General features: G+C 36.7%; 1 protein-coding gene across 1 annotated transcript; it reads right to left on the reverse strand.

The window, feature by feature from the left end:
- Nucleotides 1-7,515: 7,515 nt before the first annotated feature.
- Nucleotides 7,516-53,921, reverse strand: LOC104368060 (aldehyde oxidase). Its single transcript, XM_009975309.3, has 35 exons — nucleotides 53,862-53,921; nucleotides 52,713-52,770; nucleotides 49,477-49,573; nucleotides 48,187-48,295; nucleotides 47,506-47,632; nucleotides 46,550-46,611; nucleotides 45,853-45,933; nucleotides 44,880-44,960; nucleotides 44,054-44,198; nucleotides 43,791-43,883; nucleotides 41,886-42,037; nucleotides 41,556-41,649; nucleotides 38,979-39,088; nucleotides 37,942-38,126; nucleotides 36,651-36,813; nucleotides 35,704-35,796; nucleotides 33,576-33,745; nucleotides 32,122-32,248; nucleotides 31,513-31,635; nucleotides 30,268-30,364; nucleotides 29,234-29,358; nucleotides 27,662-27,795; nucleotides 26,257-26,344; nucleotides 24,610-24,696; nucleotides 20,320-20,511; nucleotides 19,791-20,018; nucleotides 18,621-18,716; nucleotides 17,731-17,859; nucleotides 17,170-17,244; nucleotides 15,419-15,471; nucleotides 13,756-13,870; nucleotides 13,053-13,118; nucleotides 12,281-12,469; nucleotides 10,662-10,829; nucleotides 7,516-9,608 (listed from the first exon to the last, which is right to left on the reverse strand). Exons 1-35 carry the CDS (start codon nucleotides 53,919-53,921, stop codon nucleotides 9,558-9,560), a joined length of 4,023 nt encoding a protein of 1,340 aa, XP_009973611.2. The 3' UTR covers nucleotides 7,516-9,557.
- Nucleotides 53,922-66,866: the final 12,945 nt, after the last annotated feature.

Below are 66,866 nucleotides of genomic sequence, written 5' to 3' on the forward strand. Positions count from 1 at the left end.
TGCTACATGCTCAATAGAGAGAACAAACAGCACAGTAGTACTTAAATTGCAGCAAATTGTTAACAATGAGGATAATCCTTTTAATGATAGGAATGGTGAAGCACTGGAAAAAATTGCCAGGGTAGACTGCAGAGTCTGCGTGCTCAGAGGTCTACAAGAACAACGTAGATAAATATGATCATTCTTTCAAACATGATACATATATAATTGATGTTGGAAAAAGGAAAAGGGGCTTATGGTCTACTGCATTCCCTCCTGTGATTAAGCAGGGGTTAATTCATGTGTAGTCAGTGTGAAGAGAAAAACTCAGCTGCAGAAATTTAGGGAGTGCTAACAGCAGATGGTAGGTGTGATAATACATGTCATGAGACGATAATAAAAAAAGCACATGGTCAGGACACATGAGTTGTCAGCATTTATAAGGTGCTCACTAACAAATTTCAGAGCTGCATTCAAGTATTAGAAACACAGAATTAGGGAAAGTATTAAAACTGGCCAAGCCAGTGTTAAGAGAAGTGTATCTTGGTATCTTATACCTTAATTTTAGTAAGTCTTTTAACAGTGTTCCACAAAGTACTCTTACAACCAAGTTGAGATGTACAATCCAGATAAAATCAAGGATACCACTGGTTGAAAGCTGCACTCAGAAAGCAGTTTACAGGATTGGCTGCCAAGCTGCAAAGATGATGCATGTAGAACCATAGAAGAGCCTTTTCTGGGTGTAATGTTATCCCATAGTTACTTTAATAACTAATGAGTAAACTACAGTTAGATGTTGTTTCCTTTTGTCTTGTGAAACAGAAAGAGAATGTTTTCTACGGAAGACACTTTTTGCCAGTTAACATGACAGGCAAATACCAGGATAATGTTGTCCTCCATTCAGCAACATGTACCATTCAAATTCATCTAGAAGATGTAGTGTAGTGTTTCATCTGAAAACTGTTACCTGTAGCCATATTCTCTGTTGCAGCGTTCTGCCATCCAACAAAGATATTTGGCAGTGGGTCCCAAGCTTGTTTTCTGATGCCAAATTGAGGACATATTTGCCAACTGATAAGACTGGGTTCAAGTCCCAGGTTGATCCTCTGCTTACAATGTGTCCTCCTAAAGACTTTAACAAACAATGAGGTTATTTTTAGTCTTGCTCTTTTTACATGTAACAGGGATCTGTGTCATAACCCTATTTTATTCACTTTAAAGGCCTGTTGTAAGAACTTATATTTGTTTTGTTCAATCCTAACTGAAGTTCTATATTTGTACTTTTTAATGTCATTTATTGTTCCCTTCAAAAGTCCTGTCTCATATCATCTCTGTTGAGAGAGACGAGGTTTACTTTTCTGCCCCTTGCCTCCCAAAAAAATGGCCACTCCTTTAATTATTTAATTAATTTTATATTACATGCTCCTTTAATTATTTAATTAATTTTATATTACATGCAATAAGAAATACTATTTGCTATTCAGTGATGGTTTCCAGTATAAATGCATACCCGAAAAATATACATTGCATATTTACACACAACAGCACACATCCCTTTTTTGTGCTGCATATCCCCAAAGGCATGAACAACAGTTGACTCATTAGGATGAAGGATGACCAAATTGTTGGAAACTTCCAAGACCAAACTGCAAACACTCAATCCCACTCCCTGTAGTATCAGAGAAGCCACTACCATGGGCTTCAGTGAACACTGGAGTAAGTCTGCAGAGAAGTCTTCAAGTGTTGTGTAGTGTTTTTCCTGAACAAAGGGCCCATGTTCTAAAGTAGTCTTTTATTGATGGATCTACTTAAATGCAGAGTTGCACTGATATTGGCATAATAATTTAAAAATATTTATAATTCAGTAGCTGCTGTAAATCATGGAGCTAGGAGAACATAAGGAGAGAAAGAGGCAACTGCAACAAAATACTAATTTCTCTAACTTGTAATAGCTTGAGTTCCCATGGGGAACATGCTGCATTTCATTTTTTTGCGACAGGTGTTACAGGTGTAGTGCCTTCACTCATGGAGGTGATGTGCCTACCAGATTAGATTCTCAACTGACAGGCATTAGCAGAGCCCCTGTGATGTCAGTGCATCTGTGATAATTTCTATTAGCTGAGAATCCAGCCCAGAAATCCAAAGCAAATCTTGTGATATGTTGTATTGGAAATTTATGTCTTAGTATTTTGTGTTTAAATCTAGCCCTAGCCTAATCAATGTTCTGTGGACTTTGTTAGATCAATGGTTGTGGTAGAAAGGCTCATGACCAGTGAAAACATGAAACAAAAATAAAGCTGACTTAGGGCCTTCCCCTATGTTTGCTGCCTGCAGAAATTTGAGATTTGAACAAATATATTTTTGTAGAACAGTTTCATAAATTGTCTGTCATGATCCATCATCTCCAGAGCTGAGATACTGGTTAAAAGGCTTAGTGAATTATCTGCTACAGAGAGAAAAAACTCAAAACTTTCCACACCAATGACAGTCAATGGTTATTACTGCTTCTGGTATCAAAATACAAAACTCAAGTTAATTCAGTTGCCACAGTTTGTACCATCAGTAGAGGTAACTTGGAGACTTACCATCATTTGTGCTACTCACAACATGCATTTCTTGAATTCTAACAGGAGGGAGAATGACTGGATGATAGGCAACATGATGACTTTTTTGTGTGTCCTGAAAGGCAAAGTATGATAGTATGATTAAAGATCTGTTTAAAAAATTAACCATATTCCTTGATATGGAGACTGAAAAATTCAAAACCACTGTAACTAAGTAAATTCAAAGTCATGTTTTTTTCATGTGCAGTATATTGAATATGACATTTTTCTGCTTTTACCAGGCCCACTTCATCTGCTTCTTTCTGCAGTCCAAAGGCTGATCTGAAGTCCAAGCTCCAGTATTCTCTTTCCTGACTTGCTCCTTGCTCCTCTGGACTGGTTTCTGGTCCTTTCCTATATCACATTCAGATTTCACCTCTTACCTCTCAGGTTTTACACTTATTCTGTAATGCTGTAACAAATCAAAGAACCATGTCATGCTTTCCCAGAACTCAAATGAACTTTTGTGCCTCTGAGATGGCTGTGTAATAGCAGAAAGAAGTGACCACAAATATTTGCAAAAGGAGTACAAACAAGGAATTTCACAAGAAGCTGTTGAAACATGAATGAGGATTAAAAAAACAGCCTGGACCTGCCTGCCTGGATTCTACCCAGTCTGGTCTGAGTAAATCCTGCACTTCTATATTCACAGCTCTCTTCTCTTGCCTCTTTCTGCAGATGATGGGCACTTTCCACCTCCTTCTTTCAAGTTTCCACTGTCCTTCTGTGACTCTCCAATAACTACTGCAATAAACCTTCTTTTGTCTTTTCCAAGTCCTTTGCCTTTCCTGTGGACCTGCAGCATTTCCCAGGTATGAGTTCAGCCTCAGGTTTCCAGGGCCTATGTACCAGTTGGAAGGAAACAATGGGTCTTGTGGTCACCTGAATCCAACTGAGAATCACAAGACAGAAAAGATGGAGAAGTCCATTTAGGAACTTTCAAAGAAAATTCTATATTCCACAGAAAGAGCTAACTGGTCCGAAATGAAACAGTTCAGAGTAAGGAGTTCTTTTTAGAACAGTCTGGAAACACTTTTTTGAAAATATGAGCTATTTGTAATAATGACAACATATAGATTATCCACATTTAAATGCCTCATTATGCTTGACTAAAACAGATCTTCTCTGTTTATCTGAGGATAGATCTTTCAGCTTAACAAAATCACCATGTTTTCAACATTTGCAAGAACTCAGTCATACTTGCATGATAACAAAAGTCAATAAGGCCTACCATTAGTTTAGGAGGAAATATAAATTCCTGTGTTGGATCCACAGGTGGAAATTCTTCCGGATTGTAAAGACTTGAATGAATCTGCAAAGAAATTGGGGGAAAAAAAGGAGAATGCATATTTTCAGAGTAAGTTGCAAGTTTTAGTCAATAAATGAGATTCTTTCCTGAGGTGACATTGAGTTTTGACAAGGCCTTGAATCCAGGATGTGGCTTCACTGGCTTTCTGAATAGCCATTTCAAGTATGTCATCTATCACCTGTAGGCCAGTAACAGCATTTTGACTATCCCACTGTGACCATTCATGTGGAAAACGCTCAGACCAATCACCTAGTTAAAGGATAATACTCACTCCAGTTAAGACCCTCATGACCCTAATTACTTGATATGAGAACAGAATAAGACTTTCAGTTTAAACATATATTATACATCAAATATTTCTAACCATGAAGGACAGAACACAGAATATCTCCTCAACCAGCGCTTTAGCACAGACCAGTCCCAGGGTCAAGACCCTTGGAAAATAATGAGAAAAAAAGAGGATGTTTAGGAAACATTCTTAAATCTATGTGGTCAGACTGTGCTTTTCAGGGACAAAGCAGAGTGGAGGAAGTAAAGAGCTGACCTAATCCAAGGGAAATCTCTGGCACACAGGGAAAATGTGTTTAATTTAATACCTGTCAGTCTGGTTGCCACCCGGAATCACTCATCCCTTACTACAACATATGCAGTATGTTGTCAAAGAGATGGCCAGATGCCATGCTGGTGACTAAATAAAACTGACTGATGCTCTTTGTTCTTCCCCATCCCCTTCTGAAAGCTGGCATCCTATATGGCATACAGTTGGATAACCCTGTGTTGTGGAGACTGTGATGTGTTCCCTCTATGGTAGTATATTAGTGCTCCATTCAGGGCCAATTGCAACCCAGAAATTGCTGTATTAATTCCTAAAAATGCCTGTTCATCTAAAAAGGTTAGACAAAATTCAAAGTTTCTAGAATCCCTTCAGAGACTCCACATTGCATAAACTCACAGCACCTTCTCACAGATCCCAACTTCATTATAGACATAGGACAGGAAAATCTCATTTTCTCACAGTCCTACGCAGTCCAGATTACTCTCACCTGAATTGAATGAATCCTGTTTTTTATGCTTCCAACTCCTTCCACAGTAGTGACAGTGGTGCCATGCAGTGACCATATGGGGAGAAGGCAGGAGTTGGCAGGATGATGTCTTTGAGGTATGAAGGAGAACTGTCGCGTTAAATAGCTTTGTTGTATGGGTCCATGGAGGAGGAAGCAAAGGATACATAGTCCAGCTAATCTAGAAATGCTCAGATTGAGCAGAAAGACATGGGGAGAAGGATATGCAAGCAAATAAAATCCTGCACTTGGACCACGAGAGTGTGCATCCTGCTCCTACAGCTGGGCCTTAGGCATTAAGTGATAAGCTTTTCTAATTAAAGAAGTGGAAGGTTAAGTTAAAAAAAACAAACCAAACCAAAATAACAAACAAAACCCAAACCATATACTACATATTTTGTTGAAACCCAAAGTCTAAAGTCAGATGTGATGAAGTCAGGCGCAGCATTTGTAATGGATCAAAGTTTCAAGAGCCAGGAAGAGAAAGAAAGTAGAACTCCTAACTGCGTTATTGGCAAAACTGTAAAATTACAATGTAATGAGTCTATTGCTGAAGTCCATGGAGATTTTATAAATTATTACATGAAACATCTAGTGAAGACTTATTAACAGTGACATATCCTCAAATAAGCAGAAAACAGTCAGGAGAGGAAATGAAAAAAGGGCTGCTGAAATCTCAAATCAGAATGGACACAGTTTAAAAACATACTTTCCCCAGAAAGTTGGGTTGGTTTGGTGTTGGGTTTTTGTTTGGGATTTGTTTTGTTTGGTTTTATTTTTTTTAACTGAAGAGAGAAGATCTAAATCTCTGTTACGGCTGATAGTGAGGGCAACCCTGTAATCTCCTTTGTAGAGGAAGGCTATGGGTAAGGCTTTTAAATATGTACTAGAAATCCCAAAATTCCATCTAAATAAAAAGAAACCAAATATTTCCCCGTGAATGTCAGTTTTCTCAAAACACTAAATTACTATTTCCAAATATCAGTGTGAGGATATTCTATCTTCTTGGCAACTGGATCATATCTGGATATTATCACAGTGCAGGCACCACAGCTTCCTACTCCACAGCCATATTTTGTACCTGAGAGATGGACTGCAAAGGAGACTATTAAAGAAAAAAGAATCATTAAAGAAAAAAAGAAAAAAGACCACTAAAGAAAAAAGACCATTAAAGAAAAAAGAGACTTATGTATATATCTTTCAAAAGCCTCCATTTGTGTATGTACAGGTCTTTTGTTTCACTCACCATTTTTCCATTTTACAGAAAAGGTCTCTGTATTTCATTTAGAGTCTGTATAGTCTTTCAGGACAAAGTAGTCAGTACCAGATCTTTTACCACTCCCCATTAGAAGGAAAGAAAATTATTCTCAGCAGATACATGCTGCTTCTTTTGTGTTTTAGCCCCTAATGTATGCCTGAGTTCTACCACAATGCGAATACTGAAGCGATGTCAGTCAGTAGGTCCTGCAGACAAAAGCCCTAATGCATCCTGCCAAGCGCAGCACTGCTGTAGTGTTCCACGTGTGTTGTAGTTACAATGATGCAGGTTCAGAAGCCTAAGAGAAAGAACCAGACCCAATACTAGATTTTGGCAGTCCAATATCTGACTTTCAGAGTACTAAGCCTCCAAACCAGAACCTAGTATTTATGTTAGGTGTTTGAAGTTACACACACACGAAGAACGGCAGTGCTGAGGGTGGATGATTACAGAAATACTTCTTTCATGAAGAAAGAAATAGAATGAGTTCCTCTCAATCATCTCCAGTTTGGGTGTTTCTGTGCAGTGCACATTAATGTGTCAATAGCCATCCAATGTGTTGTGTCTTTGGAGCATTAACCTTTCTGTTTATCTAGCTCCCTGAGTCTGGGAGCTAGATAAACAATATTAAAAATGTAACAAAAAGCCCTCTTTAACACCTGTATAGTCCAAGAAAATTTTTTTCACAATATCCCATGAAGCCATAGTGTCACCTGTCGGGATGTTTAATTGCTGATATTTCTAGCTTCCATGAAGTTTTTCAAACACCTAGAAACTAGGAGACAGCTTAGTATGTTGCAGCCCAAAAAACCTGCATCAACCTGTGTTTGGCACATATGTAGATTTTACTGAGACAAGACAACAGTAACACTTGTAAAGAGGCAGGGAGGAATCTTTGTTAGTACTAACTGAGAAATACTGACAAATCAGCATGTGATCTGCACTGCAGAAGACAAAGTGTGGGTCCTGAACATGATGAATCCCTGGAGTGCAAACACCTCAGTACTGCAGGTGGGGAGATGTCATTGCCTGCAAGTGTTGGGCCATGATTTTTACAAGATTTTACTTGTCTGCAATTAACCAGCACATGTGCTGATGTATAGGTACACAGGAGAACAAGGGACATTGCACCTTTCCCCCAGTTCAGTAGATCTATATGATCGCTGTTTCAGCATATCGCAGGATTTACCCATGTTTTAGGGCTGTTATCAACAGGTGAGGCTGTGAGCTGTCGTTAACAAGCCTATGCTGTGAAACTAAGAAGATGTTTCAAATTAGAAAAACTGATTATAGCAGTAGCATTCACATTTAATTTGATTTATTGACTTACAATATATAAAAGCCAAAGTAATACAAAGAAAGTAAGAAAAAGAAGTAAAAACCAGTGGGGCTTCAGCTGCCTAGACCACACTTCTAGTGCCACTTCAGATGATTTGCTATAACCTGCTTGGCCTCCAGTTGCTATGTTGGATCTTCCAGTTCAGTGCTCTCCTATGTCTCTGCTGTCTTGTAACATCTGAAGTGGCCTAGACACCTACGTTTAAGTAGCTGAATTTCACCTACTCATAGTGGTTACAGAGACACAAACAAATTGAAACAAGAAAGATTTCATACCTTAATAGACAGTGCAAAAACAGTTTAACCTACTACCCTGATTTCTGTCACAGATAGAGTATCAACTCATAAAAGGGATGGAAGGCATGAACAGAAAATAATCTGTGGAAAACTGAGGAGCACTGAAATACTAAGAGCTGCAGGTTGACATGTCAAACAAATTAGAGCCATTTATTTTCATTACAAACAGCAGTTTTGACTCTTGAGCAATCTAACCTGTGAGTAACTGGAAGAGCAATCACTACACTAAGCAAGGAATAACTGATGCAGAGGTTCAATGAAAACACTCACTGAATGTACAAACTACCTATTTTCCCAGTTCTACTTTCTTATCAAAGAACCTGCCGCAATTTTTCAGGTTCTATTTTGGGTAACTTCTGTAGACTCACTAAAAAAGTGAAATGTTTTCTCTGTGCTAGGATGTATCTCAGATCAAAGCCTCATATTCAAATACCACGGAGATTTGTGTATTTATGTGCATTCAGAACTGAAAATGTCAGCTTTGCACTTCAAGATGAGGAAAGGCTGAAATTCTCAGTCAGTTCAGTGTTATGGATTCTGATGTTGAAATCTGAATATTGTGGCTGGAGCGTTCATAATATATGAACTTTGATATACTCTATGTAACTTTTTGGTCTCGTCTTAGGTTACAAATATATACATACTTTCAATTTAATAACACCAGAATTTCTGTTTTCATTTAATACAGTGCTGCTTTATATTTTCCCGTTTTCTCCACCTGTTAATATATTTGGGTGTTGTCTAATCCAGCTGCACCCTAGGCAGCATCAGATGACTGATGTTTGCAGATCATCTTTTGATCTCATTACGTTTTTTCTATCTTCTCTATCACAGGAGTGGCCAAGAGTGGGAGAAAGCTCTTAACTGTACTTTCATGGTTCAATATAGTCCTGAGCACAGGATTAAACACTGCTTAAGAATCCTTTCCAGAGACAGGTTCACCCAGTCTCCTATTCAAAGCACATAGAACTCCATATGAGTTTTCCCAATAAGTTCAGAGGCTTTTGGCTTGCTTCATGAGAAAAAGAAAGCTTTTGTTGGAAACTACAACTAAGTGATTCTTCCAACATTTGCGACAAAAGTAATCTGCTATATATATAGGTCAGCCATAGCAATTTGCCTGGCATGGCAAAAGAAAATCATAACTCTTGTTTCTTTCATGTCTTTTAAAAGAAGAATCTAAAGCAGCTTTTCTACAAATCAGAGCATCACTTCTCATCAGACATTGGATCCAACAAACAAGGTTCTGATTCTTCAACAGACAAAGATCTCTGCACTCACACATCACTGCAAGACTCAAATCTAAATCAGAACAGTAGCTGAAGCCATTAAAAACCCCATTTATCATATGAAGTTGTTAAGTGTAATAAATGGCAGTAAGTTATCTAACATACCTTTATACTTCATCCTAACTTTCTCCTCCTGCAGCATTTGAGCTGAGCTGTTCAGAAGATCTTTCTTGTTGAATATATATGCTTCAAATGCAGGGGATGTATTTCTAGCAATTAAATGCAGTAATTTAAGTGAAGTACTGCAATGAATATACTGGATGGAGAATGAAGATAAGGATAGAAGATATAATGTGCATATTTTTGGTAGCTGATTCTATTCTGAAAATGATAAAATAAATTTATCTGTGTGTTGATTACTGTGTATTGGGGCAGTAAATCATTTTCCATTCCATTCAGGTCCTGTGCACTCTGGTTTGTCATTCACATAGATATGGTCCGAGGAGTGGAGGAAGCAGATTCATTGTTTGTTATCTAAAAGAACAAGCAAGAAATGAAAAGAGTGTCTTGTTAATATTATTTGACTGGCAATCTCCCAATATTGACCTTACCAGTTGCCTCCAAGTCACTCAGCAGGGTGTTCTACAGGAGAAACCTACAGAAGATGGCTTGAAGGAAGGTCGGTGATAACTGGGGTCAGGGCCAAACAGGGATGGAGAGGCATGGTCTCTGCACTGGTGGACCTTACCTCCCTCAAGCTCATGTGATGACAGTAAGACCATAAACCTATTGATTTGGGGGCTAATGGTGCCCCACCATGACCACAGAAATACTATGGAAGTAATCTGTGAGTGAGAGCTCAAGAGTTTCCATGCTGGAGCCTCAGAGCTTCAGGGCATAGTATGGATTTATGTGCTGATAAGGACCTTGCTTCGCAGATGTTTTAGGCTAAATAAAAACCTACACAGAAAAAGAATTGTAATAGCAGTTTGAACATGATCACAGTGAACAGCTGCAGAGAACACAGAATATAAAGGATTAGCATTATAATAAGTGCGTTGCCTCATTTGCTTTTATTTTGTATCCTTTTGTTAGCTTTGAGTTAATTATTTTTCTTCCCCAAAATACTGGGGATAGCAAAGAGTACCAGAATGAGGTGATAGTGCCAGAGTGCAAGTCACTGGTGGAAAGCACCTGGAAGGAGACTGAAGATGCTTGGAGGCTGATGTGTTGCATGTCAATAAGAAGATCTATTTAATCCTCTAGGAATTTGACACACAGAAGGAAGGAGGAGGCTTCAGGGAAAGAGAGGATTGTAAAAACTATGTAAATTTCAAAGAAAAAAAAAGATTATACAAAACCAAGGGAATTCCAATACAATGCTGCAATGGCATTTGTTGGAATAACTTGTGTGAGCGAGACCTTATACCAGACATTTCAATTACAAGGAGCCATATGATATTGCTAAATACAAAGAATGACCAATTGGAGACATCATTAGGCTCTCCACCATTCAAAGGTGCCAAAAGCAGTATGCAGTTCTACACAGATATACTTAAACAGACCCTTCCCCCACCTTCCTATTACCATCTCAGTAAAGTCATCTGCGCAGCTTGCTCGTATTTGTTCAGCAGTCAGAGGGCTGTTCAGTGCAAATGTCTTTTTCAGTCCTCTCTCATTCCTCACTCTAGTTACTGCATCTCTCAAAGCAAAGAACACAGAGCATCCCAAGAAAAGTCCTGCCTCACCTATCCCCTGAAAAAGAAAAAAAAAAGTCGTCAGATAGGTGTAGGCTTTGAGCAAATGAGAGGACTACATACGATATCAGTATCAACTGAAAAGCTTAAAAGTCAGTGACTCAAAAAGTGTTTTGTCCTTCAGTAAGGAAGTTTATTTTAGATTTAGTGGAAGCAATCTTAGATCACACCAAGTCTTCTGATGGTAGCTGCTTCCAGGGAGCTAAAAAGGTTGATTTCAAATATTTACTATTGATTTCAGGTTCTTTTTGCTCATTGACAAACTGAAATTTATGATAACTGGATAAAACAATAACTAGATAAAATTACAACAGCCCAAACCCCAGTACAGATACAGCTAAGAAACAAAGCCTGAACCCATGATAATCCCCTGCGAACAAACACCACTGACCTCAGTGGTCTTGACAACTTTTCACTGGTTCTGACATAAGATTCACATTTGTTCCTTATCTCAAAGATAGGTCAAATTCACCCTTATTTCACAGTCCTCTCAGAACATTACAATCTGGACTGAATTGGGACACTGAAATTAAACCTTACTTATCTCCTTGCTAAAATCTGAGAACCAAATGTTTTTCCCAAACATGCTGCATGAAGACAGAATCACACCTTCTTACAGTGAATTTCAAGGTTAATTATAGGAGATAAGTTCACAGAAAAGGATAAAAGCTCTGTTTGAAGAGGAGTATTAGTATCAGCTCTCTAGATCAGCTCCCAATCAACTATGTAACTATTTCACCTAGATGATATTTTTTTTCAAACAAATACTTTTCTAATTATGTATTACTGAGACAGATTTAAATAATTTTGAAGGATCTACTTGTTCTTTAACAACTCTCACCATAAAAATATGTTTTTTCTTCCTGTTGTGCTGTTTTATTTTACTGTATTCTAAAACCATACCTAATACTTGAAACAGCTGGAAATTTGCAGAATTATCTCCATCTTGATTTACCATTATTAATTACGTACAATTGGATGGAATATTTGCTTGTTTAAATTGAAGCAATAATTATACCAAGTGCATACCAATCTCCCCTATAAATACACACATACAGTCCTATTTCTTATTGCATAACACATGAGTAAGCTGCAGACTCTTGCTGTCATTATGATTTCTCCATCAATTTCTTTGGTATTTTTATTCTAACTCTTCGGTTTATCACCATGTTTTAAAAGTATGGTCTAAAATTCAGTTTTCAGCTTCTGTGTATGGTCTGTTAATGAAATCCTAAACTTACTACTTCCCAACCATGAAAGATATGCAGCAATATCGTGCATTATGTCTTTTCATATTAGCTTCCATGATGTCATAAATAAAACAATTTCATGGACATTTGTTTGAAATGCTAAAGAAGAGGAATTGAAAACTTATGTATGTTTTATATTAGAGAAATTTCTCTGTTTGCCCTGGGATCTAAGAATTGGTCCCTGTGATGGTTTGCTTACCTTGGATGCATAGATGGCATAAGGATTTTGGGAAGATGACAGGAGGGAAACACTAAATTGTTCTGGAATATCACAAACACCAGGGATCTTATACTGATCTGGACCCCGAGTATAGAGCACTCCTTCTGGAGAGTACTTTAATTCCTCCATTGTGTACAGTCCAATGCCTTGAACAAAGGCACCTTCAATCTTTAAATAAGAAAAGAATTAGCATTTATGTTCTCATGTTTGGTAAAATAGGTAAAATTTTGTCAAGAACTGGTATTTATCACTAGCTGTTAGAAGACCATTTCCTTTCCTGTTTGCCTAATGGAATTCTCCAACATTATGGGCCTATGATGATAGCAAAAGCTTTCACTTTCCTCTCTCATACCAGACAGAGACAAATGCTTTCATGATGAAGTGATGTGTGGATCAGTCTGCAACAAATAAAGTGTTTCCCTGCTATGAAGTGGGGAAGGCAGGTCAAACAACAGGAGAATTTGGAGACTAGATCACAAACAGGATTTAAGTCCAGCAGACAGTGGACATATATACATACAGGAAGTACTACAGGTTGACACCATGGGTAAAATTCAAGCTTCATTGCCATCTACAAAGCTCTGACACTAACTCAATGGGGCAAGTCTGCAAATAGAGGACCTTCTAATATGACCTATGACTTATTATCTAGTGAGAAATTAATGTTTTCTGAATTAATGAGGTAATCTTCATTTCAAATACAGCTATCAGTGTAATAGAAATAAGACAGCAGGAAATACTTGGCACATACCTGTCCTATATCCACAGCTGGATTTATGCTGTATCCAATGTCCATAACAATGTCCGTTCTGATGTTCTGTCAATAAAATTTGAACGCATATTACTGAGAAACATGCATGTAGTGGAGTCATTAGAACAAAATGCTGGATAGAGTTGGCATTCAGTGGAATAATACATGCTAAGACAGAGGCCCCTCCATGTACGCAATTTCAAAGTAATTTCCAGTATCCCATTAAAAGCAAAATGGGCTCGTCTCAACTTTAACAGAAGTTTATCCAGAGACAGCCCTGCCAGATTCTTCCCATTGCACAAGGAAAACCCCACATAAGTACAGATAGAGGGCATATGATCAACAATCTATGACATTTAGCTATCTAGATGGTCACAAGACTGGAAACAGACTATTTAGCTCTGCTGTAATTTGTTTGCTGGCAAACAGGGAGAGAACAAGCAAAGAACATGACAGATGTCTGCCATAAGCCAAAAGGTGAACCCATATGACATTAATAAAAACATGCCAAAAGCTGGTTAACACTGCAAAGCTTTCTTTCTGCTCCACCTGTAATTGGCATTTACACTGTTAATATATTTACTGTCATGTGAAGACAGATGACTTATTAATGCAAAACCTGAATGGTTGTTGGAGCATCCAGTGATACAAACAAACCTCATACACATTATTTACAAAACTTCCATGACACTCATTTTATTACCTTGTGATCTCCTGTTAGACAGTTAATTTCAACCTCTGAACAAGCAGCTCCATAAAGAAAATATGTGAATGGTTGTCCTTCCCCTTTCTCCCAATCCATGTTTTCATTGTAACCTCTGATGGCAGAAACAAAGTCCACAAAAAGAAAATTAATGAATGTTTGCATCATAACAAAGCAGATGAACACATGAATATCTTTGTTGAGCATATTTAAAATGATAACCCATAAAACAATTATAGTATAATTCAGAGCATTGAACCATGCATTGAAAAAGGGATACAGAAAATCCACATATTCACCTTCTCACATCCCATCTACCTCAGCTGACTTTGAGATTCTTGGATGTGGAGAGTATGACTGGATAAGAACTACATCAAGACAGGATTTGAGGCTGAGGGATCTGCAGATGTTTTTTGAACACCATTAAATGTCAATAGCAAAGTATGATTGTTGTTAATTTATTTGGAGATATCAACATTCCTAAAGGGCTGCATAAGCAGAAAACACACTTGAACAGACATAACAGCAGGAAGGGTCATTTTGCTTGGGCTTTTCACGGTGTTTTAAATAATATGGGTTTGCAAAGTGCCTCTTCAACTTACTCCAGACTGCCTGAACACCTGAAAAGTTACTGTTGATGAGTAGGTAAATACAGGTGGAGGGAGAGAAGTTTTAAGTCACAGTAGCCTAAGAAAGAAGCTCTGCTTTGAATCCCACCTGAATTATAGCACAGGAATTTTTCCTTTCTGCTTCTTTATAAACACTGTGAAATAATTCAGAGGAAAAGGACTATGAGACTGCAATTCCCACTGAGAGAGAGCAGTGAGAACTGTGTTTAAGATTACTGTGTCCTACAATAGCATGCTATTGTGAATAAATCCATATCTAAGAATATATATGGTGGGAATTTTCTGAGGCTCCAGAAGCAAAGAGACCAAAACAGTGACTCCAAAACAAGGGCCGGTGAGCAATCCCACTTCTGATGTGAGCAATAAGGCCCCCCCTTGGCTTTCAATTAGTGCTGAATCATGGCATCTGATTTCCGAGTTATTTTTTTAAAAAAATAATTATCATGAGCTTTCTCTTGAATTCAACCAGACATTTTAAATTCTCCCACCTCTAAAGAGAAATAATCTTAAGGTTCAGATTTAGAATTAAATGGGCCCAATTTTCCACAAGTGCACCTGTTTGATAATTACAGGTGTGTTGGATAAATATTCTAATGCTGCCACTTGTACTTCCTGTCATGCAAGGCGGTGTGATCATGTTTGTGGGTAAAAGTGTAAATAATCTGTAGTACAACAATATTTATAGTTTATGGTAGTACAGTCTACAGTAAATAAACTATATCCCACTTTGAACACTCACTGTTATAGGCAGCAGTCACTTTCTTGATGCTTTCTGGTTTGCTAATGGCCAAATCATGGAGCAAAGATGGGATGAAATATTCTTTTGATACTTTCTAGAGGGTTCACATAGGCCTAGCCATAAATCAGCACTTACACTTTATACTCCAACCTCCCATATAGCAAAGATTTACATAAAACATAAGATGACCCACTAGAAATAATTATTGGACAGGGTCTTCTATTCACGTCTTGGCTATCTTCAGAAATCAGTCCTGGTCTAAGCTATGCATTTTTAAGGAACAAAAATATATTACCTAAAGTAGCCAGTAGCTGAAAGACTCACACTCTGTTCAAAAGCTTCTTTAATCTGTAAAATATAGCACTGTTTGTGGTAAACCAAGGAAGGAGTCAGGAAGGAACACAGCATACATATATTTACATAATTTACATATATTTATTTATTTACTTATATTTACTTAAAAAACAAACTGTAACAAATTGTAAAGAAAGGAAAACCATTTGAGTTAAGTATGTTTAGCTCCACATGGTGCCTAATGCTGTAGGACTAAACCCCCTTTGGACATGTAATCTGAATTCTTTTGGCAATACAAGAAGGAATAGATCTGTCAACAGTGGAGTTCTTGCAAAATCTTTATTACTGGTAATATTATAGTCAGAAAGGGCTCTGCTCAATTTTTTTGCTCATGTTCAATAGAAATGGGTCTTTGTCAGTTGAACAGATCTGGTTGGTAAGTCACTGATATAAAAGATCTACATGACCTTTTTGCACAAAAATGAATTGACGAGAGAAATGCTCTTTGCAGTGTTCTTCTGTCAGTAGTGAAAATGTCAGTATCAGGTCACAAATCTATTCCTTTTCAGTGATTCTGATGTTAGATTTACTCAGTTTACAAGTCAAGAAGTTTTGGGGTTTATTTTGTTCTTGTGTATTTAAAAAATTTTAATTAATTGTAATTTACTGACTTTGTAAGATGAAAAATTACTTCTCTGCATATATTAATGCCTTTTCTTAGGTCAGCCATCTCTGCTAATATTTTGAGTGTGTCTAAATTGTCCAAATTAATTTGGCACCTATTAGAGAAGATTATCTTTGAATACATAGCTGTCAGTTATCAAGCTGCTACATGTATTCAAACATTATTTGCTATTGCTAGGAATTACTATTGTCAAGAAAGTGTTTACATTTTTGCAGTTCTTGCAGTATTTAATCACTTGAAAAGAAACACCCTCGTGTACTGGATCTGTAAATGCCTCATGACAGGGACTGTCCTTTTCATTATGCTATAGATAACAAGCAATACTGGATAAAAAGACATAACAATCAGGTTTTCTTCTAACATCTCAATGAATAGGTTTAAACTCTCAGCCATATCTTCATAAAAACAGTTGATGTTATAGCAGAAAACTCTTAGTTAAGAAAATACCATTTCTAGCCATAAAATTCTATTCCAGTTTCAAGTGGGCACTAGACAGGGGCCATTTCATTAAATAATTTTAGCAATACTGTACTAATCTACTGCAAATGTAACTAATATTATAACTAATTATATATTAGAGCAATGGGAACAAGGATTGCTGCTACCTTTCGTGCAGTTCTGTAATATACTGCATATGGCAGTGAGATGGAAGAAAGAAGTTGAGAAGGTTTCTCTTTATTGATTTAGTAAAAATAAAGTACAGCCATGTAGGAAAACTGACCCTGTACACATATATCCTGACAACCTTTTGGCAACAGCTTGTCTGAGGGTAAGCTGAGGTGGGTCATGTTATTGAACAAGCTGGTATTTTTTTGTATATTAAAGACTTCTGTGCCTCCAAATGTGACTTCACAGATAACTTCCTCTCCTTTCCAAGTAGATAAGATCTGGAGATTGTTTCCAACATATTTAAACCAAGCAACTACACTCCATCTTTCTGTGAAATAACCTGTTTCTACAGTTTTTAACTTCAGGATTATTAGACTGAACAGACTGATAGACTACAATACATATATCACAGTTTTTGCAAGCACACAAACACATTTAGTAGGACTCACATGTCTTACCCAGTCACTCCAGGTCCCTTTTGGGTTCTTGTTGATGATAGGTTGCAGGCGTTTCAGGAGAGTTTGGCAAGCATCCTGGTGAGAAGTCAGGACAATGTAACACAAAATTAACACAGATATGTTTGGTGCTATTCAAGATAAGTTCTAGTTAGTACTTAATTGGAACAAGATTTACTTTCATCTTGGTTTGAAAAAGTATGATATGAGGTGTCATTTTAAATGCATAGACACAAATTTTATAAACAGTCAAGTTACAAGGGCTGGAATCTGCATGAATCAATAGATTTAGAACAGGAACAGGATACAAGATTTGTATGGGACTACTTAATTAGATGAAACAAGGATTTTGTCAAACAGAAGGGGAAAGCTCAGATGATATTCTGAAAACTCATAAGCACCATTACCGAGAAATTGTCAAGAAGTATTGTTTCTTCTTGTCAGTCTCCAGTGGTATTATTGGTAGTCTCAAGATTTCTGTGGGATCACTAACGCTTAAAGTCTGGCAGGTGTTAAATACCATGAGTGATAGGATGTTTTGTAAATCTAAATACTACTCTTTACCTTCACAGCCATGCCATTGACATCTGTCCCTGCAGATCCTGCTGAGGCACATGCATTGGGAACAGTTGTTGTGCTTGTTTCACAGAAGTGAATATATGACATGGGGATGTTCAATTCCCGACTAGCAACCTGTTTGAGGAAGAACAACATATTCTTCTCTGGTTTAGAAACATTCTCAACACTCCAACTGTTCCCCAGTACTTGCTAGAAGTCAGCAATACCAGGTAAGATAAAGTTTTAGCAAGTTCTCTTCCAACCTCCAGCTGAGATCATTCTGCTCAGTTTGTCAGTACAAGGAAACAGAAAAGAAGAGCAACGTCTTAGCTGTACTCAAACTCTGGATTAAGACTCTGCACTGAGTCTGGAGTCTGGATTCAGTGCAACTCTGGATTGAGCTGAACTCAAACTCTGGATTGGAGTCCAACATCTGGTTCCTAATTTTGCTGCTTATATCCTGTATGACTTACGGAAAATTATGCAGGCCCAGATACCAATCTTTTATTGACTTGATAAATACCTTTACAGATCCGTCTCTCAATTATTCACCAAACAAATATGATCCTAATAATATTGTCTGGACTGTATACTTATATGAATACTGTCTTTTTTACATGGGTTTTATGGGATCAGCACCAAAAAAATCTTATTTCTAATAAGCCTCTTCACACACCATTGGAAGAATAAAACCCAAACAATGTTTTTTCTTCCTGCTGTCTCTAGGACTCTTAACAAATGTATCTTTGCTTTCTAACTCTATCAATGCAAAGAAGCACTAGCTATGCTGATAAACAGTCCTGCTGGTACACTAACTAACCAAGAAGAAAACTTTCACATTATTCATCTGCCTGACAAAGAAAACAGAAGGCAATATTTGTTTGGACCTTTGTTACCTGGATCATTTTGGTATGAATACCCTGCCCCATTTCAATTCCACCATGTGTCAGAAGCACAGACCCATCAGTATAAATATGAACCAGAGCAGCAGCCTAAAAAAGAAAACAAAGTCAAGATTAGACTAGTGAGAAATGTGTTGTATATGGTGATGAATTGATGAATCAAAAGAGACAGACACAGTTTTGAAGTGTACTTCAATTTATCTGTTTAATGCTTTTGAATAGAAGGCAGAATTTGGAATGCTAGTCCCTGCTCTTCCTCTATAATGAACTTCCAAAAAAGGACACAAATCCTTGGAGGTCTGCTTTTTCTGTTGCTAGATCCTGGAATAAATCTATACCTGGCAACAGTATCTCAATGGTTCCAAAAGAAGCTGGAGGACCTCCCTCACTAGTGTCCATAAATTCAAATTGCTGCAAGTTCCATTTTCTCTCTCACTGATGTTTGAGAGCCTTTGGACACAGCTTTTCAACAGCATAGGCCGGGCAGGCTGTCAGCATTAGACACAGCAGTAAGGTTCTGAATGAGACCCTCCTCCTGGGCTCAGCTGTAAGTAGTACTGTAGACTACAAAGGCCCCATGACTTTTGTATTGAACAGAGACAGCCAGTCTGATATGATACAAGCCAGTCAATTAATTTTCAATTGATACAATGCTGTCTATTCCAGAAGCACTGGACACCTACATTAAAAAAATATACAAAGTCCAAAATTATTACTGTCCTCCTTTTCTTCCTTAAACTTACTCTTTGATGACATTAAAGGGTTAAGTCTTTAAGAACAGCATCCCAGAGTACCCCATGGTCAGAGAGAGTAAGCTCGGAGCTATTTCTAGAATGGATAACTTATTCAATGAACACTTTGCCACCAGTCCTCAAAATCTTTCCATAAAAGTTCAACTCATCTGTATCAATACCACATCACAATAGATGGGACTGGCCTTTAACTAGGCAGGGTCCAAGCTGCCTGGGTCCTGAAAAACAAACAACTTTGATCTCAGCTTGAAGAGAGCTAGAAACCAGTGCAGCCTTCAGGGAACAACTATTAAGGGGATGATAGCTTTCCAGAAGTTGAAAGACAACATATTTGTTTTGTATTGTAAGGTAGAGCAACTGTAATCTTCTATGGATAAAAAGCTTAGCTCACTTACACTTTAAAGAAACTAACCTGAGAAAGATAACGTGTGCCTAATCCAAATGGAAACTTCATTGGTACAATGGCAATCCCTTTTTTCTTCCAGTAATTTTGTTTGTTAAATTCATCGACAGCTGTTTTCCTGTCATAATATGCAGATTTCTCCATACATTCATTCCAACACCGTATTAAGTTTCGTGGATCAAGCTTTTGTTTGAAGTGTGTCTGCTCATTCTCCTTATACATATTTATTTCCCTAATCTGAAATAATAAAATTAACAGCTATCACACAATCCTATTAAAGGCAGACTGACCATCTGGGGGGACTAGTAAACAAAAAGATTACTGTATATTTTTTGAACAATTATCAGTTTGGCTCAGATTGTAAGAGGATGCTATTTATTCAACAACCAGACATTGATTTAAAAAATATATGAATTTTAGCACAAATTATGTTTGATTTAGAAAAGATTTCTTCAAACAGTTGAGCTAATCTAAAGGGTTTTCACTTTCCAAGTGCATAGACTTCATTTCAGAAGAAAAGATGCCTTAATTTTGTCACCTTTTCTGGTGATAAACCGATTTTATCTGCAACTTCTGTTATCCAGGTTTCTGTCACCAGTGCTGACTGGGGAAAGCCAAATCCTCGGAACGCTGTGTTTGATGGCAAGTTTGTTTTGCAGGCATAAGCCCAGCATCTCAAGTTGGGAATCTTGTATGCATTGTCCATTTTTAATAACGATACTTCTGCTACCTGAGGTAGAGGACAAATAGGTCTAGTTAAATGTCAGAACTGCTTCTTTCAAATTCACATTTAAATCTTCCTCATCACATATAAAGACCTTAACTTGAGACAATTAGATTTAAAATTGGGGTCTTGTCAATCACTGGTAGTAAGAATATTCTTATGCACAAATACAGACTGTATTCATACATGTATCATGCAGCATATTAGTTTTCAGTTCTTTTTTGATATTCGCAGAACACAGCTAATGTTTTTAGTAGTTGAGTGCTGGTCAGTAGTTAAGTATGTAACAGATGCTTCATTTTATGACTGATTTTGCTCCTACTTTGATATTAAAAGCCACACAGAAATAAAAATAGGCAGATTATATTTAAAGCAATAGGAATGATGAATGGAAACGATGAAAGCACTCTGAACTATCACATCCTATGGAACTTCACAGTTAAGGTTTAGTTCCACCAGAAAGCATCATACTGCAGACTACAGTGTCTTCTGGTTCTCACATTTTTCTTTTAGAGATTTCACATGACAAACACAAAAACACAAGAAAAGGAAAATCCCATATTGGAGACATCAAATTAGGCTCTATGAATGAGTATCAAAATCAATAAATAAGTTAAAAAATGTTTTGATGCCTCATGAAGAGGCCACTGGCTCTCTTCGGTGTTAAGTAGATTTATCAGAACGGCAAATTTAAGCCTGTATTCCTACTGTTCCCACTGAGCTTTAAACAATAAACTTTAAAATATTTCTGCACAGAAATAACTGAAGATAGTTTTGCTGTAATAACTGTGCATATGAATAACGTCATATTATGCTACCTTTTCACTTCAGAAATATAAGCTGAAATGTTATTTGTGGAATGAATAAAAAAAACCCAAAGTCATATTTTGTGGGTTTTTTTCTTATGACCATAACTTTTATGGACTTCAGAGAAAGTATGCGTATGAAGCTGATCAGCCTTAAGACGGTTATTGATAAATCAGAGTGAATACAATGTATTGTTAAAATACAACTCTTAGCTATGCCAAAGTTTCTCCCCAGAAATGTCTGTTCTAATCTTGATGCAAGCATTGAGAGTTAAAACATATTAATAATTGTTGACTGAACAATAACTAAGTTATGCATATATTACTGGTATTTAACTCCCTTGCTGGAAGGCCAGTCTTTATTACAATGAGCACCAAGCACCTCGGCTCTCTCTGGGGCTAGGCTCCCATAGAATAAGGTCCGCTCTAAAGAAAGAATAAATCCCAAAATATTGTCTTGGGAACACACAGATAAGTCACACTGGCCAGAAAAAACCCTGGACTCTAAGTTTGGAAAAGCTTATAATTTTATTTCCAATAAACCTATTTCTCCTTTTCAAGGTGTTGAGTTATGAATGTTCTACTAATAGAATCAAATGGAATCACATAGCTAGGCCACTGGTTATTCATCTAATTAATTAGGGAGTTGTGGGAAAATAACAGAAGATTTGCAAGGAGGATTGTAGACACACTCTAATGACTTGCAGATGGGGTGTCAAAAAACACATATATCATACTAATTGTTGTTTTCTGTGTTTGACAAGTAGAACATCTGTGTCTAGATAACATAGGCCTGTGATAGATTTCAAGGCACCCTATCAAACATGCTTGAGATTCCTGCCCTAATGTGGGAAAGATCAAAGTACAGTGGTAAACTATGCCTGTGCGAATCCCTGATACACAGGTGAAAACAGCATGTTTGGTGGTCCTCTAGCATGGACTGAGCTCTGGGGTGCCTAGGTCCCCCTGCTTGGGTGCCTCTGCCTAGGTACTGCTTCAGGGATCCCCCTGTTGATGAAGTAATGAAAATAAATCTACTCTTTCCATTTCATCCACGGCTTTGCTGTTCCTCTGTCCTGCTTGTGCCAGCTTACACATTTGGTGCAGTCAGCAGGAACAAGGATGCCATGTTTGACAAAAAAGTTGGGGACTGAGAAGGCCACAACAGTGACTCTCCCTATTCCAAGATGACCCAGTTCTGAGCACTGGACTCCTGTGGCCATTTTCCTGGCTACACGGGCTCTACCCAAAGCATGGCCTGAAATAGATAAGGAGGCAGTGGTTACCCCCTAGGCAATTGAAAGGACTATGAGTGGATCGCCATGGAAAGTGTCACTGGATTCTTCTCACAAGTTAGAGGGGAGATTGGGATGGTTACTAGTTACTGATCTTAGAGCTCTTGACTGTGAAGTTGTTGCATTATCCAGTAAAAAGAGAATTGGAAAAGGAAGTTGTGACTTTACAAGATGCAAAGGAAATCGTGCAAGAAGTAATTACTACCCAAGCAGAGTAGTGCCATGGACTGTAAGATACTGTAGAACAGTTGATAGCACATGTTGTTAATAAACAGCAGCGGGGAGTGAGCAAGTGGCTGTGTGATACTTAGTTGCCATCTGGGGTTAAACCACAGCAGTCCCTTTTTGGTGCCAAATGTGGGGCATGAAGGATTCAAGATAACAGATTTAATTGAAATGTGTTAGATTGAATTTATAGTTGTTATACTGTTTAGCAGGCTCCTGTGCTTGCCGTGGGGCTTGCTTGCCTTACTGTATATTTGAGTCTAGTGCTCATTAGTGGCTGACTTTTGCTTTCACTGCTTGCTGTACTGCTGATGATCTTACTCTGCTGTTCCTGGGAACATTCTGGTAACTGCAGTGGCTCATGTGTTGATTACAGGATTCAATCCAGACAGGGTAGCACTAACAAGAAGTATCAAAATACAGCTTTTGAGAGGAGTACCTGTCTCAGCCTTGATTATACCAGCAGTCACAAATGCTACTGGTAATGTAGGTGCCCTAGCAAGTATCTTGAGGGAAACTGCGTCTGTAACTTCAGGACCATCTGTGTGGGTGGTGAATAAAGGAAAACTGGCAAAACCAAAAGGAGTTACATCACTGGTTATGAGGAAACAAATGTGGAATGATCTTGTTCAAGCCAGTATTCCATGATCAGAAATAGATGGGATCACAGCACCAGAAATGTTTTACTGATGGCAAAAGTTAGTGCTTACACAAAAAAGCCAGTTGCCCATGGCCCCACTGCCAGTTCCGTGCCCACCCTCCATCCCACCTGCCACCTCAAGGCAAGGCACTACCTGGAAAATGCCAAAACAGCAGAAATTAAGGTTTGGCAGGTCCTCCCAAATTGCCACCACTGTAGCCTCTTACTGTGAGAGGGATCAACACCCTTAAGTTCCTTTAACTATAAAGTGGTGATCTGGGGGGATTTTACATGTGTTAGCTCTGGTGGATACTAGAGCTGAAGATACTGTATTAGATAGTAATATTAATAATAAAGAAGCCACATCACAGATCTGTGGATCAGTGGAAAATCTGACCTCTCTCCTGTGAGCAAAGGTTACCTTAACAATAGGAAATGCCACTCCATTTATCACAACAGTATTAACTGCCCCAAGTTAAAGGATATGTCTTGCATATTGATGTGGTGGCAGCAAGAACAGTTGAAATTTTAAATGGTCGCTTCTGCTCTGGGACTTCACAAGCAGGATTTGCTATCTGATCTATAACTGTCTTGTGTGGATTCCCGAAGTGGGATCCTGTTGTGCTGTCTGCCAAGGTGGTAACTGTAAAACAGTATCATATTCTGGGGGGGTAGGAGAGAATTACTCATTCAGGCACTTCAAGTACTGGGAATTGTTAAGGAAACCATGACTACTTTTAATAATCCTATTTGGCCTGTTTGAAAACCAGATGGCACTTGAAGAACGACTGTAGATTATAGAGAATTTAATAAAGTAACCCCCTCACTTGCAGTTATGGTATCAGACATGGTTACTCTTATGAAAAAAAGTCAGCAAAAATTTACAACCCTGTAAGGTGGTGATAGATCTTGCTAATGCTTTCTTTTCAATAGCCATTACATATTTATAAGGCATGTGCACATAATTGTACCATTTGTATGCAGCTGAATGAGGTTAAACTACAAGGTGTAGATTTTCCAACAACTCACAGTTCCTACATCAAAAGGCTGTATGATTAACAATATATGTGCAAAGGAATTTGGCCTTCACCATTTCCCAGCTAATGTTTTAAGATTTGTCAACTTACAAAATCCTTACCAGGACAGATTCATCAGGGGTGCATCCTCCATTAATGTAATATTTGACATCCACAGCTCTGATCCTACCATCATTCATGAAGCCAACCTAGAAGATCGACAATAACCTATTTAGATTTTGGCATTTATTAATTTCTTCAGTGCTTATCTAGTTTGAAAATGAATGCAACCCACACAGATAGGGTCATAATGCACTATTAATTTCTAGGCAGCATTCACTGAAACTATAGAAGGGCAAGAGAGAAAGTATGTTCCTAAGATATTGGCTTTCCTACCTGGCATCTGTGATCTGTATAGGTACAGCATATAATAAGCAACATCAGCCCACTGGGAAAGGAAGAAGCAGGTAAGCCCAGTGGCTTCCTGTGTATTGCCTGATACGGCTGTTATGTGTGCCATCTAGGAACGTTCACCATAGACAAAGTCAAATCCTACTCTGACTGTAAGAATAGTGTCTGGCAGACTGAGTATGACAATTGTTTTTCTTAATGAAGAAAAGTTATCTTTGTTTCATGTCTCTCTTTTCACCTGTTGCCACTAACAGTTCCTGAATTCTCAACATGAGCTACAGCTCACTTTCAACTTTAGGAAAGCATCTTACAAAACATCTCTTACTTTACCTGTGTAGTATGTTGTGTGATATGATATACTATTTATATAGAACTTGTTTAGCATAACTTGTTTAGCATTAGTAGCTAAATCTGCTGAAGCCTGAGGCCTCAATCTGTGAACTTTCACCTAGGTATGTTGAACTTTTACCTAGTTAAGTAAAAGAAGGCCTGAGGGCCTGTTCAGGCTGGAAGATAAGGAAGCAGCAGAAGAATCACCAGCAGAAGCTGCAGTCTTAGAGATAAGAAAAGAAATGGCCCACCTCTGAACAATGAAAGGATCCAATGAAGAATGGGAAGACCCCAGACCCTAATATTACTACTGGCTCAGACTGTCACATGAAGGGTCAGGAACTTAAATTATAAGGGTATAATTGCCCAGGGATTTCTTTGTTCAGGGTCCCTCTTCAGAGGTAACCAGCTTGAGCTGTAGCACTATTAATAAAAAGTACTTTTGTAGAGAAATCTTTCCTTCAGCTTATTGATTCAGCGGAAACCAGGAGTCAAACCTTGTTATGGTGGCTGGCATGCAAAATTTCCATGACAAGTAGAGACGGAAAGGAAGGCAGAAATTGTCCTAATGAATAGTCATGACTGATGACAGTGTATGAACAGGGAAGAGATTAATTTTCTCCATAAAGTGAGTTTTCCTATTCGACACTCTTTCTGTGAAAAACTAGCTGCTCCTTTGTGTGAACCTAGCCATATGGGCGGTTTAAAATAAACCTTTGCAGAAGAAGTCTGAGGTAGTTTAGCTTCCTGTTCCCAGAAAGAAAGACAGAAAGTGCTATAAAAAGAAAAGGACATGAAAGGACTAGAAAAAAACAAAACAAAACAAAATTCTGCAGAGATAGAGGCAGAAGCAGAGAAAGGGCGGTACAGCAACTTTATCTCTCGGTTTCCTGGCTAGTAGTTTTGTTTTAAAATTGAATTGATTATACTCATTTTCATTAATAGAACAAATATTAATCAATAACACTGAAATATTTATTCACAGAACATGGGCAGGTATTTTTTCACTGAATTCTTGTGGCACTTACTTTATATTTACCAATAAAGGGATGTCGGCCTCCAGTGATTAACATATCATCCCCTCGGCTCAGAATAAGACGGACTGCTCTGCTGGTTCTAAATCAAAAAAACAAAAGTCAGATTTCAGTCAAAGTATGAAATTAACAAGATTGCTATTCATCATGTACCTAGATCTAGCCATGCATATAAACATGCATTTAGACTAAACTTAACTTTAACAGGCTCAAATATATGCTTAAAGCTATGTCCAGAGTTCATATCTTTTTGCTTTACAATCATGTCAGAATTTTAATTTAATCTCCTGAAAGCCCAGGAGATAATTCAGTGCGAACTTCTTCTGAAGAAATTGTTATTTCAGTGTTAAGACTGAACTGTGTTAAGTAAGCTAACAGCAGTTAGCATTCAACTTTAAGCAAGAAAGTCACTTCTTAGCTATTCAGAATCATACTGAAATAGAGTGCTTTGGAATAAAACCAAAACATGGATAATAATAAAAAGATTAAAATTAGTCTACAAATACATACACTATTTAAAATAGTTACTTTTGAAAAAATAGACTTAAGATGTAAAATAAGGTCCTAACAATAAAAAAAAGATTGTTTAAACTATAAAAATAGATTATTTTTAGCATGGCCTGGTTAATCTAAAACACAGATAACATGGCCAAAAACAATCAAGAGCAGTTTGCACAACAATGACAGTAGTAACAAGAGAAATGTATTGAGCTAACCACTCAGATTACAAGATCATTTTGACTAAAACAGGATGTAGCCTGATGTGTATTCTGCTGCAAACCAGTTATGCTTATAAAAGAGGTTACTAGCCCCTGACAGCTAAACGTCACTATTGTCCTGCCAGATTTGGAGAGTGAGGGATGGAGCTTTATGTGTTAAGGCTCCTAAACTACTTCAAGTACTATTAGCAAAAACATAATACCTAATAGATATAAGCTAATTTTGACTGAAAGATGTTGGCAACTGAACTAGAACTACTTGTTCTTAAAAGCAGTTTCGTCGATGAACTCTTCCTTTTGCATCCTGCTGTGTCAGTGAAGTTCACATCTGGATGGTTAATGTTATGTTTTGAATGTACATAAAAAGCCTCAGTAGATAGGGACAGGTCCTTTTGAAATACTCAATCATTTCAAGAATATTTCTAGCTTATACTAATACCAATTTCTTCAAGTCCCATTAATTTAGTTGAGGCTAGAGCTAAGATAGAGCTGCTTAACACAGGTAGTCTAACAAAACAAAACAAAGAAACGCACTGAACAGTCTTACAAAATGTGAACAGTCAGGATTTTATGACTTTTTGGCTAGCAGCTTTGGGAAAGGAGAAAGCATTTTAGCCAAAATGCAAAACTTGTTCATCCTATTTTCTCTTCATATCCCAATACACATGTACTGCACTTACTTGTTTGCTGCCACTGCAGCAACTGATGCCAGTAAGCCAGTTTTCAGGAGTTTCCCACCAAAAGCTCCACCAACTCGTTTAACATGGCACATGATCCTGTTGGCTGGAACACCTAAACTTGCAGCTACCATCTCCTGTAAAACCAGTTTTAATCTTTTATGCCAACTCAACATAAAAGTTAGGTTCAGAAATAAAAACCTTTTATAGAAAAGGGTTCCATAGATGTTTCTAAGTTTTTTTTTTTTTTTTAAATCAGATGAAAATAATTTCTCCTTTACCGTAGGTTAAAAAGCAAGAAAAAGATAACAACAACACTCATCAGTGTTCACATTTAAAATCTCTACTATGGAGACCGTGAAAGGGCCATGGACAAAAGTGATTTGATTTCATTATCTAAACAGTAGGAAGCTTCAGGTATAAGAAAAAGGGATTGGAATACAGTTTTTAGTCTTTTTATTACTAAGCTTATAAATTTAATTTTAAATTCAAATAAAACTTTTTTTTTTTAATAATCTAAGGTCTTGCTAGTGTCAGCAATGTTCTTGCTTCAAATCATTTTCTCAGACACAAAGCTCTTCATGCTTCTTGGCTATTCGCAACATAATAATAATGAAAATGATAAAAGGAGCTGGACTGGACTTTGACCACAAAATGCTAGTGTTGAGTCTGAAATACAGTAAGTTTCATGCTCCACAGCTATTGCTATGCAGACCATACGCTATGTCAGCTTTGCTTTACCATTTAGCATCATGAAAATGATCAGACGGCTGGAACACCTCTCCTGTGAAGAAAGACTGAGAGAGCTGAAGTTGTTCAGCCCAGAGAAGAGAAGGCTCCAGGGAGACCTTATTATGGCCTTTCAATTTATGAAGGGGGCTTATAAGAAACAGAGAAAGACTTTTTACCATGGCCTGTGCTGACAAGTCAAGAGACAACAGTTTTAGACTGAAAGAGGGTAGGTTTAGATTGGACATAAGGAAGAAATTTTTTACAGTGAGGGTGGTGAGACACTGGAACAAATTGCCCAGAGCAGTTGTGGATGCCCCATCATTGGAAGTGTTCAAGGTCAGGTTGGACAGGGCTTTAAGAAATTTGATCTAGTGAAAGATAACCCTGTCCACGGCAGAGGGGTTGGATTAGATGATCTTTAAGGGTTCCTTCAAACCCAAACCATTCTATGATTATGATTTTGGCATGGAACAGCAGTCTCACCTACAGATATCAGAGTTGATCAAACCCTCAACAGACTCTGACTCTGCAGGGTGCTGATTGCTCCTCACCTCAATGGAAAGCTAACAGGGATGGAGGATTTTTCATGCCTACTATAGTGGGGCATGAGGTACTTTGTTCAGAGGGAAATAAGAGACTTTTACTTCCTCCTTATCCTCACAGTGTAGTGGTCAGTGTTTATCAGGATATAGCAGTACTACAAAGCAGCTGCTTTTGGGTAATTCAGATGTACAATTTAATGTTCCTACTGCTTTTAAACTATTAAGATGTATTTGTAAACCAAATTTTAAAAGCTCTATTGTCACAGGTTCAACAACTTTCTCTGAGAAAGCTCTGTATTACCTGAATAATTGCTGGATGCTGTGTTGACACATACACATCCATTTCTTTATCCTCTCCTTTTGGAACAGCAAGCACACTCTGAGTCTCCATGTAAAAGTGTTCCTGTCCCCCAATGTGAATCTCCCCTGATCCAAAGAGAAAAACACAAGTGTTACTGAAGTAAAAGGACAGAAGAAATGAACCAGAAAAGAACTAATGGCCCATCATCATGTAAATTATGGTAATCAGTTTCAAACCTTCTGATGCTTCTTGTATGAAGGAGCAGCATCTAAAATAAAAACACAGATGAAACTCCTTGCAAGATTAAATTGGTCTTGTTTCAGTGGCATCAACAGAACTTAATTAAGAGCAGAACAACATTGCCTACCAGTGGTGACAACATTAAATAAAACATAGATAAATTAAACTGGATATGCTCGACCAGGTAAAGAAGAAGGCCACCAAGATGGTCAGAGGGCTGGAACACAGGTTGTAAGAGGATGAGAGAACTGGATTTATTAATCCATAAGAAGAAAAGGTTTAAAGGGAAATCTTATTGCTGTCTACAACCACCTAATGGGAGGGTGTAGAGAAAAACAAACAAGACTGTTCTCAGAGATGCACAGTGGAAGGGTAACAAGAAATTCCAACTCAATATAGGAAAAAAAAAATAATTCACTGTGAAAGTGGTCAGACATTGAAAAAGGTGTCTATAGAGGTTGTGGAATCTCCATCTTTGGAGAAACACAAAACCTGACTGGATGTGGCTCTTAGTAACCTGCTCTAACTGGACCTGCTTTAAGTAGGAGGTTGGACTAGGTGACTCCCAACCTAATTATTCTGTGATTCTGTTTCAAGGACAGAGGATGCAGAAAGCTTGAGTATAGTATCAGGACCACAAGACCACTAGGTTTAATCACACTTCCTTCCAGGTGATCAAGAGCTTTTTCAGGATTAATGGGTATATGGAAAAAAAAGATAGAGCTGGGACTTGAAGAACAGACAAACAAACTCAAATACTGACAACTTCTCACCAAATGTATCCTGCAGTTTACCTTCAATTATATCATCAACAGTTTCAAATGCCTGATCAACATTTCCTTGTTCTAATTTTCTTTTTGGCTCAAAGAACGAGCTGTGCTTTATAGCTTCCTGCAGTAGGGAAAAAGAGAAATAGGTTTTTCAATTATTTTAAATATTCTTAGCTTGTTGTGGCATTTTACTCTCAGGAAAAACACCGTTCTCTTCAGAGATTTAAACCACCAGCTACCAAAGTCAGCAAACAACTGTATTTCATCACTTTACTGGCATTGTTCAGCTTGTGTATTCAGTTCCAGCAATTCCCTCCTCATGTATCTTGTGTTACTGACAGCAGCAGTTTCTGAAGGAAATGCATTCAGTTTATTCAACCTGCTCTTCCCTTTCATACATTTAGCAAGTGACCAAAAGAGCACAGAATAAGCATGCAAACACATCATCCAAAGAGTGATGACAGTAAGAGAGGAGGAAATCACAAGGACTAATTGGAATCTATTTATTAAGTATGATTTATTTCTACTAAGACTTCATTGGAGTTTCAACTGTAATGAAATATTAGTAAAATTTTCCAGTCTTTAAAAAGAGACTACTTCTCTTTTTAGACCAGAAAATCTCTTCTGTTACACCTCACACGCCTTATGGAAACAATCTGTAAAGTGACTGCCAGAACTAATGCTGGTTCCCTGCAAATATGCCCTTTGTTCCTTATTTCCACTCATCTCTCTAACCCAGCATAAGTCCACTTACCCTATGACTTCCACATCACATTTCTAAAATCGTCTATATACTTAACATCATTCTTCTCACATTCCCCCAACACTTCCTACATCTCCAGCATAACTTTTTTGGCTTGCTAGCTGGACAACAGATAAAAATGCTACAGATAATCAGGAGCTGATAGTTCAGTCAATATATACCTGCTGATTGACCAGCTGGTAGCTACCAAAAGAATTATGAACAACCAATGTGCTCATTGCCTTTTCCTCATTGGGAACATTAAAAGAGTTCTTCTTCTGTACTCTTACGTTTATTATTATGCAACTTGTGGGACCTTAATGCCTTTGACACTGTGGCCTACCTCACAAGTATTCAAAATTAGCCAAAAGGTTGAAAATTTGTTTATAGGGAGACTGACAGACTGGTTCCTATTCACCTTGTTTCCTTAGAAAATCATGTTTAAAAAGCAAGTGAAGAGCGTGAACTGTTGCTTCTATTAATTAAATAGATAAAACAATAAAAAAGAGAAAATAAATTATTAGTACCTCAATTGTTAAGATCACTGGTTCCAGCACTTCATACTCTATCTTCACTTTTGCAGCTGCTTGTTTGGCATGATCATCTGAATCTGCAGCCACGGCACAGACAATCTGACCCACACAAATCACCTGTAAAATACACATGACTTAATAGAACAGTGGATTCAAATGATTCCCATATGTGCTGCTGATATTTTTCCATGTAACCTCTATTCATGTATCCTTTTTAGAATTTTGTTTTGACTTAGGACTTTTGTATTTTTTAGATCATTCACGAAGCTAACAAATTATTAGAAATACCAGTATAACTGAGGAATCAAGGAAAAAACAGTATTCAAAAATGGATAAGTGATTTGGGAGGTTAACTTTCAATTAAATATACTCTCCCAACAACTCAGATGATTTTGTGAGGTTTACAATGTATTCTTCTGATTTATATATTTTTCTCTAGTCAGAATATAATACATATCAGCTATTTTGAAGTTGAATAGGGAGTGGGAAAATGCCTAAAGCAATTCCCTGACATAAACACAATACATAATTTCTAGAGTCAGCAAGTAAAATTTCATTATAAAAGGCTGAAGAAAATAAGTTAAAAATATATTGCAGTTATACCTTGTTTCTTGCAAATATAATCTCCTTATCATCAGAATAGTAAAACTCGTTTGTAGCTGGTACATCATGGGCTGTTATGATATCGAACACACCTGGTCCTTTTAGAGCCTCTGAGGTATCTATAGTTCTGATTGGAATATGGGAAGAGAGAAGTGTAATTCTTACATTTTACAAAGCATTGCACAGAGGAAGGGAACACAATACAGAGGTATGTTTCTTGTACTGACAGAACCTGCTCATAGGTTCAGACATGTCTTTTCCTTCTATCTCTGGCATGCAAAAAAGTGCAGGTTAAAGGCAATTTAAAATTCTACTAACCTGCTTCATTTCTAGGTAATACTCTAGACACAACAGGGAAATCATTGGCCCATTAGACTGCCTGAACTGCATTGATTTAATAAAAATCACCACACAGTTATGATGTTAAAACTGCAACTTTCTAAGACCTCACAGACTACACAGATATCAAACTGATACAAATAAACATCTACAAACACAGAGTTTCTGTAGAGAATTACAATAGAAATGGCAAGACCAGTATAAATGAAAAATGAATGGGAATGTATGGGTGCAGAAGGATCAGAAAAAATGGCAGGTCTGTAAGAATGGCGTTTTGATAACACCTAGTTTAGCAGGCTATCAAGGTCCCAGCACATCTATAGGCATCTTCTCTGGACACCCAGTTCAGAAGACAAAGAAGAATGAATAAATGCTACTGACTCACAGAGATGGGGGTGATGTCAGCTCATTGATGGTACCAAAAAGAACACATCCAAACCCAGCATGCTATCACCAACCTAACAAGCCAGGAAATATGACAAGGACTCTACAGCTAGCAGCCCCAATACTTTCCATCATCACAATTAATCCTGACCAGATCACCTGGATACATGTCTTGGGTGCCTGAATACTGGGCAGACAACTCAGATGTGTGCATTTTGGTGCCTCAGTATTGAACAAACTGCCAGGTGTATCTTGGCAGTATAAAAAACATAAATGAAAACAGTTTTCTTTCAAAATAAAATCCTCTTCCCATCTTCCTCTCCTATAAAGCCTCATATGAGCTTTGCTACCTTGTTGCTGCAAAGTTGCAACACTATTTCCTACATTTGGAACAATTTTCTTCTTTCATAATAGAGTTGCAATTTCAAAGCTTTATGTTGGTAAAGCTGAGTTTCAGTGCCTGCTTGCACTGCACAGCTCAGCACTTTGTGGAGGTACCTGGGCTAGCTCTAGGCTGGCTCATGGACCAGAAACAGTTCAATCTTATTAGTACAGTAGTGATACACTTAAATCCAACCAGAGCCTTCTACTAGAGTGACAATATTGCTTCCACACATGAGCCAGTGTGGGTATCAGGCATGCTGTTCTGTATACACATAAATCATTAGTCTGCTCTAAAAATCTCAGCAATTCATAGTAACACTTTCTTCAGATACACTTTGAACACTTACACAATCTTAGCATGAGCTCTGGAACTAGTGACGACAGCCAGGAAGAGTTCCCCATCCACAGAAGGAAGGTCATCAATGTAAACTGCTTCACCAGTGGCATGTTTAATTCCAGACTGGTGCATAATGGGCCGCCCTACAGGATCCTGAGGAGACTGACTTGGCTCTATGTCCTGTACAGTCAAAAATACACACACCCCACCCCCAAACATTTTAAAAAAGAACAGTCATGTTATTATTATAGTAATCAGAAAATCATATGAAGGAACAACTGTTCATACCATTATCTTCTGGTTCAATATTGAAAACAGATGTGGATGCAGGACCTGACTACTGTTCCTGGGGATTTCTTCAATTTCCTCTTTTAAGGAGCACTCCAGGAGCCTTGCACAGGTTTGCCTACTTGAATTTTTTTCCTTAATCATTTACATGAAAGTGATACAAACAGTACTTCTTTTTCAGAAGGACAGTTTCCTCCCTGACTGATTGGTGTCATGAAGCCTTGATAATTTTCCAAACTCTTCTCAGAAGATTGTGCTCTGTATTTTATCAGTGTCTGGTGTTGTATTTTGAGCTAATTGCAGTGATCCCTAGGATTTGTCTTCCTTACTGAAAGATTGCAACCAATCCATGTAAATCAGTGAGAAAATGTTGTTTAAATATTTCCTTCCCAATTTGATTTCCTTGTATCTGTGTATTAATTTAGAGCCTCATTAATCTTATTTTGCAAAGTCCTTCCTGAAGGTTAATTCAGTGCTGCCAGTTAATTCTGCCACATCAACTACTTGTTGCCAACTTCCAGAATACTCTTCTATTTTCTGGCTCAGTGTTCATACTACCTTTTTCATTTTCTACTTCTAGAACTAGTTAGTTGCTCACAACTCAAAACCTTTTTTCCTCTATAACTTCCAGCAAACAAGTGTTTTGGCTACACATTTCTACCTCCTACACTTTCTGGCACGCTATCTGCTGTTAGCCCAAGACCAAGAACACACATTTTTCACTTGCCTGCCTTAAGTTCCTCAAATGGCTGTTCCAGCCAAATCATCTCAACTTTTCCACTAGCAGAATGACCAGATATTTATCTTTCAGGATATGCATTCCTTTTTTTCCCTTAATTTTGAAAGCTTAATAATGTTCCAATGAAGAGCTACAGACAAATGATAGGGACTTGAAAAAGTTAGAAACTTAAAGTGAAAAAACAGATTTTCTGAGTTCCTAAATAATTTCTGTTGCTCAGTGACAACTGAGCTGAATAACAAACTGTTTCTATTTCTGTTGTGTAGTTACTTTCTTGCAGCTGGGGAATAAATTGCTGAAAGTCATAAAGAACTAGTTCCTTTGATCCTGGACCTTTTTTTAAGTCTATAGGGTCTTTTTTTTTGAAGATAACTCTGAAGGATGCTGAAGATAATGACTTGAACAAACTTAAAGTATTTAAAGCTGAAATGTTATTCTAAAGAATATCTGAAAATGAAAAAAATTGCTTACCTAGATTTCATTTGAATTTTCTTTCAGTTTGCAAAAACTTGAGATTTTCACTTGTGTTCTGAGGGTATCAAAATATCAAAAATCCTCACAGGACTTCCCACCACGATCTAGTTACAAGGGTGAGCTCAGAAAATCCAAAATGTGTTCTTTGCTGCCCTCTACTGCTGACTTGTCCTTGATACTCATTAATTTGATCAAATAGCCATCACAAACTCCATCTTGATTCCTAACTCTACAGTAAGACCTAAGAGACCTCTGAGATCTTAAGAAAAGTGTACCTTGAGACAAGAATACTATAGTGATAGCTATAGACTTGGGCTTTTAAATTTTTCTTATTCTAATTTTTTTTTTTTCCAATTTGGTTGCACACTGCAATTTACTAAGTTTAAGCAGTCTGACAATGGAGTTTGTCCATCATATTTATCTTTTGAGAACTGTTTAGAAGTATACCCATATAAGTCTATTTTTACAGACAAGGTCTTTCTAATTGAGATATAGTTAAAATCAACCACTAAGAGCCTGTTGCCTTCAATCCTTTAAAAAATTTGTACCTGAGCTTCACAGCAAGGGTCATGCTCAAACCATGACTTTTTACCAAGTTTTATAAAGCACAGAACAACCTTAGAATACAATCACTTGCCTGGTATATTTGGATACTCTGGGGCATTTTGGTTTTGAAATCTTGTAGGACACTTGTATATTCCATAGGTATGCCAGGATAGTGGCAAGGATCCTGAAAAGGAAGTGAATTACTAGTAAAGCATTTTGACCATTTAAATTAAAAAAAGCTAACAACCCAAATCACCAGATACAAACTCTTTATACAGGAAATTCCTTCAAGACTCTCACAAGCTAGAAAGGCTCTAAAATAACAATTTTTAAACAATGCACAGTTTTGAGATTTCACTAAATAATATTTTAAAATATATAAGTTTCCACAAATATGCTTGTTTAAAAGTAAGCAACATAAAGCATGGATAGTCAGAGGAGCTTTGTTCTGGGTTCCAATCAAAACTGGCACAGAATTACTCCTGGTAATAGTAAATTATGTAGTAGTGGTAATTCAGAGGAAAGAGCTCAAGGTAACAGAAAAAGGCAAAAGGGATATTTTTCCTCATAAGAAAAGTTTTACGACAAAAATAAGCAAATTACATCTAGAATGTACTGGGAAGTGAAATTTTAGTCTTCCTCTCCCAGTCAACAACTCACACAAGGAGGGTTGGTTTAACACCTACAGTTGCTTTTCAAAGACTTTATTTCTATTCTGTCTATGTTTTGAACTACAGAGAGATGGAGTAAGACCTCATGTATGTTTTCTTTGGGTCTGGGAGTTCAATATTGATATATTGTTCCATAAACATTGCTCAATTTTTTTTACAGCCTAGTGTCCAAGGTAAGGATATTTGAGCACCTAAAAGTGAAATCCGCTTCTCTCCATCAGTGTTTTTGGGAGTTAAGTGCTGATGTTCTTCTGTAGATCTGAACACCAGAGACAGTATTCAGTACATTATACATATTGTAAGCATCATCAGATAAGAAAAACCCTTTCATTTGCTGCACAAAAGCAGACACAGAGAACTAATTTACCATTGTCTTTAATGATTGCAGTACTTCCAGAAAAAATCTGTAGAAGAAACTGACTATCAAAGTTTTTTTATAGTCTACTTTTTCACCACTGGCTGAGCCTGGAAGAGCAATTTCTTCAAGAACTAGTCTGCAAGCTCCATCCAACATTTGTTCATTCCAGTGTCTGTCAGGAAGAATAATAGATACAATCAGACCAGGACTCAAAAAAATAAATACAAATTGCAGTAATACATTTGTGCCATGTACCACAGGCATAATACCGCTCACAATAAAGCCAAAATATTGATTCTAATAATGGCCTGCAATTTTGAAAACAGTGTAAATCAATGTTGCTCACAGACGTGAGGTCCCTTAAGTCAATGGAATTGAGCACTGTGCCAGCCTTTTTAAAATAAATGACTAAATAAAACCTATTACAGCTTTAAAGCTTATTTAACAGTCTTACAGTTTATCACTGTTCTGCAGATACTGTTCTATATTTAAAGAAAAGTGGATAACCATATTGATTCAAACTGTAGATGCTTTCAAAGGATCTGATTAGTGCTGGATAGTTGTTACATTTTCTGAAAAGGCAATGTCCTTGAAGTATCTCAGTACAGTTAATTCTCCATGGTTACACAATCCTAGATATTAAAATATAAATCTGTTAAGATAAATGTAATCATGTAAAGCAGCAAAAAATAATGAGTACTTCAACTAGTGAAACAGTTGCATATTAAATTGTAAAAAAATGCAGTGGGACTCTGTTTAGACAAACGATTTTATACTGCTGGAATTATTCATAATTTTTTTCCTCCAAAACTTGGAAAGATGATGCAAAGTGGGAGGGAATGTCAGGTGTTAACATCAGATATTATGAAGATTTTGTAGATGAAGATATATTGAAAAGGTTAAGGCTTGACCTGTGCTCCTATGTTTACTGGGCACATCTGAGGTTCTCAAAATCTGTATCTATTAGAGCCAAACTGAAAGACTCAGGAATACTATGGGATACAGCATCATTTACCAGTGCTTGGGTTCAGGTGCACAACTGACTATGTATATCTCATCCACTTACCTCACAGCTCCTATCTCTCTGCATACTTCACACTGGAGTTGCACACATGTGCAGACTTCAAAATGTAACAATCCTGAAAAGTTATTGTTAAGGTTTGACCACATCATTCACTTGAACATATGTGGCATCAGCCATGCAAGTGAAATCCTTTTGTATTTTCATGCTCCAAGGAAGTACACTCCAGCTCTCAAAGTCCCTTTATTCAGTGATATGGAGAAGGCAGAGAAATGGTACCTTCCGATAAGCGTCCAACAGGTTTGTTTTGCACAGATTGTGGTTGAGACAGCACCTCCATAGAAAATGCTTAAATCCTTTATTATATCTGTACCTTCTTCAAAAAGGACTCTCATCCCAGCATTGGTTATTGGGAGAGCATTTTCTCGTCTTGGTGCTTGCCGAAACGCAGAAACAAACTCCCCCTGAGAAAGATCAGACAGAAGTGAGTAACCTGCAGACATGGAAGTATCTGGAAGTAGAATTTGTTACTGCGCTACATGAAGCAATAGAATAAAAAACTAAGAGCACAAATTCAACTTTTCTGAGCATTCAAGATCATATACTTCCTTCTCTTGACCTTACAGTAGCTTTATCATCTTTGATTTTTTAGCAGCCCATACTCAATCCTCCATCATTTACACAGCTCAGATGACCTGGTTTTTTTTTCATGGTAGATAGCTGGAAGGCAGAGATCTTGTGGAGCTGCATTTATAACAAGACCAAAAGTTTAGAGGCTTCAAAGTATTGCTGAATGTCAGTACTCAGATAACACGACCCATCTTACAGATCTTATAGATCTCATATCCACTCTTGCAAACACAGCATCAGTTAAAGACTATTATTCAGTTCAGCAACATTTATGGAAGCACCATTCACAGGTCCAATCTTATCTCATTTTAAGAAAAATCCTCAAGAGATGAGAATGCTTTACCTGCTTGATGCCAACCATATCACAGGTAAGTAGCCTGATTTGGTGAGGACCATGGCAGCTTGTGCAAGACCCATTTCTGTAGAGGGTTTTGACAACTGCTATTGCCCTTATCATATTAGAGTAAACTTTTGTCTGAATATCACCCTTTATATATCACCAGCTACCTGCTGAGTTGTGTGTTTTGGCTGAAATTGGGAGTATGGCACTGACAGGATCAATGTAAGGAATTCAGAAAGTGAGCAGTAATAGTGTTACTTTAAACACAAGGATTATGCCCCTCCTGCTCTTTATTTAATAGTCTTTAATTCTGTATAAATCAAATCTAAATAAACTAGTAACTTACCTTCCTAGAATGCGGAATATGGACAGAGACTAAGATCTCTTCTGGTGTAATGGTATTGTTACCAACTCCATCTACAAAAATATCACTCAAAGGAATTTGTCGCTTTCTTCCTAAAAAAGAAGAGATCACAAATCCAGACACTTCTGTATAATTGTGCAATGAACATACAGCAATCATATTTTAATTGGCAAGAAATACCTGCAGCCTTCCTGAGTAAATAATAATTGTAAAGTTTACATAACAAACTATCAGTGGTGTGCTCTATAAATACAAATGACTGCTCCACCTTCCATTAACACCAGAGTCCTAAGAAAGTACCCAGAGATCAATCCCCATTCCATAACCCTCTCTTCTGACACCGCCATGATGATCCCATCCCCACTCCTGTCAATCCATTCCAAATCTCTGCAGCTGCTGTCATTGTTACCTTTCCTTCTAAAACATAAAGAATGAAGAATACAACCAAATGGGAGAGAACTGCTGCAAAAGTACAAAAAAAAAATATTTTTTTTAAAGGTTTTTTTTTTTTGTTGTTGTTGTTCTGAGACTCTGAACACTTCCAGAAGTCTGGAAGGGAATAAATGGTATTGCCTTTTCCTTTCCCTTTTTTGGTAGATCATTCTAAAAGTGACTATGTTTGTCACTCTGCGTTATATACTATTAAAGATGGAATTTTCAAAAGGGAAGAGGAGAAAATTCTGCAGGGAACCTAAATCTGTAAGACCCCTTTGAACACTTAAACTTCATCTATGCTACATTGGCTTTTCTAATATTGCTACACAGTTAAGCTAGCAAGCCTTCTGGAAATGCAATATTTTAATACATGTAATTGATTCTACTAATTAAACAAGCTCTGGTGGCTCAAGGAGTTTTGTTGGTAGGACTGCAGCTGTACCAGTAACACAACTGTTAAGTAGTATTGTTGTTTTGCAAGAACACAGAGGCATGAACATTGTACAGATAGAAATCCGCAGTGACTCAATAGTGTGGAATTTAACCATGTGTGTTTGACAGATGAAGTCAAAGTGTATTTTTATATAAGCATTAATGCATTCTTGCAGTAGCACTGACCTATCCCAAGACCTTCTACAACCAGATAATCTTCTCTGTCATTTTTAAAAAGTTCATATATTAAAATACGCCCCTCACATTCAACAAACACAATACTTAAAGACTGGCTTATTTACAGCAAGATTATTTTCTTCATGTTTTTCATGTTATGTGTGATGATGACACTGTAACCTGTTCATCCTAGAGTATTATTTAGCATTAAAATTGCATTCCTCAAATATAACTAGTGCAACAACAAAACTTTAGTAAAGGAATTTTATTTTGCTGAAGTGTGAATCTGAAAAATAACACTGTTAAGAATAGCAACACTGGCATTTCTAGATTTTTGCCTTTGCAATTCCATCTAGAATACACTTGGTTTACATACATAAAGATTGTTGTTCAATCCCACCTGTGAGCCTGCCAGGATCTAGGAAGGTACATTTTCTCTTACACTGTGATCTAAGATAAATACTAAGAAGTAATAGTGCTTCTGTAACCTCCTTTTCTTGAACGATCCACTTTTCCTGTTTCACTGACTACCGTTTGGTAAAGAAATATGTTAAAAACCTGAGAAAACAGCTAAAACCCTTTCCCAGCAGTAAAGTTCTGCCAGGTTAACAAAAAGAGATATCCATCAGTGATCCTATTCATCACTCAAATAAGTAGGCACATCATTCGAATTGTTGAGTAAGAAAATGCAAATGTTTGTACTTTCACTTTTCAGAACAACATTCTGACAGGTAAATTGCCATCTCAATGCCAAGCTATGCATGAAGAAGTCATGGAAATCACACAGCACAGGTTTTTGTGTATCTGTTCCAAGAAATCCTGACTCAGAAACAACCTCTTAAAAAACATGTATTTCAGGGTGTTGAGTGGAGCATTACATGGTCTGAAATGGCACAACACACACTCTGTCTGGACCAAGGGCAAAAAGGACATAAACCATCTAGAAGGGAGAGAGTGCAATTCCAGGCCACCAGATAGCTCACATTTACCAATAATTTAATGAAACTTCCAATGGCAAGACAGTGCACAAGAAAATGTGCAGGTAGAGGGGAGTATATATACAGTGATGGAAAGAGACCGAGGAAACGGGCATGGTGCTGGACTAGTGGCTCCTGCATCAGATGTAAGTACCTGTGAGGTACAAGAAGCCATAGTGCTTCTCAGGGCCAGAGGGTGATTTTAAACCAGGGCAAAGCATTCATTACAAAAAAAACCCTACCAGGGAGGTGAGGAGGTAGTATACAACTACTCAAATTGTGAGGTTTTATAAGTGCTTATAGTAATTCACTGCCCACAGAAGTACATGTGATCTGGTTGGTCTGAATGCTTACCCTTGACATGAGAATCTTTGACATGTTCTTCATTTGCAAATCACTTCTCTTGCAGGTGTGGTCTTGTATGGGAGTCGGAAAAGTGTTCCTTAACAAATGCTCACCTGTTGTTATTTCCCTTCTCCCCATACAATAGGATCCTGTACCTCTGGCACTACTACAGGGACAGGCTATCTCCTCTTACCTCTTGAAGTCAGATTAAGCATACAGTTGCTGGCTGCCAGAATAGGATTCAAGTCTGATGTTGAGTTTCTACTTATGATGTTTCCACCTAATGACTTGAAGAAAATAAATTTATGTCACCTTTATCCATGACCTTCACATTTTTATGTTGACAATACAACATGCAGACTATACATAAATTTATACATACTGAAAGCTCAAAAAAGATGTACTGACAGAATATTCACTGCTAAAAACAGAATTAAAAGTGAGTGTTTGACCCGAGGTCAAGAGCAATTTCAGATTTGTTACAATTTGTTACAACTGTTATTGCAAGTAATGCACAACATACAGCAACATTTCTTATCTGTTCTCCGCCCAGAGTTCTTAACTGCTGCAAGACAGCACAGAAAACTTTTGTCTTCTCTTCAGGGAACAGTGAGATTGCATTTGTCAAGATGTCTTTCACTAAAGAGAGGCTGCAGGCAGCTCCCAGAGTTAATCCTGTAACCAGAAGATTATGAAAGTGTAAAGTGGGCATTGCTTTATTGCCTGAGTTTTAAACTATGTTCAGAATGTAAGGCTAGGACTGCTCATGTGGATTACAGGCAGATCTAAGGAGAAGATCTTTGTCATAGTTCTTTTAGTATGAAATTTCATTTCAGGAAACTGAGGGTAAAATTTCATGAAATGATGAAATTGAGCTAATAACTCACTACTACTAAAGGGGAAATCCCTTCTCTGCTTCCATCTGCACCTTCCAACCACTTCCTTTGCACCAGCTTTGACTGAGTAAATGTTTAGGTGATGTCAGCTTCAAAATGCTTTCCACAAGCTCCTCCTATTTTTAAACAAGGTTTTCATCATAATTTGATTTTATTTTGCATATGTACATTCTAGTTATTCTCCTAACATGTGGCTAGGTAGCACTTGCAAAAAAACCACACAGTCCTAACATTGAACATAGTGTTCTTTTTCCCACTAGAAAGACAACCTATAACTATATGCATTTGAGTAGTTATACCTTTTAAGATTATACTTTAAAAATTGCAAATATTATAAAATGGTAAACAGTGCCTTTCTATTCAAAATTATTTACAGACTTTATTTATGTAATGTATGAATGTTTTGAATGAACACTGGAATTCAGTCAAAATCATAAATCAAAAGATATGTAATTTTTAAATGGCTTATATTAATCAAGTAAATTAATACTAAATTTTGTGTATTTAAAATGATGATTTGATCAAAATATGTTTTACATTTATATCTGATTAAAGAGAGGAAATATTTCTGGCTGAAAACTAAACTGCATATCCCTTGTTTTAGAACTAGTAAGTCTCACCTTCTCATAACTAGATTTTATTTATAGATGTTTTAAAAAGCAGTAAACATTCTCCCTGATGCTTTTCAATTCCCAACTACTTTTCAGCTAAGAACAAATTAGTCATTGATTAGAACTAGATGACTCATTTGAAATGAAAAAGACATTCTAAATGTAATGGCAGAACCATCAAATACAGTTTAGCACTTCAAAAAAGTGGCCTCAGATATATAGGAAGTAATTTTCATCAGATATAGGGTTTGACTTTCCTTAAAAAGTTGGCAGTAAACGTGCACAACTTAATTTATATTTTATTAATTTAGGCTATTATAGTAAGTTTAAATTTATTTCTAGTTATTTCTAATTTCAATAGAATTTATTTAAAAACTAAAACCTAGTCTAACTTTAACTAAAAAAATCTCCATGCTTATCTTAAATATATAAATTGAAGTACAAAATTTTTAATCTACAGTAATTAATGCTGTTATGATTGAGAGGAAGATTAGTTAATGTATATTAGCTATGCCAGTTTAATCACAGCTTTTTTACTAATGTAGACAAGCATGCAATGTTGTTAACTCTCTCTGTGGTTCTGTATGGGTCTCTCTGCTACACAGCATAGCATGGTACAGAGATCACAAAGCAAGTATCGCATGACTTCACACCAGAACAGTCTTACCAGAATAATTACCCTTGCACTATTACGACTAATGGGGCCCAAGATAATACTGCTGGTCGGTACTGTACTATGTCAGAAAGACAAAATTGTATCATGCACTGGGACAGTGGCCACAGCCACCTTGACCTGGGAAAGAACCAAGCATGCTTAGGAATGAGTTGCACAGCACTTCACATGTTCAGCACTATAGAATAGAGCAGCATCCTTTACTGCAGAAGAATCTCCTATGACTGAACAAAGTAAAGTCTACTGACCGTCATCCATGCATTTCACCACATTCAGATCTGGGATCCTTGCAGGAGCAATAACAATTGGATGGAACATGCCTCTAAATTTCATCTCAGGTCCTACCAGATAGGAATAGACTTAGACAAAAGACATTTTTCATAACAACAATTCCAACACAGTGGAAAGTAAGCTTAAGGATGAAAATGCAAAAAGAATGATAAATGTAGCCCCACTCCTCCCATGCACACTGGATCTATGGCAACAGGAACCATTCTGGTTTTATACATACCCACAGAGGTGTTCCCAACCACAAGAGGTGCTTTAGGGTGGGCAGCTTTCAGATCCAGTAATTCATCTAAACTTACAGGAGAAATCCATGTCATTCGCTCCCCATGAAAAAACAGAGTTCTTTTTGGTTGATTTTCAGCCATTCTCTGATGGAGAAACACGGCAGTTTTAAATATTTACATATATTGACAGGTGTAAGGTCTAATAGGCACTAGATAGAAAGCCAAAAGGAGTTCTTAAACAATGGCAGAGTTCTATAGATTGACAGTGCAAAGCAAACAGTTTTCAGTTTTTCTAGGGCAAATACTGCTGTCAATAATTAAGGATGCCTGATGCTTTCAATTCCAGTGCCCTTATTTCAGCTGCTTATATCTTTGTCATACTTTAATCACTGGGGCTAAACACTCCCTGGTCTGGGTGGTTATTTGAGGCTGACATTTTGACAGAACAGACCAACAAAACTATTAAGCCACAAAATGGGGAAAATGCACTGTTTTGTCAATGTTAAGGAGTGTTTGCCGTTCAATTTGCTGAGAAGCATCTGTATCTTCAGGTGCTGCACTGAAAACCCAGTTTAGGTTACTTCTTGTCTCCTCACCTAATACCTAACTCTGCAACTTCACTTTCCCAATATGATTATTGTTTGTATGTGAATATTCAATTAGCTCACTGAAAAAAAAAGGAATATAATTTTGGTTTTATATTAAAATGTCATGTAATTTCTTCTTATGAATTACTGCTGTGCAGGACTTTAGAATGAGTTCTGAAGTACAGACTACTGAGGAAAAGACAGAGCTAAAGAATAGTCTATAAGCAGCAAAAATTACCATTAGTTCCGGAGGAAATATAAGCTCCTGGGTGGGATCTAAGGGCTGAAATTCATCTGTTGAAAATAGTTTGGTGGAAACCTTAAAAAGAAAGAAAACAACCAAAACCCAAGAATTTTCTCTCATTAATTTCATTTAAAAAAAAAAAAAAAAAGCAAACCTAAGAACAAACCATGAAAGTCCCACTGAAGTCAGTAGAAAATCAGTGATTCCATTATCATGTGGATTTGGTGCTAAATTACCATGCATCATTTGGAGCTGCTGAGGTGAAGAAAGTGTTTATAATTTTCTCAAAGTTAACTGGTAACACAAATGACAGCGTAGAGGCAAGCAACTGAAAGACTAAGACTACCTCCTGTAGTCCTACTATAAGAAAGTAGCTGGTTTCATGCCAACCTATAGTACTCAAAAACCAAAGAAGTAGATCAGATGTTATTGAATGAAAATTGAGAACAAAGTCAAATATTCATATAAGTAAGAGGTTTCATAAAAAATTACAATCATAACTGATTTTTAAGAGTGTATCAGTTCTTCAGACTCAAGACAGCAGTTGGATTCCTAGGAGATCAGTGGTTACATTCAGATCATCACTGATTGATTTAAGACAGTTTCATACATGCCCTGATTTCTTGCACAATATGCTGATCACTGTACAAGTAGAGCTGAGACTATTAATATTCCTGAACTTGAAGAACTGGTCAAATCTCAGGTCTGGAGATCCAAACTACCTTACACCAACTATGCCACATCATCGCTTCCTCATACAAAAGAAGTCTTAATTTTTAGAAATTTCTCCAATTTTACTGCAAGGAATAATAAAATATCTTATTTTACAAATAATATGTAAGGTGAATAAGGTGGATAAAAATGGCAGAGTATACTGTGTTTACTTGTTACAAGAAAAAAAGCCATGCAATATTCTTTCTATGAGTTTTATATCTAAATAGGACAGGTAAAATACTTAAAACCCTACCTTCTCTTCCTTGTCAAACAAATCATCATCCTGATCCATGCAACACTTTCCATTTGCTTTCCTTTGACAATAAACAGATTCCTGAAGTAGGAATATTCCATCAGTGAGATATTGCCCAGAATGGCAATGAGTTAAAGCCTGCTTAAGCTGGTAAGTGTCTCTTTATATTTCAATAAAGTTCTAGATGAAGTTTAATAATAAGATAAATTGGAAAGATTATGTGTTAAAGAAGTGATATTCAAAAATAACCTAAAATCATCTAATGTTGAAGTCCTTAACACAAAATAATTCATACTATGTGAAATTCAGTTGAGCTTGTGAGAGCACATATAGATAGCCTGTATTATTTCTTTTACCCACTGTTCACTCTCCCATTTCTTTCACTGTAGGTTTCTGAAATGTTGCATTACATGATAAATTACTAAGAACATCAATCCAAATTCTGCTTTTGTTTATGTCAGTATTGACCCAGAGTAAAACACATAGAGTTTAGTCAGAATACTCTTCATAATCCAGGCTAGACATCAAGTTAATTTGTGTTAATCAATTTTTGTAATGGGTTAGGCCACTATATACTTTACTCAGACCTACATCTCTCAACAGAGGAAAGAGATGATCTTAATGAAAATTTGATGGTTTGTATATATATACACACTAATGGGCACAATCTAGTATCCCTATCATCACTACTTCTTACCTTACAGAAGGTTTTACAGGCATCTAGGATCGGCCTATATCCAGTACAGCGGCACAAGTTCCCTGAAAAAAGGACATCATCAAGAAAAAGCTTTATTCTAAAGCATGTGGCTTTCAAATGTCATGTATTTATATGGGATTTGCATTTTTGAAGGTAAAGGAGAAGTGTTAGTTCTCCAAAAGACAAAAAAGATCAGTGTCACAATACTTAGGACTCTGCAACTCCTGAGAAAAATGTCTATTGCTTCAAGGGGAGCATGAAATACTTAAGAGCTGCACTGGAGGGAATCCTGACTACAGCTTAGTATGCAGGAGAAGAGGAGATTGTACAATATTCTTCACCCATTCAAAATGTTTTTCTCCTTCCCACTGATATATTTCTAATATGAAGGAGGTTAGCATTACACCTCCATCTAAGTTCACCTCACAATAACAGGATATCCTTTGGCTCCACTGTGACTCCAGAGCACAACAGATGACAAAATGCTCTTTTACCTGCAAGAACTGCTCAGGGTTTCCTTTAGTGAAGATGGTCTGCATCTCTCTACCTTAACTGACTGTTTTATTCCTACCACAAAGGGGCTCTCCTGTGAGGCTTATGACATTCTCAACTCCAGATGTAACAGGATCTCAGAGACATTCAGATGCAGCTATTTCTTCAATATGACATCATTTTTGCACATCTGATTTAAAGCACTTCAAAAGACACATATGGGGATGTTTTGAACATCTGTCCCTGAAACAATCCACAGCTCCATGCTTCATTTTCCAGGAGAAAAGAATGACAGGGAATTCAATGTCTGTATCCACTAGCAGCTCTGCTGAGAAGCACAACTTGTGTAGAGTACATACATGCATGCATGCATGTGTACTCACAGACACACACTCACATACACAACATATCTGAAGAAAATGGTTCAAGGACATACCTACAAATTAAAAAGTGACAATATTTACCAGCCAGAGCTGCAATCATCTGCTCTGAAGTTGGTTCTGGGTGGTTTCTTAGCAAAGTGTATATGGACATCACCATTCCAGGGGTGCAGAAACCACACTGAGAGCCATGGCACTTGGCAAGCCTTTCCTAAAATGAAACACCACAAATAGCACTCCTTCTGGTGTACATTACCATTCTAATGAACTCTATCTTAAATGGAAGATGCCATATTAAATGTTGTCTTCATAGTAAATCAGACTTTTTAAGTAAAACAATTTAAGCAATCTCAAATAATAATAACTATTTTGGGTGTGATGCCCAGGCACATCTTACTAAGGAAGATAATTAACCCTCAGTGGACTTCTATCTTTTTTGCATTCATACTAAAACATCAGCTAAAGAGGCATAGTCCAAGATTTGCCATTAGCCCAAATAGAGCACAAGCTTGATCCACTCCAACAATTCTTACATCCCAACTATTTGACCAGGCTGTCAGTATTGAAGCAAGATCCACCATGAGCCATTATCTCATGAGCCTTGATCAACCAATTATCAGAAACTTGCGATGTCTTCTGTTATCGTTTGGTAGGAAGTATAATCATCATATGAAATTCCCATGCCCTGAAAGAACTGTCACTCTAGCCAGCCCATACAAAGGAAGAAATCAGTAATCCTTTTACACAGTGATCCTGTACTCCCACCTGAACTGGATGAATCCTAGTTTTTGTACTTCCAACACCTTCCACAGTGGTCACTGCTGCACCATACAAGGAGCAAATGGGAAGCAAACATGCATTTGCTGAATAATGTCTTTGGAATATAAAGGACAATAAAGAACATTAATATTATTTAACTGTAATAAAGATGCATTAATATTATTTTTTGTTCAGTCAAGACATAGTTTATACATACAAAGCAGTTATTATCATAATTTGGAATAAGAAGAGAATAAGCTTTATAGAAGGGATCACTTACTAGCTGTGTCTCTTGTCCCCAGTATAAAAACCATATCTACGAGGACAGTTCTGTAGAATTACATCTTCCTTAATATTTCAGTCTTTTCTAATTGCCCCCTTGTCTCTCCTGCCCACAAGCAACATGTCAAGTGTGTTTTGGAGGGGAAAGATAGGGAAGGGCAGGTTGGTGCAGTCATTTGAAGGAAGTAAAGAATTACTGCTGCAAATTTATAGTCAAATTTCTGACCCAAAGGGAATTCTGATGTAAAATAAATATCATTCTAAATATGAACAACATACCAAAAAGAAAATTCTTCAAAGCTTTTAATCATTAGCAATAAAATGCTTTGTTTTACTATAGCTGAAATGTTTCAAGTGTCATTCTGACTGTTTTAATTTCAACCCTTCTAATAACTTTAAACATTTGCATTTGCTTTGCATTGCAGTCCAGTGTAATGCAATTGTCAAAAGGAACAACTGGTACATGTTGACTTTTTTCCCACCTAAAAAAAATATTAAATTGACAATGACATGTTACCACTTAACAATTTCGTTGGAGTTTTCTCAATTTAAAAGTAATCTACTCCACTTTCTAGCTTAATGAAACTCTAGTTTTGAGTTTCAAAGTCCTTTTTGTGGGTGGGGTGTTCAATATTAATGGAGTGGTAACACTCAAACTCCTGCCTGTCCTATATTCTCATCAGTCATATGACAGAGCTTCAGGTAGAAGCCACATTCCAGTGGTCAGTACAAATGGTGTTAAAAGTATGCCTCCTAAAGAGAAAACTCCTCGCAGAAGCTGTCAGTATATATGAGAAAATTAAGCATTTGAGCATGATATTTCAGCAAATTTACAACATAGATGAAGGTACAGTATTTTTTACAGTGTTCTCTTTTGGATTAAAGTCTCTTCCTTTGGATTCTTTTACTATTAAGTACAGATTTTACAACTTTGTCTTTACAGTTTCATATCTGGAAATAGTATCTATAATCATAGGATTCTGCATGGTTTTCAAAACTTTCTGTTAAGGATACTGTATCTTCTTTGAAGCTGGTTCATAAGTTGATATCATCACTGTGCAGGCACCACAGCCACCTCCTCCACAGCCATACTTAGTTCCTGTAAGATGGACTGAAGATGCTGTCGTTAAGGAAAAAATAATTATCAGCTTTCATTCCGGTCTTCATTCTGCTCAAAAGCTTGAGGCCACATTTCTTCCTCAACTGCTAAGGCTCATAGAATTGGTTTGGTATAATAGCATATGTATCAGACTCCTTTCTATGTTGGATTAAAGTTTTCAGTGAAAACAAGATTGAAGCTAAGGAATGACATGACCAAAATCCCATTCCCAAGAAAAAAGAAAACTTGATTCTGATTTCTTTTAGGAGTAAGTGGTGACAGAAAGAGGAAGTGAAAAATAGTTTACCAACTGGAAATATGAAAGGAAGAAATGTGTAATGGGCAAAACAGCTACATGCCTGAAGTTCCAGTGGAACACTAAAAGCAATATCCCAGTTTTTCTGAGAAGGCCCATTTACAGTCAGGTATATAATTTGCATCTCATCTGAAAGATCACACTTATGAGAAGAATGCTTGTTTCTCTGAATCTGGAACAGTGGCCAGTTTGAAGCTGTGGATCAACAAACAGTTAATTTAATGTTCTACAGCCACCAAAAGGAAGATGCCTTATTCCTCATTTCTTCTCCCTCTTCTGTCCTTCCGCTTCCCAACATTACCTGCTCCAAAACCCATGACCTCTTGCACCAAGTCTTTTTTCTCATCAGTCCCTTCCATGAGCTGACTATTGACAAGCTGACTAATTAGTTACTGAGTCCCTAATCCACTCATTTTCCTGAGTTATTTTTCTGCTGGCCTAATAGGTGTAATTAGTATAAAGTAGTCTGAGGAATGCCACAGCTGGTACAAGGTGCAGGAAAAGAACTGTCTACCAGGAGCTGGGAATGATGAAGAGGAAACAGGCTGCCATCTTTTGACACCACATTGTCAAAATAAAAAAAAAAAAAAGTTTGTCAACATGAGGGTTAGCATTCTTCACTTGCATTAAAGCTTTAAGATGCATGTGATGCTTTAAGGTCTTATCTAAGCTCTACCAATTTTTCCACTGTAAAGTGCTTTACTGAGCCCTTTCACAGACATCCTACTCTGTCAGATAAAGCAAACGCATTTTAAGATACAGTTTCTTCCCTTCTTGCACTTCTATTTACTTGTTAATTTACAGTGGACCTTCCAGTTATTAACAGTGGTCTAATGTGCCAATTCCTATAGCATTTAGCCTAAAAAAAAAAAAAAAAAAAAGAAGACAGGATGCTTAGTGAGGTATTATACTGCACCTTGCAATTATAAAACACATTACTAGAAGATGCTAAAGTTCCTCATGCTCACTCAGGCAATCATTTCACATTATAAAAAGTTTAGCAACAACAGTATAAGGTATTCCTGTCCTATGTTTTTGTTCTCTGACATTAATTTTTGTCTCTTTACTGAAATTATCTGTCCCTTAGATATGTTAAATATATGTGGAGGCTTGCTGTGAAAAGGATCAGTTCCTATATTTGGCTAACAAAGTGGTCTCAGACACAGCTGGCAGGCACATCCTGGGGAATAGCACACCATCACATGGACCTAAGCAACAGAGGGAAGGAATACAAGTTGACATTTAAACTGTATTGTGAAACCAACTAGCTCCTGAAAAATAGTTAATCTTATCCTCATGTTATAAGCAGGGTAAAATGATACAGAAAGATTAAATGAGTTTTCAAGGTGTCAGAGCAAGTCAGTGCAGAATTACATTATCTCACTCACCAATGCACTTTGACCAGTGAAGTACAACTCTTGTGCTAGGGCTGGTACTGAGCTACTTGGTGGGTGTTGATCTCTTCTCCCAAGTAGCAAGTGATAGGATGAGAGGAAATGTCAAGTTGCACCAGGGGAGGTTTACATTGCTTACTAGACAAAATTTCTTCACCAAAAGGGTTGTCAAGCATTAAAACAGGCTGCCCAGGGAAGTGGTTGAGTCACCATCCCTGGACATATTTAAAAGATGTGTAGTCATGGCATTTACGGACATGGCTTAGTGGTGGACTTGATAGTGCTAGGTTAACGGTTGGACTTGATGATCTTAATGGTTTTCCAACCTAAATGATTCTACGATTCTACTTTTTATAGTCCAATGGAATCTGAAGTTGTTCAAATTACTGAATAATAATTTCATAAGCACTGTAACTACAGCAGTCTATTCTGCTCCAGACTCCTCCTTATGACTGGCCAGTAACAAACGTGTTTCAACTTAAGTTTTTCTTTTGAGACAGATATAAAAACTCTCTCTCATGTGAATCCTATAGTACACGCTATATCACTTGCCCTGTGGGACTGTGTTTCATGAGACAGTCTAGGAAACTGCAAAAAGGAGAGGTTCTTCTCTTCCCCACATTTGCTTCCTGCTCCTCCCTGTGAGTCCCTACACATGTGCTCAGCATATTATGCAACAGCTTCATGAACACTGGGAATAAGCTTGTGGCGCAGCAGATTTTGGAAACCTCCCAAGACCAGTTGAGAGCAGACACACGGTCAGGCCTCTGAAATGGTGAAGAGAAAGAGAGGAAGAGTTCAGAGCAAGTGCTGCACAATTTGTAGCAACGCAGAAAGCCACTGAACTATGGGCTGAAACCAAGACAGGAGGAAACAACTTTGTCTGCAAAGACAAAACTGGCAGGGTGAAATTTCTAGCTCTCCCAACTTCTGTTTTGTCTCGTCTAACTAATTTAATTTTTTCTATTTTAAAAACATACTTATTTACTTGCTATTGAACCTAGTTTTTGAGTTTAGAAAACTGTTTGGAGTTCTTCTCATAAGAAAACATAGATTACCTCAAAATTCCAGCAGACTCAGGGTCTCATCACAAAATCTCCCCTTTTCTGGGAGAAGGACTTCTAGAAAGCCCGGAGACTCCTATTCAGTCGAGCTTTATGTATACAGCCAAAAGGTTCTTAGGTTTCTTTATGGGGGGAGAGGTGTGGAACACAGATGCACACATACACATCATGCCTTTGTTTAGGAAACTAGGCTAAAAATACAGCAGCTCACTGAAGAGTATTTGGTTTAAGAAACACACATCATTCAATATGAGTGTTTTAAGGAAATCACAACTTCCTTAACCTGGTAAATCACCTTTTAATTGTAATTTATGAGAATTTTGCTCAAATAAGGCTCTCAAATGAGTGACTTAAGGGAGCAGACAAGAAAAGGATACGTCTCTTGCGCAGATACGACAACAGCATTTGTTCAGGATCAGCATTTTTCTCTATTATCTGCAGCAAGAAATTAAAAACAAAGTTTAACTAAGAAACCAAGGCTTTTCAAAATGGTTTTTAAAACTGTCAGTTCCTTCTCATAAAACTAGACTAATTGCCAAAGACCACAGGATTGTTTGGGCTTCTTCTAGAAATTCCTTCTCAGACAGATACATTTCCATGAAAGAAGTGCCAGGGCATTTCACAACTACTAAAAATAACTGCTGCTTAGTGAAAGGTCAAACTGAGGGAATTTACCTTCAGCCATGCTAGAAATAAAAATGCAGCATAATTTTGCCACCATAGAGGCAGCATAGCATAAAGAAATAATGATTTGCAGATTTTAGAGCCTCCCTGGCACTTTAATCTGCTGGGATGAACACTAGAGGAGGCTTGTAAGGCGATCAGCAGGAACCATTTCTTCTAGCTTTATTTATATAAACTTTCACTTGCTGTAATAGACTAAGAACAGAGAGCAATAGAAATGTCTACATTCTTGATCGATTACAGTGTTTCTTACTCCATTGCTTAGAATCAGCTAGTTCCTTCCAGTTGCATCAAATCAACAACAAATTTAATTTTGTTCTTGCAAGATTATGTTAGCCAACAGTCCACATTTTGGCACTTGAGACTTGCTGACTTTCTGTTGTGCCTCTGAAGACCTGATACCACCTGATACCTCTTCTCTGATACCATCAAAGATGAGAAGCCAGGCACGTACAATGAAAAACTTGTTTGCTCACCAGCCAAAGTTGATATCCAGCTGAAAGCCCATTTCACTTTGATGCATTTTTTTTCCCCAAGTGCAACAGAACTAGCTAAAACAGGATGCTATAATCATGTTTGTCTTCCTCTGTTGTTTCTCCCCTCCTAACAGCACTTGCTGCATGCAGAAGAGCTTTAGCTAACTAAAGTAATACTTGAAGGTTGATTTGCTTCTTACTCAGCAGGAAGGAGATAGGAAGGAATGCTTCTGGAGGCTCGTTTGAGGATTCAGGTATACTCCCATGAGGAAGAACTCTGAGGAAACCAAATCTGTGCCCACTCCCTTCAGGGTTACTTCTGGAACAGCAGCCCCCTTTTCTCCACGTTTTCTGGGCATCACTTACCTTCCTCCCATTCACATAGAAAATCAGCTCCGCAGCCCCCGGCGCCCCTTGAAAAGACATGGCACGCCAGAACCAGAACCAGCAGCGGCAGGAAATCCCGGGCAGCTGCAGCAGCTAGAGGGAGAGCCCTCGGCAGGCGGGGCGGCCACGGCCACAGCGGGGCTCACAAGGGCACTGAGCAGGGTGTCCCGCCTCCAGACACTGAAATGTAGTGCCCCCAGAGTTACAAGTCAATTGTTAACAGCTGGAGCTAACCACACAATTAATTTACTGGATCCTTTAAGGGTATATTCAAACACTAAAACATACCTAACACTTTCTCAAATTACATTTATGTTTCTCCAGAGCAAAATGGCAACATTAGCAGTTTGAACTGTTGTTACGTTCTAACAATAACATTTCCAAAGGTAATTTTAGATTGTGATAAAATCCAGCAATCTAGTGATCATGAGCCCAGTGGGAATTTGGCATAAATTTGCACTCACAAAAAAATCGGCAGTAACTTCCAGGTATTATAATCACTTCTAAGGGCTACTTGTGCAAGCAAGGGTTTATAGAATCAGAAATATTCTCCTCTTCCTGTTTAATCTAAATATATAAAATTAATTTTCCTACAATTCTTTTAAAAATAAAAATCTTTATTAGTGGTAAACTAAAATATTAAATGTAAGGAAAAAAAAATTGAAGAAACATGAGAAAAAACAACTTTGAAGCTAAGAAAATAAGTTAAAATTACCTTGTCCTCAGCAAAATAATCTTAATTCCTGTGACAGCTACAGATTAATTTTTCTCTCAAATACCGCAAACTGTTTTTATGTCTTTTTCCTGGCAAGAGCTTCTAAAATATCAACTGATCTGGTAAAATAAGTACATTTAGTGAAGATTCAACAGGCGATGTAACATTATTTATGCAGTGCCTAAAGTAAGCGACCATTTTGCAGAACAATTAAAAGAACTGCATCCTAGAAAATAACAAAGCAAATCTTCTCTGTGTATAGAACATCAATTTGAGCAACAAAACCAGTAAGGATGGAGAAAACAAGGAAAGAAGAGCAAGCAGTAGCAACAATAATATGATTTCAGAGTTACTTAAAATAACTTCTTCATATCTTCAGGCAATTTTCTTTATCCTTTGTTACTTTGAAAGATATCTATACTAAAAGTAATGGAAGAAACTAAGACATAAAGCCCTAAGCCTCATATTTTCATTGAAAATTACATGCTTTTATTTGGAACAGCATAGCAGTCTAGCTGGTAACACCTGAGGCTGTGTGGAAAAACAGAACCTTCACTGAAAAATAATCAAGACCATCTTGAAAAATATTATTTTTTTCATTAGAAAATGAAGCACGTGCTTCTGCTTCTAGCTTTCAAACCATGGACAATAAACAACCATTTAAAAAAAACACTGTATTTTGCTGCTGCAGTGCCAGCACAGGGAACACAAGTTGGAACAGATACTTCTTTTGGATTTCTAATGACACCCCTGGTGATGTTGATAAACAGTGAAAGCTAGCAAGATCATTTACATTAAAAACCAAAAAACAAAACCAACCAACCAACAAAAAACCTCCAAAAAACCCCAAAACACAATGACAAACTTGGTAAAAAAATACAAGAAAAAAATGTATAAAAATATTCTATGTGCAATTCTTTTTTTAAATAACATTGAGTCAAGATAGAGTCTATCTTCCCGACCACTTCTACACCTCTTCATAATGGTCTTACTAACATAGTAATATACACAGCATGTTGTAGAAAGAAAAATCCTGTTTGCTGAAAATTCTCAAATAATCATTTTAACAGCTCTGTTTTGCAACACAGATCATATCGCCTGGGTGCTCAGGTAAGCTTCATATTGGAAGAATTTTCATATTGAGGGAAATACTTTTTTTTTTCCTGTGAGGTTCTACATGAAAACATCTTCCTGTCCCTTATTGCTGTACATTTACAATCTTTGCATGGTCTCTCGTGAGCACAGCTAGACAAGCTCTCCCCGTTTAGGGTATAAAAGTCCCCTATGTAATCTACTTCACTAGTGGTATATTTAACTCCAAATTTATACATGGAACGTTCTGCAGGATCTTGGGAAAGCTGCCTTAGGGCTACAGACTGTCATTTAAAAAAACTCAAACAGAAAACAGTTGTGGTACTACTCAAATATTTGTAAATAATGCTTTTGTGCCTCTTACTGTTTTATGGTTATAGTTCAATACTTACATGTAGAATGGACACACCTGAAAGCTATATCCAGGAGTACGTTTTTATATGTATGACTCATTTTTGTGTCAAAATATGCAGCTGAAATTCTGGCAACTCACAGAAGGATGTAGGTTCCCCTTGTTGAAATGACTGAGATTCCTCTTAGCCCATTTCTCCAGCCTGTCCAAGTCTCTCTGAATGGCAGCATAACTATCCAGTATTTCAGCCACTCTTCCCAGTTTTGTATCAGCTGCAAGTTTGTGTAGGCTGCACTCCGTCTTGTCATACAGGTCGTTAATGAAGCTGTTAACAGTACTGGCCCCAGCATGAAATCCTAGGGAGCTCTAGTGTCTTGCCTCCAGCAGGACCATATGCCACTGATCACAACCTTCTGGGACTGATGGTTCAGCCAGTTTTCAACTCACCTCACTGTGCACTTAAACTAACACATACTTCTTTAGCTTGTCTGTGGGATGTTATCAGAGCCAATGTCAAAAGTACTACAATTAAGTATGAAGAGTCCAGTTGGGTTTTGTATTTTTCAGAATATATTATAAATTTAAGAATATCTGTTACACCTCTTAAAAAGAGGTGTACCCTATCAGATCAAAGGTCTAGCTAACCAAAGAACTGGTCTCTGAAAGTTTCAACAGTGAATGCCCTTGGGAAAAGTATAAAAATTGGTCAAATGCATAGTAAAGTTTCTCCAGAATACTCTTCCAGCCTTCAGCTATTTGCAGTCTAAGGACATCCTGTGTCAGAAATGGTGTTTCTAGTAATTCCTCACAGATTTTTCTTCCCTTAATTTGTCCGATCGATTTTTAAGGCCATATAAACTAACAACATCTACTCCTGTAGTAAGGTATTACTCAGCTGAACTGCATACTGTGTGAAGAACCACCTTCTGTAACCAAAAGAAGTTAACTTATTTGTACCTATCTCATTAAAAATGAGCTATGACTATCTTGGTTGCAAAATGAACCTGAACCTTATCCAACATAATCTGTAGAAGTTGTGTGGGCTGTGAGCTACCACCTGCAACTGGCAGCATCTACAATTCAGATAACGCCAGAAAACTGTTTGTCAGATGACAGTGCATTATGGAATGCAGAAGTGATTCATGAGAATCCAGAGGGGAAGCAGTACAAAAACCTAACAGCTGAATTGTATGATGTGGTTGTATTAGTTGTCACATTAACGCTCTCTCAGTTGGAAACTCAAGGTATTTGGATCGTAATTACTACTGAATTTCTATTGCAGTGCTATTTTCTTTCTGACTGCCTCTGGCACATACTCTGGACACTAGACTTCTCCCTACTATTCATCAAAATCAGACTTCCTCATACAAATTTTAGTATGGTTCTGTCAAATCCAAAAGTCAACTACCAAAAAAAAAGGGACTGTCCCCATCTATTTCAGTAAATTTATTAAAATTTTGGATGCCTGTGTCTTTTTCCACCAACACTGAAAAATGGTTCTACTCATGGCAAATACGAACAACTCGCATTAAAATTCCCAAAGGCGATTTATTTTTAATTCTCATTAAAACGTACACTTTTCTTACAGATTAAAAAATGCTGCAAACCCTTTGAACAAATTATAAATTATTGACCAGAAATACAAAACACAATAGTGGAGCCTAACCAATATTTACCTTCCTCAGTAAAGTATTCTGTGTCCCTTATATAGGGTCTCCTTTCCTGGAAATTCCACTTTGGAAGACCTTTACTAAGCAAACAACAATAAGGACTCTATACTGCTAAACATACATATATATATTTAAAATTGTACCCATTTTTGAAGTAATGTTCATAAAGGCAATTCTCTTATCGTCTTCAAATACATTTTGATTTACTTTTAAAACTTCTTTTATTTTTCACTCTATAGACTGGGGAATCCAGAAACCGTGTATCTGTAAACTGATCCCCACGCCTTAATTTGCTGTAAACAAAAGAAATAAAAGACATCATGTATGGATATTACCAAGCACTATGTAGCTATAATTATAATAATTATGTAACTATAATAACAATTCCAAATGATAAATACTCTCAGTGAAAGCTTGTTATATTAAAGAAATCATATTTATGGAAAATGAGTATTTCTGAATTAGCAAGGCATAGACAACTACTGTTTTCCAAAATAATGCTAATAACAGTAGTCTTTTTATGTTGTGGTGATTTTTTTTTTTTTTTTTTTTTTTTTTTTTAATTTATCACATTAATACATGAGTAATCATGACTTATTTCATTAAGACAAAACTCAAAAATTATTTAAACCAAAAGCTTAACAGCATCCCTTCGGGGTAGTATACTTGAAAAGAAAATACAAATAGGAGATAGTAAACTAAAATCTTGAGTGATATCCACATTTTTTTCTGTTATTAGTTACTGTCTTTCTCCAGAAATACACAGCCTTATCATTGTGGGACAAGAGGAGAATGTGTCAATATCATAGTATTACAGCATTTTAACATTCAATTCAATTAGTAAAAGAAAAATGTAACTCAAATTCCTTTGCATTTCTATTACAAGCTATCTGGCATAAATATTTCGGAAAAGCCAGTGGTAAAGTGAAAATACATTTCCTACATTATTTTTAGCTCCTATTTTTCCTCAGTCTCATTGCTTCAATTAACTGTTTGCTTACTTACAGAAGTAAGCAACAATATTTTGAGGGTGTATGAGAACACAGTGCTCATTTTTTCAGTTTGTGGATTTATCTTCTCCCACAGTTTTGCTCAAAAAGGAAGACATACTCCTTTTACACCTTTATAATATAGTTGCTACAATCCTTTCACCCTCAATGCTACTACAGAGAAATCTTGATACTGCCTTTATCTCATAAATATGCATTCTACTAATATGCACACAAGAGAGTGCAATTTTCCCTTAAATTAATATTATACTTTAAAAAAAAAACAACAAACCAAACCAAAAGCCCCAACCAACTTTGTGGCAAAAAACTTTCAGGATATTTTCAGAAGTAACCAGCTTAAGGATCCCCTGGGATTTAGACCTATTCCCCTAAATGCAAATATATTAGTTTTCTTAACGGAAGTTTGGCTTTAAAAATACTCTTTTAAATTTTAATAGTAATTACACAATTTATGTCTTCTCTTTTAACAGTCCCAGAAGTCCCATGCTACTAAATCTGCTAAGAACATTGAGAGGTAAATAACTAATTATCAAATTAATATAATAATATAATTAATAATAATGATCAATATTACAAAAATATAATCAATATTAATTTAAATTCAAATTATGTATTGTATTAGATACAGCTATTTAAAGCAAACAACTGAATTATGTAATATTAGTGCACAAATTATCTTACCACTTGACAGTATTACAAGGGATATTATTATTATGGTATAAGTTTGTATTTAACATTTACAATTATCCATCTCTAAAGGGGTTTACATCATGATAAACATTAGCAATTTACCATTATTCACTACCAGTATAAAATATTATATGCTCTATTTAAATTTTGAGACTTAAATACTCTTGGTGTCTGTCTTTGGTACTTGAAAATCCTGACATGCTAACAGGAAATATTTTATATCAACACTGATGTATCTTTGCAGAAGAGATTTGTGAAAGAGGCAGTTCAACTGCTTATTTTGGTGGGTTTAATAGCAAATCTTTGCTGGGGATAGTTACATGCTCCAAAAAACAAACAAAAGCCCTAATACATGTATACCTACCTATTTATCTTGGGTTCTTTGTAGCAGATAGTGGCTCTTCCTCGTCTAGATGGTGCTGCTGAGTTTTCTTCTGAAGTTTTGGGGGACTTAGGTAAGGAAGTGTGAGATTGTATACTAGTATTTGTCAGATCTTGCAAAGCCTTTTTGCCTGTGAATACAGCAGTTCATGTGTTTATGTCTCATTTTATATATTTTCTGAATCACTAAGTAAACTCTGAATTCATCATTACTTTTAATTAGTATTTCTTAATTCAGGTACTTTGGTTGCTGCTCTGACTCTAAAGATGATCAGTAAAATTTGGGATAGATGATCAGAGAAAATGCCACTACAGCAGCTTTCAGTCTACCAAATTTGGAGCTGTTTGAGGTCTGCCACGGCTCTTGGGGCATTTTGAGAAAGCCCCCATAAGTATTGTAATTTGCAGCTAGCTGCTTAAGACTCCCAAGAGTTACTGCACTTAAAAATGTAAAACTGCACACAGCTCATGGCCTTGAATGCAGGAGGAGGGCACACATATATAATCAGAAGATTCAACCTGTGCAGTTCTCTAGTACTGCGTTTTCCAACTTTCATGCTTGCTCTTTGGGCATATGTGCATAAAATGAGCATAGCAAGGTGATTAACTGAGACTCCCTATCTTCAAAACAGTATACGAGCAAACTACTTATAATGCCTTGTATTTTGAACCACTGAGCATGTCCAAGAGGAATACTCCATTAAAAAAGTAACCAGCTTTGGCAGAAGTAGTACTATTTATGTCAGCTTTCCATAATCCTTTAAAACCAATTTAGAATGCCTGATTAAACAATCAGTATCTAATTTGGAGACAAATATTTTGCTAACTTGGGAGAAATACTGAAATTATTAATTATCCCACATTTCAAAAAATTCTAAACCAGTTATAGATTAAAGTCTCTATGAAAAGCACCAAGATTTAATGCACACAGCAATCCAAGATTAACTAGTTTTAATCTGTGTTGCTTAAAAGTTTTTCCAAGAGTGTACATTTGCCACTGATACTGGTCAACTTTTAGATTTACTGCACTGAGATGAGAATATTTGGAATGTAGTTTTTCAAAGTAAATGAATTTAAAACTCTCTTAACTTCACTTCTTGAGTTTGAAAGCTTTAACTTAAATCCTGTGGCAGCAAACAGATGCTACTGATCTCATAGAGGAAATTCATACACATATGGCATAAATGTTTAATTTTTTGTTTTGCCTATCTTGAAACTAATAAATTATATCACTGTATATTTACACACTTGTCAAAAAAAGTACAGATTTTCTTTCTTCATTACAGCATTTGAATGCCTTCTACAGTCTAGCATACATACTCTTAACTGATGGTCAAGCTGACAGTGCTAAATTACTACTTTCCTGTAGTGGATTTCTGTGCTGAGATCAAGTAAAATATCTCAGTGGGTAAGACTGATCATTTTATCAATAGCCTTCTGGAATGTGTTAAGCAGAGACATAAAGTCAGTGGTTCTTCATTGGATTTCTGCTAACTTTACTTATGAGAGACATACTGAGGTGACTTAGGGCTGCTTGCAGCAAGTCCCTCTTGATTTACGAGGGCAAAAGAAAAAGCACTGTCTTTTGAAGGAGTTCATTACGGAGAAACAAGGCTCATTTGGTTTAACGAGAGGGCTCTCCAATGACGAAAAACTTCCCAAGTTTGGCTGCCTCACAAACCAACCTTGATTTATACTAGTTCTAAAGTGAAACTAAACTGTTATTCTGAGTTTTTCCTAAAGTTTAAGGTTAGATATCAGTCAGCTTCTTTTTAAGCAGCAAGTTTTAGAGACATCTATAAGTCTTAACTGTTTATGAAAGCTGGATGTCTTTGAGTGTGAATATTTATGTTCACATAGATCTAATTATATAGAAACTTTCATTACAGGAGAGTTTTAAGGTATATTTTGAAGTACAGCTTAAGGTAGTGATCAGAAGAGCTGGCATCATCAGCAAGAATGGCATTTTCTTGCTTTCTTTTAATTAAAGATAGAGATTTGGATGTAGGAATGAAAAATGAACTGGTTTTTGAACTGCACTTAAATGGATGAAGATCAAATTATTAGCTTTCTTTTTATGTCAGTAGTCTTTGATACTGCTGATCACAAGGGTTTACTAATTTATCATTAAAGCTAATAAAATTATAGGATCCTTTATCTACCTTCCAAAGAAGGAATCAAAGATGAGAAGATGCAACTGCAAATGACCAGGACTATTACCTCACATGATGGTCTAATTCGGTCAGTATTCTTATTCTGTGATCATGTAAAATAGATTTTTTTGGCCATTGTGTCCTAGCATTCAAATGAAGCCAAGTCAGTATTTGCTTGATAGTCTGGGATTCAAACTATTTATTGGAGCTAGGAAACTACCTAGGTGTTGGGACATTCTCAGAGACAATGAAGTAAACAGGAACTTCTTGAGAATAAATATGTTTACAAAATAGACCCCTCATGTTAGCCACATTTTAAAGCATATTTAAACTCTAGCATAGATGTGTTAGTCATATATTCCTTTAGGTCCTTTACAGTAATTTTATTGTGTGGCAGAAGAATCTAAAGCTATCCTCCAGACTAAAGTTTGATTATTTTCTTAATAGACATTAAAAAAGAGGCTGCCACATGAAAGTTTGCTTATAGGTAGATTCTAGAGAACACCTGCTCAAAGTACTTTTTTTAGATCTCAGAATTCCTGTTGAATTGCAGTGTTTCTAAAGCAAAACAAATCTTTAAGTCCAACTATGTTCTCCATTTATGAAGGGAACAGCGTAGTTCACTCTTATCTCCCCTGTATAAGAGCTCAAGCTACATTATCTTTTCTATCCCCAACTTTCTGAATTCCATCGTATTCTCTGAAAAATGAATACAGGCTCCAACTGTAACTCCTCCTCAAGAATGTAGACATCTGCCCAACTAAACGCCATCTTGGAATATACTGAAAAGTAACAAGCATATTAGTTATCACAATTTAAAAATATATTGTGATTGATACATGACATAGAATACGAATAATTTTAATAATTTACAGTCTTATCTTCTTCCGCGCCTGTTTTATTTGTTCTAAGCAAGCAGTAAGAGTAGGACAGTATTAAGAGAAGATAACTTACCACTATTTCAGGCACTACCTAATTCACAATGCCCTTTTTTTTCTCACCCGTACTTACCATGATAAGGTGTCAGAGTATTTTGGCAAGTCTCTTTAGAAATATGATCCAGTTTTTGTTCTGCTTTTCCAGCATCCAGTGCTTTGTTATGATCATTTTCCCCACAGGTTTCAGAGTTTTTCAGTATAGAGAAGTTCATGGAAACATTGTGGTGATCACAAGCTGGGAGGACCACATTGGAAACACCTTCCTGGAACAAGCTATCTACATTTAATGGCATATTAGAACATTTGACAGGTAAGAATTTTAAAAATTCTGGGTTTTGAAACGGAAGCTTTAATTTGCTCATAAAGGAATCTCTCTCATGAGGAACTTCCTGGTCATCCAAAATATTCTGCCCCCCCTGATCACTATGCCTGAAACAATCTTTTTCTGGCCTGGTCTCAGTAACATCAGAACTAAAACTCTGTTTCTGCTCTACCCAATTATCAGGAGAATTACTAATGTCAGGGGTTTTGTGTGCCACTGATGAGGAATCTACTTTCTTTAATGTATCAGCATCATCACTAACTTGCTCTTTAGCTTGTGGTGTATTCATAGCTACACCATTCTGAGTAACTAAAGCTACTTGCATTTGCTGAGTTTCAGTTATTTTATTTCTATGAACAGCCTCTGCATGCAATGTGTCTTTATCTTTTAATAATTCATTTTTACAAAGTGAGAACTGTGTTAGATTTTCTTTTGGTATTATATATGCTTTCTGGCTAGCCTTTGCCAATGCACATTTTAATTTGCCTGGTGAAATATGGCTACTCTTTTGGTCTACTTTCTGAGTAATTTTATGAATGCAATCACTTTCAGTCTCTCCACTTTGTCTGCAACTATTTTTTTTGTTGTATCTGGTCTTGACAATATTATTCTGGTCTTGTCTTCTCTTGCTGACATTCTGGTGTATCTCTGTTTGAGACTTTTTTGAAATATATTCTCCATACTGTCCATTTTCCTCTCTACGGGATTTTGTTGTGTTCATTTTAGAAGGGTTTTGAAAAGTTTTGGTTTTTTTTTGTCTGACATGTTTCTCATTTGCATGCAGAAATTCCCACTGTAAAGGCAATACATTAGAAGTGTTATCTTGGAATGGTAAATTTTCAGCACAATAAACTTCTGGTGGGACCTTGTTACTAGATGCGTTTGAGTCTGCTTTTTGTATTTTGCTGTCCATGTCCTCAAACGTTTCTGAGAAAGTTTCTTTATTTGTATCTTGTTTTATTGGACTCATTAAGTTAACCTGGTACGTCATTCTAGTATCTTTAGCTTTACTTGGACAATTTTGTGCTTGATGATATTTGCTGCTATTTAGCAAACTCTGTTTCTCTACAGAACTTCCTGTAGGTAGCTGTTCTGTCTGACTTTGGAACAGTTCAGTTTGTGAGTCAGTAGTTTTTGAAACTTCACTGTTGTCAGCCCTAGCGTGCCTTTCTTCTGCATTCAAATTTGAACTGATTTCAGTCTTGCTTTTAGTTTTCTCTCTATCTTTCTTAGAATATTTTACTTTTCTGAAATTCGCTAATATTTTATTAGAATTGGCATTACTATTTCTATTTTGGTGTAATTTGTCTTTTGCTGTAACTGCGAGTAGTTCACCTGCATCACTGGCAGTCAACTCCATATCAGCATCATAAACAGTTTCTTCAGGTTTTATCTTGTCAGTAAAAATCAGTTTCTTAAAATCTATCTTCCTTTCATTGTTAAATTTAAGAGGTGAAGGAATAATGCAAGACAAGTCACTAGAACTTTCCTGTAAATTCATGGCACTGGCATTGCTGCTGCTCTTGATACCATGATGAGGCAGATTATTTGAGCTACATTTTTTATCAAAATCCTTTATATTAGGTTGAGTTTTTGATTTATGAAGTAGTGTATGTTTCTTTCTTTCAGTCACATTTCCACAGAATGGCAATGAACTATCATTATATCGCTTTGTAAGATCCTCAGATTGTCTTAAAGATTGTGTATTTTTGCCATGAGTCAGAAAGTCGCTATTGCAAGTTAGTTCTGTGCATAATTGATTTTCTGCAAAGAGAAAAAATTCAGCAGCTTGTGGATAGAAATAATAGAGTATAGCTATCAGAATACGACAGATTACTGAAGGTTGGACCAGAAGCATGGAAAATGACAAACTGCGTATTTTATATATTTTTTTTTACTGAATACACACATTCTGTGATTGATCCTTAAAAATTTAGTTAACTAGAATTAATTCACTATTTTACCAAAGTTGGACTTTTGAAATTGGGTATAAATAAAAATATATTTTTCTATAACTACTTCAGTTATTATTTTGTTATCTTATCAAAGTTTTATTCTGTTCACATTAATTTTGTTATCTTTCAGCTGTGTTATTTCAATTAACATTATTCTACAGTTCTGTCAGGACACCTATATTTAAGGGTGACCTCTATTTTTTATTAGTTTATTACAGTTTAGGAATCTTACTATACCTCCTGTATTGCACATCAAGTAATGAATTATTAAAACTAATTCTCAGATAGCTCTGAAAATTAAATCATCTGTACAGAAACACATCATATATACCTTTTAAAAATATAATTTTGTCAATGGTCATTTCCACTGGATCTATTTCAATTAACTTTTGATTATTTGTACCAGAAAGCAATGATAATGAAAACTTGACTTGATCCGAATGCATTTGCTTTGACAAAATAGTGGTACCTTTAGAAGAATTTGGTATTTCACACACAGAAGGGCTATCTTGCTGTTTTGCATTAGCTGTTGCAATTAAAGGAAGCTTCACTGCTAATTCAACAGATCTGAAAAGAGGAAATTTTACTGTGAAGATTTTTATTACATTTTATGCCATAACATTAAATTGTTTAAAACATTCTGTTAATAATGTATAAAAGCAGAAAACAAGAACTCAGGTATGAAATCTAGTTCTAACTTCAGGGTAAATGTATTCTTTTATGATAGAGAATCCTGCTTTGTAATGGTGAGATCCTATGAAGAAAGCAGCAAGTTAGTCAAACACAAGTTTTGTCTACCACTCTCTCTATACATATAAATTCCAAGTTGCAAATAGGTGATTTCTGAATTAGACAGGAAATCATTTCCCATTAACGCAAAAATACCTAGGACAACACACAAAGATTAGTTGTAGAAAAAAAAAATTGCAGACACTTATCAACTTCTGCATTTAATATAACCACCTACCTAGTGGACTGATATGTACTCTTGAACTGGCCATCAGTAGGGCTACTTGGACCAGCTGACCAAGGAAGAGAACTCTGAAGACTCTTTCAAAAGAAGAAAAATGGGGAAGTAGAAACAATTGAATATTCTCTTATGTTTAAAGTATCGAAAATATCCACAAGTGAAAAAAATAACGAATGGGCACAGAAGTACTGATGAAAGTGCATGATAGACAAACACAGAAAAAAAATTTGAGGCAAAACTTACCAAAATGTGTAACCTACCTGTATCCCAAAGCAATGTATAGACTTTTTAAATGTAGCTGTAACTAATGTAAAGTGCATTATACATATAGGAGCACAGAGCAACACTAAACAACGCTTTAGACCAGACAATAAGACCAGTATTTTTTTAAAAATTGTAATTTTGCCATGACAGGACTAATGTGGACAATGTCTTCTGGTAAAGTTTCCACATGCAAGATAATTACTGTAGCACTAAGCAAGGAATGCAAGTCGCTCACTCATTGGTAAAGAATACCAGATACTGAAGTACTGTGCCTTTCTCGCCCCCCCCTTTCTTTTTACCTTTAACCACATCACTTCATCAGGGCTAACTGATATTTAACTCTTAGATACTTTGTAAACAAGATTAGATCCTAAATTTTTAGTGGAAGCAACGGCAAAATCTAATTAATTTCACTAGACCAGGGCTACATCCCAAGTTTTAAGGAATTGTGATAAATGTTTTAAAATGCATA

Source organism: Tyto alba, unplaced genomic scaffold (assembly GCF_018691265.1).
Source record: "Tyto alba isolate M040663 unplaced genomic scaffold, T.alba_DEE_v4.0 Super-Scaffold_7, whole genome shotgun sequence".
Classification (NCBI taxonomy): Eukaryota; Metazoa; Chordata; class Aves; order Strigiformes; family Tytonidae; genus Tyto; species Tyto alba.

What these genes read in the sequence shown, in the direction of transcription:
- LOC104368060 (XM_009975309.3), bottom strand. Translation starts at nt 53,921, where the DNA reads ATGTCTTTTCAAGGGGCGCCGGGGGCTGCGGAGCTGATTTTCTATGTG. An exon ending in TATTTCCTCCGGAACTAATG is followed by an intron (nt 44,199 to 44,879) that starts GTAATTTTTGCT and finishes TTTCTCCATCAG; the next exon opens with AGAATGGCTGAAAATCAACC. An exon ending in GGTTGGGAACACCTCTGTGG is followed by an intron (nt 43,884 to 44,053) that starts GTATGTATAAAA and finishes CCTATCTGGTAG; the next exon opens with GACCTGAGATGAAATTTAGA.